Source organism: Ostrea edulis, chromosome 3 (genome assembly GCF_947568905.1).
Source record: "Ostrea edulis chromosome 3, xbOstEdul1.1, whole genome shotgun sequence".
NCBI classification, from domain to species: Eukaryota; Metazoa; Mollusca; class Bivalvia; order Ostreida; family Ostreidae; genus Ostrea; species Ostrea edulis.
Window position 1 is genome coordinate 56,158,478 of NC_079166.1, and position 72,089 is coordinate 56,230,566.

A 72,089-nucleotide genomic window follows, 5' to 3' on the forward strand; every position below is an offset into this window, starting at 1 on the left:
TGTTAATGCTGATAATTAATCAACAGAAATTAGAAACAAATATCTACAATTTTAGATACTCTAAGTTACCACTTGCTGTACAATGTGGAATCGACCATGAAATGGAGGCAAAGGAAGACTATCAACAGATTAGGAGAGCTATTCAAATAGAAAATGAAGTACAGGCATCCGGTCTTACTCTGTGTTCAACACATTCTTTTCTAGTGATGGGAGAGTGGTTGATAATGAAAACACTTGACTGCTAGAAATCAAATGCCCCTTTTCCATCCCAGGACAAAATATAACATTGTTGGGAATATCTGATTTTATGTAAATGAACTCAAAACAGTTTTGCCTTGAATTCATAAAAAAATCGCATAAATACTATACACAGGTTCAGGGTGAGATGGCCATCATTGGGCTCCCTTGGGTGGACTTTGTTGCATGAACGGCAGTAGAGTCCGACAACATTTTCATTGAGCGAATTTAATTCAATGAACAATAAGTGAAACATATGCTACCAAAATTAGTGGAAATTTACATAAGGCATATTTATGAATTGTTGTAAAATTGTTGGAAATATATGTATTTTCAATTTGAAAAATTAAACCTTACATATAATTATTTGTAATGTAAAAATATATTTCATAGGTAAAATATACCTTTACAACACTTACTCAAGTCTCTTCTGTGGTTTGCTTCTTTCCATCAACAAGTGAGAAATCCAAATTCGTTAACCAGCAACAAATTTGAAAACGTTTACTTATGAAAGGCACAATACTAAGGGGGACCACTCTTTCCAAAATGTGGAATTTCTTATACCCGTCCAATACTCCTTTCCACATGAATACGAAGCAGTACAATTTCTTGCGTCCTGTATACATCATCAGTAGAAAACTGATTTACACTACCTGAAATGACATAGAATATTTTCTGACATGCAAGCTTTAAAATATATTGCTTAAATTATACATTTTAAATTTACCAAAAATAGGGATACGTTTTAACATAACAAAACATATGGACATGTTCTATTTCAAAATATTTGCATCATATCTCTGAATGGTGGGGTGTTTAGAAAACGCTGCTGTTTTTCCAACAGATCAGCAATGGTAAATCCCTTGTCAGCCATCACACTGTCACCTGGCTCAAGCAAACTGATCAGCCCGACAATTTTCTGTTAGATGACGATCTGATGTTTTCCCAGGCCTTTCCTCAGAAACAAATGTGATGACTCCGGAAGGGCTAATTCCAAAAAGTGAAGGGCTGACATGATATGTAATGTATAATTTACTCTGACTCTTTTAGTAAAATATTTATAATCCCATTCAGATGGTAAAATCCTCAAAGTCTGGTCATATATTTCTTGACGTTAAAATAAGTATATCAATTTCACTCGGATAGCTTAATAAAATAATGGAAAGCATTAGTCAAGCGATGGTTGAGTACAAGTTAAAATAATTTTAACTGTTTGTGCTTTCCAGACTTCCTGTACACTATTTCAATCAAACCAACATATACAATGCATTTCTGAATTCTATCATTGAAAAATTGAGTACTTGTACTGCTTTTATCTGAATTAAAATAATTTTTTCACAGCATAACTTATCTAAATATGCTTTTAATCTTTAAATGCTATGATTTTTATTTTTTCCTCATTGACTCTTCCATTGATCTTTCACATTTAAGTGTCAAATTCCAGATAAATAATTGACCTATGAATGATAAAGACTTAAGATGGACTTCTTCTCAAAATATTAAAAAAACACAAATTTGAATATCATGACATTTTGCACAAACAAAAAATCAAGAAATGCATGTACATATGTATCAAATATTAAAGAAAATATCAAATTATTTTGCCCTTTATATTTTACACAAGTATGTAATCCTTCTTGTTAAAATAAAATAATTTGATCCATAATTGCAGATGAGAATCCTAGCAGGGACACCAACAGATGAGATAAACAAATCCTCTCAATTTTAATTATCAACTTGAATTTAGAAATTACAACTATTTTTAACGGGTAGCCAAATAAAAAGTATATATGTAGTCAGTGGTCAGTATGACCAAGAAATACATGTAGTCAAGAACATGAATACTTGTTGATATCCTAACATTACAGTTAGTTTCGTTTAAAGCGCATTGTTGAAGTACATATTTATAAAAATTATTCCTTACTTGAAAAGCCACACAAAGATGACAAAAGAGGGTAATCCTGTGTAGAAATTTGTCATTATCTTTGTTGCACTCCACTCCCCATTTGTGCCTGCCAAGTTCCTCCCTAAGTCGACCGACCTCTTGTCTTTGCTCCCTGTTTCTTCGTCACATTGCACATATATAATTTGTGATTAACTATAAATATTGCAACAAAATTCAATACCTATCATTTCTACTGGAAATTCATACAAATTACACATATTATTGAGAATAAACTTTAAAAATTTCATCGTACCAAAAATAAACTGTTAACTGATGAGTGATTCATTCAAATCTTTGGTTATATCAATCTGTTGTTACAAGTATATAGTTGTACAGATTAATTGTTCATTATTTCTTATCTAGACCAGTCTTACTTGAATCACATGTGAGGTGAATGTTAACATCATCTGTTGAGATGGCAGATATATACTCATAATTGCTACATCATTTATCTGTAGCCTCTTCTGTTCTGGATGTACAATATGATCCATGGGCCAGCAGTGAAAAATGAAGTCTTGCTGTCTCCCTCTCCTTTGAGATCATTTCTTCATATTTTAAAAAAAATATATTTATTAAATGCATAACTGACATAATTTAATTCTAATAATTTAATTGATAGTATTCTCAACTATGTATATTATCAGCTATAAACACTTATATATTATAATCAGTTGACTATATGTTTAGTGGTGTGAACTTTCTGCAACACTTAAATGTTCACCCACTCCCTTCATTTAGTTTGTTAAAATTTCAATTCTAATTAATAATTTCTATAAATTATATATTTTATTCAACAATTTACATAACATTAATAACAAACAATTCATTGTTGTTATTTGTCATTTGTATGTTGGGTAACTTGATACATACTAACACAGACACTGCATGGACACCCCTCACACGCACACTCCTTTTTACTGTGAAAAAAGCAGAGTTTCATATATTAATATTAGAATCCCTCATCTATCATACATTTACATAAACTTCAAATTAAATCTGTATTGCTCTTTGACCACCGTACATGCACTTTGATAAATATAGATCTCAGAATAAGTTTTTTAATGCTGGGCATACAACGATCACACACATGCACATGGGATAGGTTTATCATATATACCTTTGTTGATTAATGTTCTGATAGTCTCTCTTCTCTTTTTAAATCTTCCTCAGATCGAATGTCTTTGTTGGCAAATAATGTGGGACCGAAATTGTTATCACTGGGGTAATCTCCGTGCCACCCATGCATTGCAGACATTGTGATATTTGTATACACAACAATTTTTCACAGTGTCGCTACAGACGCTGTGTCCTCTCGGAAGTATTGATGCGCATGCGCCATTACTCCAGGACAGATACGTTAAATGAGCTTATACATCCGAATCACGTGACATCATATTTTGTATAGAGCGATTTACACCGGGTAGGTCATCGAGTTGAAAGAGGTTTCCATAATGGAGAGACTCCTAGTAAAAATATTGCTAATCTTTTTGTTGTTGAAATATCGATGATATGGGCTACGTTTATCACCATACGAAATTTAAAAGTTATTAATAATATGCAACAATAGCCTTAATGATTTAATTGTGCTTACTATTGTCCATTTATATTTCCAGACCTGTAAAAGTATGGACGGGGCCAAATTCCTATAGGAATTTCAGCTGATGAGGAAACCCCAAGCTTAGAGTTGTATACCATTTGTGGCGAATTTACGCGCTGTGTAACATTTAAATCATAAAATTGAAAATGTTAATGATTTGAATCATGTAAATTTTAACACGAAACAAGAAATTATTTTTTATAAATACATGTATATTGGGGACAATTTCATATAGCCATTTTACTTCATCCTTTAGTATGTACAATAATGTGCATTTTTGTTACATAGTACATAGATGTCTTACGATTTTCTGCATATTTTTCAAAAAATATATATAGACCGCCATAATGTTCACATTTCGAACAATTTTAAGATTTTCTTTAGATATGACAGCTTTGTGAAACAGTTAGGGTGGGATCTTGATGTCAAATCTGGGTATGTTGAGAAATCGACCAATCTTAAAAGATTTTCTTAAGATATGGCAGTTTTATGAAACAGGTATGATGGGATCTTATGTCTTATATCTGGAGAGTTTTGCCATCAGATATATTTTTTTAAATTGGATCCTAATTAGCAGGAAAACCTGCATTGTCACACATTAAAATTCCTTTGTGATATATCCCAAGTTAAAGTTAAGAATTTCTGCAATGAATAACAAGCATACCTTTTACCTCAACCCATTATTAACGCTTGCAATCTCACTTTCAGAAAATTATTTCAGGGTCACAGGACTCGAAGAATGCAAATGTCATGAGAAGGAAACTTGAAATATTTCCTCGTCTACTTTTCACTTGGTATTTTGTATAAAATGGAATATCCCATGAATATTGCATTCGGTGTATTAAGATTTATCTCTTTCTGTATGTTTCCTTTTCTTAATAACGTTGAATTTGACTACGATTGTGACTTATAAAACTATTCTGACTTTAACGCCCCAGTGATATTTCTTTGTTTCCTCCTAATTTAATACCATGCAATTGTTTACCTGTTACCAGGAATCCCGATTACCCTTTAATGACATACACATATTTAGGCAAACGCTTCCAAAAAATAAAAAAATAAAAAGGAACACATTGTTAATAAATCGTGTATTGATACGCTAACAAGTGTATCATTCCAAACTAATGCTAAGAAGTATCACTAACGTTTATAAGCGAAAATAAAAATAAAATAAAAATATTCAATCTAGAAAACATTCCTTTGATTTTTCTGTATGCCAAAATACCAACAGCGAATACACTATCATTGGTTATCTGAACTTCAAATATTTAAACATGATGAAGGTGGACACGGCCACTTCCAATATTAAGATGCTGATTTACCCATTCAAAGATATATTCAAAGGTCATGGAAGGAACAGTTTAAGGTCAAAATAAAATAAATGTACATATGATTTTGGTTTCCCAACCCTACTTTCATTTTCGCTGCCAATCCTAAATATTTTATTGACAATGGATATGCAATAAAATATTGAATTTTCAAGTCTTTGTTAAAAGAACTAAATATAGTACCAGAGCAGAATTTGTCAAAATCATGTTGCATCCCCTTTTTTAAAACTTGTGATGTTTTCATTAAAGGCCACCAATCTCCTTAAATCGGGTCTGATAGACATGATAGAAGGACCCTTCCCAAATGGAAAAAAGCAATCATGGTAAATGATTAAATTATATTACAAGTATAACTACAGCTGATTACAATTACAATTAACAATACCATTTGTCTCTCTCTCTTTTTTAACGATTTTCATATAATGCAAGTAAGATTCATTTATGAATATATCACATGCTTTATGTACTTAAATGAGGAGACTTGTGCAGTGTAGCCAAGTGGGAGCCTGTCTCGGTGTTTACCTAAAGAAAAAATGAACTTTATTGAAAACAAAAATATGGGTGATTTTAAGTTATATAGCTTTAAGTTATATTTCATAGCTTTCCCAAATCAGTAAAAAATATTGTGATGGATTTCCCAATACAAATGGATCGGGGACCCTGTCCCAAAAAGTATAGTGATAACCCTGCTATATTGATAAAACTGCGGACTCCCATTATCCCAGGCATTCGAGGTGAGACAGATTGTTTGTGTTGGCAAAACGGAAATCAATTGTTTCATTAAAATGAAATGGTTTACCTACCTACTTACGGTACCTATTTTGTTTTAGATTGAAATACAGACATATTTACTTTGGTCTAATCATGGATACACCTTCTGACATGCATATTATGAATGTATTTTCGAAACATTTCCTAAAGGTAACTTCATAATTATAATGCATTGTTATCTAATGAAAGTATAGAAAGTGTATTTATTTCAAATTGTTAGAGTTAAAACTAATAAATTTTATTGAACAATATAACTATTTGATTTGACACAATTTAAAGTTTACTTTATACACACTTTACACAAGTACGTACCATCTATCCTTCTGACCCAGAAGTGATAAAAGAATTAGATAGGCTACATGAGGACTATGTTTTGGTTCCAGCTGACAAAGCTTGTAACAACACTGTCTTTGTTTGTAAGGCTCATTATTACAATTGTATTTTCAACGAACTTGGCATTAATTCCACTTTGGGTAATCGTACCTTTACTCCAACTGCCCTTTCAAAAGATGAAATTCTTCAAAACCATGCTTCAGTTTAATTTAGACACATTTAATATCCCAGTCAATGGGTAGAATGAATATGAGTTACTGTACCTATACTGGATTCCTAAACTACATAAAAACCCTTACAAACAAAGATACTTTGCTGGATCCAGTTAGTGCTCTACCAAGCTCATATCTTTGCTACTCACGAAAATATTAACAGCTGTGAAGGAGAAACTTCAAACTTACTGTGCGACTACATATGCCAGAAGTGGTGTTAATCAAATGTGGATTCTAAAAAACTCTAAAGAACTTTTACTAAACTTGAAATAGCAGAATTTACCCCAAATCAATAACATTAAAAACCTATGACTTTTCATCACTATACACGACCATTCCTCACGATAAATTAAACAATAGACTTGTTGACATCATACACAGTTGCTTCTTCAAGAAAAATGGAAAACGGAAATATTCAAAAACTTACTTTGTTAAACACCACTCTGATTCCACGCACAAGTACTCCGAAGTTGAAATAAAAAATATGCTAGAGTTCCTCATTGACAATATCTTCGTGGTCTTTGGTGATCAGGTCTTCCAACAGTCTGTTGGAATTCCCATGGGTACGAATTGTGCTCCTTTGTTAGCTGACCTGTTTCTATATTCATATGAAGCAGAATTTATTCAGAAACGTCTACGTGAGAAGAAAAATCTCTCGCTGTGGCCTTCAATTCGGTGTTTCGATATATCGATGACGTTTTGTCTATTAACAATAGTGGCCTCCGTGGCCGAGTGGTTAGAGTATCGCGCTCAAAATCACACGGTCTCTCACCTCTGTCGGCGCGAGTTCGAATCCCGCTCGCGCCGGTAAGTGAGAAAGTTTCCTAGTTTACTTTCGGAAGGTCGGTGGTCTCTTCCCATTTACATTGTATCTGGGTTCTCTCTTCCACCAATAAAAATTGGCGCAACCAGATAACTGGAAAATTGTTGAGTGTGACGGAAAACATCAAACAATCAATCAATCTATTAACAATAATAACTTTCATTCATATGTCGATTTGATATATCCCTGTGAGCTCGAAATGAGAATCCCACATTAAGAGCGGATCTAACATCTAATTTTAATTATATTGGGGTAGCTATTCAACTGTGGCATTGTTTTTTGACCTTCCCAGGGATCCTGTTCGCAATAGTCCCTATTTGGTGGATAGCTCTGTTGCAAAGTGCCCACTCTGAATATGGCGGGGAAGACAGTGTTTGTCATATTCGTTTGTGATATCTATGTATATAAATGAGGACCCGCCTTTCCTGCGAGTATAAATTGTTTTTGTTAGAAGTAATTTTGAATAATGATAACCTTTCTATTTATAGCTAAGTAACATTTAACTAATGCAAAATTGCTATATATCTTTATAGCGATTATCTTAGAATTTTGGTAAATTTGAATAATATACACCGTGAAATGAATGGATGATACTTGAGTCAAAAAGTTTAAAGATAAAAAAAAACACATTTTCCAAAGTTACGTTTTTTAAATTAAAACATTCACTATAGAAATAATGCCTTAGATTGACAAGGGAGAGTATTTGAAAGGTTTATTTATATTTATGTGTGATATGAATTGTAAACAACAAGAGATTTAACTCTTCATTGGGTCAAATGCTGCCTGATGTGTTTCATACCAATTCTTGGCACACTGATGTTGACTACATATAACTCCGTTTACCTGATCAAGATATAGTGCTCACGGCTGGTGTGACCGGTCGACAGGGGATGCTTACTCCTAGGCACCTGATCCCACCTCTGGTGTGTCCAGGGGTCCGTGTTTACCCAACTCCCTATTTGTATTGTTTATAGGAGTTATGCGATCGATTACTGTTCGTTATCTTCACCTTTCGTTAAGCTTTTAGGATAGATAATAATAAATAAGAGTGTTTCAAATGTTCTCATTATTTTGTATACATTGAACACAGCTCAGATTTACCTGTATAAAAAGCTAGCCCCACACCAGACAAAGTTCACTAAAGGTTTAAACTCTGGCACTAACACATCCCTATTGAGCAAGCACTGTATTTCTCTTTTAATTCATTGATAAATTATATAAGATGAATAAAAAAGCTACTTTCTCTCCCCATTGAAATGCTATAAAGTTGCTGGTTTTTTTTTTTTGTTTTTTTTTTACATGGAGGAGATATTTCTCCTCAATCGCCCCTATGGTCATTCCTAACCTGCATTGCATCGTTTGCTTTATGCCTTAACTGTGCCTGTATTGATGTCTCCTGTTGATTTTATATGCTGTAATATGTGTATGTCCGCTCTTTCTGCTTTTTATTTCACGCTGCATGTTTTGTGGCTTTGTTTCCATGTTTTGAGTTTAGTTTGATTTAGCCTACCTGTGGTGTGCTCCCATACATTCGTTTAGTCTAACCAAGCCAATCTGTGTTATTTTCTGTTGTATGTTTCTTTTTCCACCAATGTGTAAAATTGTTCTTATCGATCTTTAATATTGCTTGATAGTAACTTACAATGTTTATTTTAGATATATAGTTTTCTATTCAAATCCGTTTGTAGCCAGACTTCTTTTATCAACTTTACTCTAAGCTAAATTTAGACATTTGTTATGTTTCCATGCATTGGGTTAGCGAAGTCAATCTGTGATGTATTGTCTGTGATATTATTTGTTTTCTGTTCCAATTTTCATCAATGTGTAAAGTTGATCCACCTCAAATTTTAATATCAATGAATAATATTAACGTCCAATATTTTTATACATCGAGGAATTTTCAATTCAAATCCTTTTGTAGCCTGATTCTCTTAATGTGAATTGACTTTATTCTCATATAGAAATGCGACTTTTAAACATGATAGACATATGATTGTTGTTTCTCATTAATTACTTGTTACTTTGTAAATATGTTACATGTACAGTGTTTAGGCCTATCCCAGATACCAAGGTGACGTTGGGCCAACGCAACCCCAACGTTGAATATTGCGTTGGCCCATTGTCAGTTTTTACCATTGGGCCAACATCATCTTGCTCATCGGCCCATCGTTCAACCAACAGGTTGGCCTGATGTTGGCCCAACGTTAGACTGTTGGGAATCTGACATTGGCCCAACATTGGCCCCTCGTATGATGTTTTGCCCAATATTGACCCAACGTTGGTCCAATGTTGGTATCTCATTCATGACACTGCCCCAACATTGGTCCAACATTAAACCAACTTGGTGGTTCAATGTTGGGCCAATGTTTAACTGATGGTTCATTTATGTTCTTACTGCTGGTCCTTTGTTGGCATTTTGTTGGAAAAATTACTCTTATACTTGCCAACATTTTTTTTATCACAAAAACATCCAGTAGACAAGAAAAGGCCGATAAACATCTACTGAATAAATAAATGAAAATTTAAAAAATAAATGACAAAGATTTTAATTTCTTTGATTAAAAAAATTAACATAGTAATTTCAGCATGTTAGCATGTTTAAAGCATTTCTTGATTTTGAATATTAAAAATATCAGGCTAACATCATTATGTCTTGTATAAAAGTTTTCAAGTAAATAATGGAGTTGAAGAATGAAAAAAAGTTCATATGAAAAATTAATATCTCAAGGAAAAAGTTCCATTTAAAATTAATCATCTGTATCCCCTTCCGGTTCCTGTGTGTTTTCTGTCTGTTTTTCTTTTTGCTGTTGTTGTTTCCTCTCCTCTCTCAGTTTCCTTCCACCATCCCTATCACCCGCATAGCGAAACCAGTCCCTAGCTATCGCTGAAATTTCCACATCTGTAGCATTGCAGCATAATGGATTTTTTCTGACAGTGGCTATAAAAATTTTTAAAAATCACATTATTTAAAAGTGAGATTTAATTAACAAATGATGCATGAATATGCAATTGCTCAAAGTTTCATAAATTAATAAACATAATAATTTCTAAATTATCATATTTATAGTGTAAAACAAAACATATAAAATTTAGATTTTAATTACAAACTTACCAATGATGAGGTCCTTTAACTTCAATTTGGAATAGGCAATCTTCTCCCCCTTTCCTAACCAGTTAATTTGGCGGGCCAAATTGTTGGTGAAAATATGAGACAAAAGTCTCCTCACACTTGCCTTCAAATTCTCCCCACCTATGGTCCTCAGTGATTTAACCTTTAATAAAAAATTATTTCATACATAACTTCTGTTTGTAATAACATTATATGATTTTTCTTTTTTGTTTGCATCCTCGGATTTTCAAATTATTTAATTTTATACAAATATTTTATAATAAAAGGAAAATAACAGTGAAAATCATTTTGTTGATGCATACCATTCTCTTGAAAGTGTTTTCGGTTTTGAGGCTTTCCTCCAGTGCCATAACTTTGTCCTTGTTAATGAGAGGCAAATCTATGTTGAGTTCTTCTCCTGCATCACCTTCATGCTCTTCTTTGTCAAATGCATCTATCCTTTTCAGTACATTCTGCAGCAAACTTGTGTTCAACTTCACCTGAACTTTAACTTCTTCGATGGATGAAATTAATTTTCTTTCAAATGCTGAAAATATAAAGTCAATCAATTTAAGGGGGCCGAATATGGTTTCATAACTGAAAAACTGTAATAGGGAATCTTTTCATTTTTTAACCATACATTAGTCGTGACACATAAAACTAATTTGAGAAGTATAATGAAAATCCACCGTCCAGATTTTATTAGTCCATAAGTTTATAAGTTTTCATACGAAAAAGACATAAATGACAATAACTTTCATTCAACACGTGTATTTCATGATATCAGTCAAGCTGCAATAATTTGTTTAACTTACCTGATGTACTTGAAGGTAAAGGTGTGGAAAAGAGAGTTGGTAAAGGTGGTGGTGATGCTTGTCTGGCAATAACAGGCGTAGACGGAGGCTCGGGAATGATTGGAGCTGGAGGGCCTGTCTTTTTCCTGGGAGACTTTCTCCTAATTATAGGTTCATCAACTTCATCCTCTGTTTCACTCTCATAGCGGGGGTTTGGTCTGTTAAACATAGCATATTTATCCTGTTTATAAAAACTATAATTATTCATAATTATTATATAACTTTTAACAGACATGTAAACAGAGCATTAATAGGTATTTTTCACATTATCTCACAAGAAAGGTATTTCTTTATGCCCTACATGTACTTAAAGATGATCTCTCTTTTTTTTTTTTTTTTACTTAATCTTATTTTTCTAAGTCTCAATACTTTCAGAGATTTTGAAAGGTTTAATTTTTAAGGGAAAACATAATACAAACCATTAAACCTTTTGTTGCGTTTGCCCAATTTTGCTAGGGATGCCTCTTCTGCATCGGTCTGCAGGTCCGAAGTAACCTCTGCTAATTTTAGTTTTTTCCTGGCTTTTTCATAGTCAGCTAACAATATATTAGTATGCATATAAGTGTGTCATTTAACATTAAAAATACCTCCTTTTAACAAAAATTTAAGAAAAGTTGTACAGTAATATTGAGTGAAATCACTTACATGCTTTGTACAAAACACGGACAGGTAATTTTCTGTTGGTTGAATGGCATTTTTTACAGCAAGCTGTACTTTTTTGATCGATTTCAGTACTGGCCACCTATATTTTTGTTCGTTATCTTTAAGCCATGTTAGAGGAACCACATCCACTTCCTCCTCTTCGGGGAATTCTACCACTGCATATGTTTTAGACCTAAAGAATTTCAAAAATTTCCCTCTTAAATAGAATCTTCTTATGTTAATAAAATAAAATTTAGTTAAGAAAAAATAACCCTGCTTTAAGCTTTCAAGTAGATCTATTGGAGAATCTTACAAACATGAAGGTGACAAAATTATGGTATTAAAGTTGAAATAGAGAGGTGTATGCAAGTGGAAAACCACATGTTTTACTATTAATTTCTATTCTTTTTATCAAATGAGACTGAATGTGTGGCTGTACAGTAGATTCACATCCACAACATAAGAAAAAAACTACCATGCTGCATCTGTGTAAGGAAATGCAACATATTTATTGCCCATTGGGAGCAAAACACACTTTGCCTCTACTGATGACAATTTTGCAGTTTTTAGTGTATGTTCTAAATCAAATACCACACTAATTCCAAGTAAATTTGAAGACAAGGGAGAAGTAAAAAAATCCTCAGATTTCTTAAAGGACTGAAATACAAGATAAATACCACTATCCCCTAACATAATATCTTTTATCAAGCATATTCTGCTACTGATGCGTACACAATTGTCCTTTCCATTCAATTTTAACACATACTTTTCCACTTCAACCTTTGAAAATTGAGTATATGTATCCTCTCCAAGGTTATCTGGGAGAGGTCCTTTTGAATGACTTTTTGTCAAAATTGGGTAAGCTTTCCTTTCAGATTGATAACTGTCTTCCTCTGAACGCCTTCTAATTATTTGTGATAAAGGAAAAGTTGGTTTTCGCACCATACGTTTCAGTTGGTGTAAAAAGTTTTCAAATGGAAAAGCAGAAATATTGTCGAGACTACCAAATTTCCCAGCATCAGCTGCAAGATGTATCAAACAATGTACATTATAAACAGCCATGTTCTCACCATAAACTTGATAGAAATGCTTCACAAATGCAACAATCAAATCATTTGCATATACATTATATTTTTTGCTAAGAGTTTCATTCAGTAAAATATGCATTGAAACAGATAAAAGCAAGAAATTTTTGTATAAATTTGGGTGAATAGCACCAGACAGTACAACAGCACCAGTGTAGAGCAAAAATTGTCGGAATTCTGTGGCCTTCCATCGCTGTACTTCAAATAATGACCTTGGCTTTCTAGCAAATTCTGATGGTATGTAGCATTTTAAGTCTACTAATCTATCAGAAATTTGTTGTAAAGACCTAAATCCTAATCTACAAGTTAATGGACCTTTCATCCAGATTAGGAGTATGCGCTTCACAACACCTAAGCAAACGAGATGCATATAGTCTAATGGAATTTGTGTAATCATTCCAATATGGAGATGAGACAGGGGGGTAGGTCCTAAATGATGTTCTTCATCTCTCATTTGATCAAATGATGCATCTGTTCTTAAATCTGCTTCTGTTTCTGGAAATGTCATTTTCCCTAACCAAATACCATTCTGATTACACCTATCACAACCATGATAGCCAGAATATGATTTTACCTGTTTTATAAAAGCGCGAGCAGGTGTATCACAGACAATTGAGTGTAAAGCAACCTGAGAAAGTTTACCACAACAATCAAAACCATCATGTAAATTGTGGTATTCCTCGACAAAATCTCCAAAGTATTCATGGATGTCAGTGGGCTTTGAACTACCAGAATACAAAGCAATAATAAAGGGGTTTTGCTTTGGAATGTTTTGTACTAACCTAGTTATTGGCCACAATTGGTGGTTTGTGCTCTTAATAAGAGGCAATCCATCAACATTGATTTGCAGACTAAAAACAAAACCATCAGGTATAAATTCATTGCAATTTTTCATTTGATTTCTTATACCTGAAGCAATCCCAAAGTAAAAGTATTCACCGCCACATTTTTCAACAATTGTGTATTGGGTTTTTGTTTTTTTCAAGGTACGTGGATCTTTGGGAAGACTTGGAATGAGAGGCTTTAAAAATTTTAATAACTTGGAAGTTGATGAGTCGGTTACATGATTTGCTATTGTCCAATCTTTTAATTTGTCCAACACATTACTGAGTTCATCATCTGAACTAGAATTGGTGTCGGTATCACTTAAAACTAAATTTACACTGTTTTCAAGCTCGAGCAAATTATTTCCGTCATCTGATTCATCAGAATCTACGAAATGTTCTACATGTTCAGTAGGTTGTCTGATTAATTCATCATCACCATGATCACTGTCATCTGATTCCCTCTGCATGGTTTGGTTACTAAAATTTGCATTTTGCAAATTTGTATCTCTACAAGGAGACTTAGTACCTCTATCGTCTAATTCTTGAAAATGCATATCAACACCCCTCTTAACTAATCTTCTTACTGTCCAGTATGAAGGGACCGAACCACCCTCTGCCATGTTGAAGGAGGGGGGGGGGGCTAAATAAAAATATTTAAATCATACCCTACGGTCCAAAAGCAAAAAGCAAGGCTACTAAATCAGATAATGAGTACTGAATTTGTGAATTTATCAACGAAAAGCAAGTGAAATAGTAAAAATACATATGCAATGGTTCATCACACATACAAATGCACCTACAAAGTAACAACCATTGATCAATCAAGTGATCTTCTATTAATAACACAGATCACATGACTAGGTCACGTGGCTAATATAAGTGCCTTCTGAGATGAAATGCGCACTTTTTTTTAATTGACTCACATCTGTAAAAATTTGTATCTGTATAAATACGTTGATTCGATCCAATACTGGCATGACATAAAACAAACGAAACAAATAGTAAAACAATCATTTTGTCACATTATTCGGAGAATGGTGAATGCTTTAACTTTTATATGCACGCTGTTAAAAAAATCATGAAGATTTCAAATCATACATAGATCTAACAGTGATTTTTAGCTTTAGCTATAGTACGTGTTACACTAGCTTTTCAGTAAAACTTTTAAAAAATTAAATCAAACAAACAATTAAACAAATGCACTTACATTTCTAAGAACAATGGCTAAAATAATCCGTTCTTTTTCTTGTGTTCACTGCGACGTAGGCCACCATTCAAACGAACGTTTTGTAAAGGTAGCAGGTGACAGTTTCGTATGAAACTTTCATAAAAAATGGAGATACCCCCATAGAAGTGAGATTTGAGAGTGAAAATGTATAAAATAATTTTAAGATACATGTCAAGTGTAGCTGAGTGCTCGTTGAAAAAAATGATGTGCAACATGTAGGTGTCACCATGAGTACATGGGTGTAAATACGAAACTAAGCCACATGCAGTTGCTGAAGAGAAATTTATAATATATTTTCACCCCACGCCGTACTCCACTTATTTTAGTATGAATTAAATTGTTGCTTAATTAATAGTGGGTTATGGTATAAAGTTTCATTTGGATATTTAAAACATTATTTTAAATGGGTAATTGAGAAAAACCCCTAATCTAATTATTTTATTTACAAAACAGTATTCAGTCCATTTCATTTATGTTTAGATTTTAATTATCAATTACCCCCACCCCTATGAAATTTGCACAACACCTAGAAAGTAAGGGTAGCTGTCTTAATGGAAATGTTTTGATTAAGCGCCCCCCCCCCCTCATTTTTTCCCATGATGTGAACATATGGAAGCAAAAATTAAAACATATGAAAATTAAATTTCAGAAGCTCCAATATAGTTTTGAATGGCAATAAACACCAAATGTTTACTAATACAGTAACTGCAAATTATTTGTGTGACCCCCCCCCTCTTCCCCCAATTAATTTAAGCATGCTTAGTGACCATTTATGTTTTACCAACGATTTTCGTTTTGATTAATTAATGTATACGATATAGCAATGCTGAGCCAACTTCTTAGTTTGCAAAACCAACACCGAGTGTACGACGGTCCTACCTGCAAACAATTAAGGTGGGTCCTTAGTCCTGAATTTTTGGGGTTTAGGTAGCATTTTTTTGTTTGGAATCAATAGATTAACATTCAGAGTAATGAAAAAAGGCAAATTAGATAAGGATTTCCACATTAATTTTCATTACAGTCACTACTAAAGTCATGTACCCCTATGTAGATTTTTATGAAATTCATTGGAAACAGTTATCTGTTGTTATTTTAAAATGAAAAAAGAAATAATAATTTAAATTGCATTTATTTATCAGGAAACATGTCAATAACTAAAACACATGTCATTTTCAATATGTTCTTCAAGTTTTAGTATAATAAGTGCAAAATTATTGAATTAGCCTTATTCTCCAAAATGTTAAAAAACAAACTAATATGGACACAACTTCCTTATAGTATGGTTTACATATCATTTTTTCTGTTTATATTAGTAGATGTACATCTGTTATAGTTATTTATGAAAAAAAATCCATACCTTTCCTTAATAATTTCAAATCTATAGCTTCCAGAGTATGTATACCCCAATAAAAAACCTAAGTCTGGCACCATACAGCTGAGCTATTCAAAACCACTGATGGATTAAAATTTTATGTAATTACATGAAAAGACACAGATAATAATTCCTTATCACCTTGGTAAAATGTTTGTGAAAAATATAGGAAATCTATTGCATAATGGACTTGATAAATAATTTAATGAAAACAGAGTTATTGTCCTTGGATTCAATATTTTGAAACACATTATTGACTATTCAAATATAACTAAGACTTTTGAAATATTTTATGGCTAACAAGATTTTTTACAATAACTATTGAAAAAGACTCCAACAAAATTTATGTTCCAGTCATTAAATTATTGAATTTGGAAAATCTTATGACGTCACAGGAGTGTGGAACTACGTTAATATATGTTGTTTTGTGGTTTTTTGTTTGGGTTTTTTTTGTTTTTTTGTTAACATAACTTGGTTGGATCAACATTGGGCCGACATTACACACACAACACATAGTGGCTTTGTTTGATGCCAACATTTACTACAGTGGACCAACGTCGGGCCCACATCACACTCCCAACACTGATGGACTAACTTTCTTACCAACGTATCATTCGTTGGTCCAACGTCGGGCCAACTTTGCAACCCCAACACTAAGTGTCCATTTTTCATGCCAACATATCATTCATTGGACCAACGTCGGGCCAACATTACATCCCCAACAATGCATTGGTCACGTTTTATGCCAACATTTACTACAATGTACCAACATTGGGCCAACGTTGTAAACCCAACGCCGACATTCTAGCTGTCATGCCAACATATCACTTGTTGGGCCAACGTTGGGCCAACATTCATTGTCCAACGCCAGCACTCGACCAACCATACAACCTGCAACCAACGTTGGCCCAATGTAGTCTTGCTATCTGGGATGTCGGTCTAAAAGCTCCCTGGAGCTTGTGTTTCCTTGTTGTATTGACATGCTGACTTAAAATAAACCTTATCCTATCTTACTATATTATGTAAAGAAGGGAGTTCAGTATTTAATTTTTTTCAAAAAAAGAGGAAAATTCAACCTATTTTCCATTGTGAATGGGGCAGATTATCAGGCCATGAGAAGGTACCGACAAATCCCTGAATTTCTCATCTTGCATTAAAAATGTCACATTAGGCGTGGCATTCATGTCCTATGGATGTATTTCTAGTTTTTACAAAGGACAATTGTAATTTATGTTATTTTCCTATTACACTGTTCAGTGGTTTCTATTGTTGGTATTCTAATGAATGCTCTTAAAAAGCAAAACTTGAACTACTATTATCCTTTGGCAAAAACAAAACAAAGCAGAGTAGATTTTAGTAGAATGACTTTATCACAGTTTGTTATAAACCACAGTCTGAGTTGATGGAAAAAAACCCTTGTTCTGTTTTTGACTTTTCTAGTTCAGTGGTTCTTGATAAATGTTTTACATTCGCCTTCCTATTTCTTAAGTATTTCATATCATATTTCCTGGAGGTATGATCTTTAATTTGAACCAATGTAAAACCTATTGACTGGGGGTCCTGTTTGCTATGTTTGTTTATAATTAAACGAGTTATTGTTGCGAAAGTAAAAAAAAAATGGTAAAAGGTTAACGACGACGACCAGTTAAAGATTATGAACTTTCGAACTGAATTTTTGAGTCAAAGTGAAATGTAAATGTACTTATTGTTTACTTGAGAAATATGCTAGGATTTTGATTCTAAATCACTTCAAATTAGCTTTAAAAATTTTCAAACATTGTCGGGATCTTTGTAGACTAATTTATTTTAAAAACAGAATTCATATTCTTTATAAATCAAACAGCTATTCAGTTCTTCATATCAGGAAATAAATGTTTGAAAATATCAAAAACAGTGATACATGCAAGTCCAAAAGTTTACGTACATGTACCTACTTGTACCTAATTTAAAAAAAAACCTGTTTAAATTGATGCATCCCAATTCTAAAAGTAATTAAGATATATTTACCCACCATTTAATGAAAGAGAACCAATTGTATGACGTGCATATATAAAACTATGGTATATTCATAAACCAATTGATAAATTTACTTTGTTGATGAATAACGAGAATAAAAAGGTGTTACTGTAATTGTCAAAATTGATTTACCTTAATTGTGATTAATATAACATGGAATACATTGTTTAATTAACATTAAACTTGTGTGTGTTAATTATTCATAATACAAGCAGTCATCCTACTTACACATTGTACGAGTATATATTTCTTGGGATGATAACTTTAGGTGCGAGGTGGAACAATTGATACTGTTATGATATTATGAGGTAATATTTTTTTTTTTACAATGTACTAACATGGTATAATATACATCTAATGTTCTCAGAGCATCGTCCCTTTGCACCTTCTGTTGTTATTTATACTTTATATACATATCTCTTTATTATGCATAATTTTACATGTTTTACTATTTGCACTTTGCCTCTCAGGACCCTTGAATGTCAATAAATCATCTGTATTTTCGGTATAAAGTTTGTTGCGTGAAATATAAGAAATGCTTTTGTAATTAAATGTCTTCAAACGTTGTACAGAATAATAAGATAACACGCAATCATACAGACAAATATAAATAAGCTACAAAGAAAGTTGATTGCACAGTCACAACAGTTAAATAAAAAAAGGGATATACAGATGTATATGCAATTTCAAAATACATTTAACACATTCACAAATCACAAGCGCTTTCTGAGTATTTGACATCGATCTTCAGGTGTGCACAAAGTGAATATCAAATCTTTACTACACTTAGTCACTTTATGTTCGAGTATACCTGAAGATGGACGTCAAATGTTTGGGAAGTGTTTGTGATTTGTGAAAGATTTTCCAACAAACATTTTAAACATGTAACATACAAAATGTAGTATATCCATGATATGTTGGTATATTTGAAGCCACGAACTAATATGACAACGTTGACAACCATATCGATGAATAAATAAACAAAATGATGACGAGACCATCAAATATAATATTGTTTTACTAGTCATCATCATCTGTGTCCATTGTATGTCTGTTAACTGTTTACTAATAGTAGTTTAACAAATGTGTTTCTATGTCCGGCTAGCGCTAGTTTCTTGCATTTCCTGTTGCTCCATATTATTCCCGCCCCGAGTTTGCCTCCGGAGATTAAAATGCACCGACAAAGTCACAATGAGGGCGGTACCGAGAATTGCCACCGCAACACCCAATGCAATAGTACTCGTCTCACCTAATATACAAGTACAACAATTTACTAATTAATTTTGATATTGAAATATGAATGAAAATCATCAAAGGTCATATTTTTCTTTTATTTTAGCGGAGTACATCCTAGTATATGCTCTAATTCGTGAGAAGAAGGATCGCTTAGCAGCCTTAACACATATCATAATACTGTAAGTTATAATTACAACTAAGTATTACAGTGAACGATATTATTAAAATATTAAGTTGAAGACATTCTATTGCATAATGATACATCGATGAAAGGTGAAGATAACGAACAGTCATCAATCTCATCACTTCTATAAGCAATAGAATGATAGAAATGGTTGGGACACACATTTTAGCAACTTACAAGGTCTTTTCCATAGAAATATTATCTTATGATTAAAAAAAAAATCTTTGAAGCTCCAACCACCTGAATCGGTTTTCAAAAAATACATACTGAGTACATGTACACTAGTAAGATATCTACATATCATAAGAAATGCACTAAAATTATTCAAAGTATCAATGTTTTACTTAAAGTTAATCGAAGTATCAAGTGTTTTCTATAAGAAATAAAGCATCATAGTATTTATAACCAAGGTCTTAATACACTAAACTATCACAAAAAGTTTTTTGTTTCTACTGTGGTGGCCTACAAGTTCATCAATACTCTATGTATCTACGATTTGCTTAAAGTATATTAAAAGTATTAAATTAGATCAATAGCAATAGTTTACTATAAATGCTTTTTGCTCCGATTTATTGTTTAGTTATGGAGATAATAGGAGAGAGAGATAGAGAGAGAGAGAGAGGTTGTATTTGTGTATAGTGTGAATACGAATTTCTATATCGATGTATCAAAATGTCAGCTTTGTGTATTAATGTGTAATTTTCAACACTTACTATTAGCAGGAGTCTGTTGTTGTTGTTGTTGTTGTGCTTCAACAGGAGATCCTCTGTTGGTAAAGCTATGACAAGACGGTAACCCCGTTGGGAGATCTTTCACATATTCAAAGGACTTGTTTAGCATCATTGCCATCCCAAATATCATATGTGGATCGATGTGACAATGCATAAACCAAACTCCAGGATTTGTGGCTCGAATTCGGATAATGGTGTAACCTCCTACTGGGACTACGACGGTGTCTTTTCGAACGGGATCTATGTGGTTGACCCCAGGGATTTTCGTATAATCGTTCCAGTCTGGATTTCTCCATCTTGCATTGTTACATTGGCTAGCGCTGTTTGGTTTGCTTTCACTACACATTATATCTTCATTTGGAATAAGAGAACCAGAGGAATTAAAGGAAGGGAATCCCATTTTTAGAACCTCGTATGTGTGACCATGCATATGTATGGGGTGCGATTCAACCATTCCAGTTCCTAAATTAGAAAAAATCATGATATTCTCGGAGCCGGAAGGGAGATCCAGGGTGTGTGAACACTCACATGATGTCTCGTCATCACATCCAGCACACGTTGTGTCGACCTCCGAAGGCTGTGAAAGAGCGGATACTTTCGGCCAAATGAATTTCCGACCATTGATTGAAGAATGTTTAGGAAATCCAAAGTTTAGAAAATGAGTATATGTCTTATCTGTTTTTTGTATTAGCGATAACCCAAACTGCAACCCATTATCAGATATATTTGATTTCAGTTCAGAAACAGGTAGACATGTGAAGTTTGGATATGGGGGGTACTCTTGAAAAGGACAATTCAGAATCACTTCAGTGGTTCTATTCAACGTTGTCACTGGTAAGGAATTTTTATTTGTTACATTGATATGACCACGTCCGACAAGTTTATCTTGAGTTGTTAGATTATTGTGTTGGAGGTTATATACTGTGATATCGTATATCCCCTCACTAGCATAACTGAGATCTAGTTCAAAATCATATCTTTCTGCAGGATATATAATGATTCTATCAACTGTTCGTTTTTCAAATTCATAGCCATCGGTCTCCTTAACAATAAGGCGTAAACCAGGTACAGAAAAAAGAAACGTGTCTGCCGATCCTACTCCTATCAATCGGAATTTATGATTTTCTCCCTTATCAACGACGAAAGATGCTAGAGGCGCCACGTTATTGTCAAATTCACCTCTTCCATTTATCAAGATCGATACTCCTTCCTTGCCTTTGCCATTAAGGTTTGCCCTCAGCAATGTTACTGGATCGTACAGATGATTCCATTCTTGTAACTGAATGATATGTTGCCTTGAAATTGGTATTTCATTGTTTCTTTTCAGAACGATGAAAGCGCCATACATTCCCATGTCTCTTTGGTTGCCGACGTGTGAATGGTACCAGTACGTACCACTAAACCGAGGCTGAAACGTATAGTTGAATGACTGGCCCGGAAGAATAGGACATTGCGTTACAAACGCCACACCGTCCATTGCGGGCCATCCAAGCTGGTCTATTCCGTGCCAGTGGATGGTGACCGCCTCGTTTATCAAGTTGTTCGTCACAATAACGGTAATCGTCTGGTTCTGGTATAGGTAGATTGGAGGTCCTGGCATAGTGCCATTAGCAGTCACCAGCCTTCGTGTTTCGTTCCATCCGTCCGCAGATATGACATTCGAAATGGTAACAGCTTCTCCACCATTTATTGGGTAAATTGATCTGTCATCGACATAAAGCGGTCCACTGCTGGGATCAATCATTGTAAACGCATTTTCGATTATCAGGGATGTCATGCAGTACGTGCTATTCTCACAAGCGAATCCTTCTACTTGTATAGGCATAGTAAGAACGAGAAATACTATGTGTATTGAATCCTGTAAAAAGAGAAAATAGGATTAATATCAAATTCGGCGAGTACTGTTTTTAATGTGACATAGATAAAAGATTGTTATGCTAATCGTGTAATAGAGGGCCCAAACTCAATCTTGATTGGTAACCCATTGTCATTGATACAAGTCCATGTATGATACCTTTTCGCCAACAAAGTCAAGAAAAGCTTTTGCACGGACGCTCACACTCACAGGATAATCACTATAAGATACCTACCCTAATATCGATTGAATAGTACGCCGTATTGACTACCATGACAAGGCTGTCGGTCCCAGGATAGGTAATTATGTCTTTTGGGTTTAGTGTAGCAACTGCACTGATTTTAAGATTATCATAATTGGATGTAGGTACAACAATCATCAAAGGGATTTAATAAGAAAAAAATCTCTGCAATGTTATGCGTTTTTTAAACATATTAACTCTTTGTGAACGATACATGTACTTGTATGTTTTCTCCATGTTTTACACAAGTACTGGAAAGCAAATATGTTGATATTGAATAATGTGGACAAATCCAATACATTGAAATGAAATTAACAGTTATGTGCAGGCATGTGTCATTTTATTTCAAAGTAAGGGGTGGATGCCACTTGCAAAGAAAACCAACGAATAAGAAAAAAGACTACGAAAAACAAAAACAAATACGGACTACCCATTCCGATTGTATTGCGAGACAAATATAATGCATCACAACGAGTGTCTGGTGTGTAATGTGATAACGTTTACTGCCTCAATTAAAATTCTTATCTGTATATTTTAAATCGAAAATAGAGAATTAAATACAAATTACCCGAGTGAACAGGACTATGTCGTAAACTTAAAGGGGGATCTAAACGGGTGTTGCTAAAACGTGGAACGGAAAGCGGAAAGGAACGGAAGATAATGTATGTAATACTATGAGGTCAGAATTACAGAGAAATCATGCTCAGAATCCACCGATTCATGCATATACTTCATACAAATACTATAATATTGGAAAATATTAAGCAAGGGATGTGGGTGCTATACACTTTTCCCGACTCTGTCATTTTCTGACCCCCTCCCACCGATTGTGGCAGTATGTTTAAAACAAAATAAAACAAATATGCTGAAAATTGAATTCTAAGTAAGTTTTCAGATCTTATTACTATTTTCTGGGTACCACCACATACAGTGTATTATGTGTAAATATATACATGTGACAAGTTGCTATGAGAGGGCTAGGGCATATAAACATTGTCTCTATCCATAGGTGTCGCTGCTCGCTAACACCTGTCAATACCGAAATTACAATATTGTAAAACGGGTTGCAAATTTATACAAACATTTAACTCAGTTTAATCTATTTATGGCTCAGAATTTTAAGATAAAAAAAATCCCTAAGAATCTTATTTCAATGATAATAAAACGGATTTGTGTCATTTCAGGTGTTATCTAATCTTTAATCATTCTACAGTATAATTCTTAAAGGGGAAGGCAACGCAACATTTGTTTTTACATGACAAATGATAGTATTAATTATATCATAAAACTTTGCCACATTATCCTGTAGATTAACGGCCCAGATATACTTTAGTACTACTTTGAAATCTTAAAAAAAAAATGAAATTCCCGCCATCTATAGAAGCTGCCATGATGTATTCAAGACAACAAAAATTAATAATTTTGACGTTACACAGTCTGTTCCGGTTTTGCTGAAATTATATCATCAAAGATGTGCATGTGTTATATTTTACGAATAAATAGGTTGATGCCTTCCCGTGAAGCTGTTAATTGCATTCATGCAAAGGGGAGATGTGAAAAAGTTTTTTTCTTCAAAAGTTTTTTTCTTCAAAATTCCTAACCCAACCAAATTATCTGAAAAGGAAAGACAATGTAAAATGTAGATCCATCATTTGCGTAATGACAAGTTGAGGTTCGAGACATTTGTATGAAGAAACGTGCACCGTCTGCCTGGTCTGCGATTCTAATGAGCGTTTTCTTTTCAAAAATTCTTCTTGCGAAAGAACGGGCTTAAATCTGTTCGCCTCCAAACTTAACTGTTCGTGACTTGTCATGTTTACAGTGCTGCTGATGAAATAAACCGGAACAGACGGTGTGATATCATATATTGAACTCCAATGACCGCTCTCTTAGATTAATATTGATTTAATCGTTAAGCAAGGATTGTTGTTGTTAAAGACTGTCATTTACGATACCAGTAAGTAATACTTTATTCATAAAAGCAACAATGTGGTTAGGGTTGCCTTTCCCTTTAATTCTAAAATTACGTTCTATTTCCCATTCCGTTCCGCGTTTTAGAAACACCCAATCTAAACTGTGACAAATTCCCCTCGTCTCTATTATTTGAAGATAAACACAATCCGTCTATCCCATTTATTTACGTGAATGAATGTAATTTGATACAGAGACATTTATTTTTTTTTTTTATATTAAACTATATTTTTATTGTACGTCTGCTTCTACAGGTGTGTTTATTGATCACTAAACAAACATTTAGATTCTCAGAACAGCTATTGATATATTTATTTACAATGATTCGTTGAATTCTATATATACTACTCAGAATTTGATAAGGATCATAGATATGTTTCTGTTTAAAAAATCAATAACTGCATAACTGGCAATATTGTGTCCAAGTGAAATCAAAAACGTCTTCAACAAACTTGCACGTGCATTTCATGCCATGGGAAATGCGTTTCTCATCACAGTTTATGCTTTTGCTACCATTGCACGATTTTCACTCAGGCATCGGTGTCTGATTCTTTCTAAAACAACCTTCCCATTGGAAACATCCGGGTGCTTATTGACAGCATGGCTCGACGTTGTCAAGCCATCATTGATGCAAGGGGAGACCATAGCCGGTATTAACACTTCATCGACTAAGTGTAATGATGGACTATCCCCAAAAACTGTGCAATTCTCTCTCTGGTTTGCTGTTAACTTTTTGTAATGAAATGCCTTTTGGTGTTGTTATCAGATTTCAAACATTCCGTATTGATAAAAGTTCATGCCGTTCATGAATTTTCATTCATAACCTGAGTAAACACGTTTCTGAGTCAAATCTATGTCTTTTGTTATGTTAGTGGTAAATTACACACATATATCCTAGTGATCCTTATCAAATTTTGAGTAGTATATATTATATGCTTATAGCTTTGCAGCTAATGTAGCCTTCTCCGATTTTTTAGGGGGTGGGGTGGGATGGGCTGCAACTCCTTAGGATCCTCCCGCAACTTTTTATCATTCTAAACATTTGCTGGGTTTCTTTACGTAAATAAAATGATATTCCTGTTTTCACTGCCTTTATCAAGTTACAAGCAAAGGCTGCATGCCAAGTCATATTAACCAAAGAACATAAATTATATTCTGTTTCTTAGTCAATATGTAAATTTACAACCTGGAACTTAGGATTTGTGAGGCTCTATTCTACGGTTTGGTTTTTGAACATTTCGATCTATCCCTATTTCTCGATTCATATATGTGCGCCATGCTTGATATTCTGAAGTTTCATTTTTTTTTTCGAATCGTAGGCGTAGATATTGTCCACAGAAAACGCTAGAATCCAGGAGCTTCGACACTAGGCCTTTATCAGGACTTACCTCTGGACCCACAGGGCTTAATGCGGCCCCCAGACCCCCTGACTTTTTTGTCATGCACATCATTTCTTCATTTCTGGTATTCACGCATTTCATCATACCAAAAAATGAATCCACTTTCAGCGAAGGATGGGTTTGCCTGTATAATGTTAAAAGATTTCAGACTACGGACCCATTTGATAAGAACCCCTGGTAAGTTTAAAAAACCTATATGTTACATTGTTGTACGTTTTTCTTAAGAAAATACTCAATTGTAATCTAAATAATTTCAAATATAGCTACACCAGAATAAACTTGTACATTTTCGAAATGTTATTACAAGTTCAAAAAGCATCAAAATTAAAACGTCTTCCAATGAATTGTGATAAAAGTTTCCTTTCAGTAACCATTGCCAGAAATTTGAAAGATGCTAACAATATTCATGGAAAATACATAATAATACATGTACGTACATGTATATACATAATACAAGTAGCATATAAAAATCAACTGTTTAAATTCAAATGTATAAGTTCTGAAAGTACTTTAGATATACTTACCATTTTAAGACCCAGCACCGATAAAAATGTAGAACTAGATGATAAGGAGATATTTTTGGGATGCGGACAATCAAACAATCCTTAGCGTTGCAATGTAATTTAGCAGTAGGCGTTTGCACACCTTTATTCAGGGTTATTTGTGCGTGCGCACATTCCGCTTTTTAGAAAAAGTACAAAGAACAAAATGCAGGGTTGGTTCCTTTTAGCGATTTACCCGTTGTGTAATTTAAATGTCTCTCCGTTACTAGGAACTCCGCTGAAGATCTAAGTAATGAATACTGGATATGTAAAGTGCTCCATAAATAGAAGAAAATGTACATTTCTATAATGAAAACATAAGTCGAAGTAGTTGTGGATACTACTGATTGGGTAAAATACTGTAACCTGACTGTTTAATGATTAGAGGCATTTCAATTACATGGCGAGTGTGACCGGTCAACAGGGGATTATTACTCCTCCTAAACACCTGATAATTCCTTCGGAGTGTCCAGGGGTCCATGTTCGCCCTACTCTTTATTTTGTATTCTTTATGGGATTTTTGAGATTGATCACTGTTCGTTATCTTTATTTTTAATCTCAATTTTTATGCAATTCAAAAAGGTGGATTAAAATGCCTCCAATCATTAGGCAGTCAAATTACAATATTTCAACTGCTCAGCAGTAAATGTATTAGCCAATGAATTAGAGACAAAGAGTATAATTACAGCCACAAGACGATCTTAGTTATACGTTTATCAGTCACGTCTGAGTAACTATAGTCCCTGGCTATAACACATGCTCACCACCTTAAAATTTACAAATGAAGACATCCAAACATGCAGTAAACAAATCATTTACCTAGAACAGTTCTAACTTTATACCTCTACCCAAATTAGTTCTATATAATATACTAAAATAAAATTACAAAAAAAAAATCATCCTGTCATATATCATGCTTGTCTTTTATAGCAGCAATACCAATGACATTTTTTTAAAGGACTAATTAGGGCAATTAATTGGTTCTGGTTGGGGGACCTCACAAAGGGTACCATCAAAGTATCCCATTGGGTGCCCCTCTAATCTTAAGGTTTAGTGCTCTATATACTGTCTCTTCCAACTTATAACTAGCATTTCCATCTGTTTGAAATGTCAATCATAATTTGATATGAGGCATCCTACTGACTTAGTTCTTAGGCAATCGGTCCACATTTTGTAACCGGTTAGTCGTAGATATTTTCGGCCGATTAATCATTAAAAGATATTCTGATTATTGATGAATATTTACTGATTTGGTTATTATTATTGCTTATTTTTTCAATTCATTGTAAAAAGTATGACGATTGCTTTGATAAGTAATTGTATACGTGAACAAAAACACCTGCATGGAAGACTATGTTTAGGAATTCAAAATTTTAACTTTTTGCAACGCTATGCCAGAAAATTAATTATTTTTTTTAGTATATCTCAAAATTGTTATCAGGAAATACTTTGGTCCACAATTAGAAAAAGACAAGCGACAATGCAATATGTTTACGAAAATTTTGCGGTGGCGAAAAATCTGTTTGGACGGCACTGAAGTTCTTACAGGACATGAAAGTCCGTTCAACAGAGTTTCGCCCTTTTCACATTTCAGTATTTCTAAGCTTGAAACGTTGGAGTATGAGCGTACAAATTATGCTCGCTAGTGTGGAGTAGGTTAATTGTACAGTGTACTCAACAGTGTAATACTGTAGTTTGTTAATTATACATATAATTTTATACATCACATAAATGTAAGCACAAGGCATAATACATTGAATACATGAATGTTAAGACTTCGAACAACAACATACGGGAGAGACATGTTTACCGTATCATCGTGACATTCAGACTGCTCGCACTGGAGGTTCAGTTTAAAGGTTAGGGAGGACATTATACCAGGATCAGATATCATTTATTTATGAATATTGATGATATGAAATACATTTGGCCGCTTTCCTCCTCGTTTTATATGAAAAGACATATGACACAATGAGGTTTGTTATTAATGTACAACAATGCACCAAACCTCTATCTCTCAAAGAGGAATAACTATTAAAAATGAAATCACCCTTTTTAAGACACAAAGGAAATAACCCACCAAATATTTAGTGGCTAAATGTTGGATTACATAAGTTACGTCAGGCTGCAGTTAGGACAGGTGAAAGTTATGAGCACACCGAAGACGATGATGGTCATTTACATGACACTGTCATCTCGGAAAATGGTCATGAACTGGATGACACACTTTTTTACTCTGCTGACTCTGGGGATGAGTTTGGTAAGACAAAATATAACATCAAGTGTATCAAATTAACTTAATTCATTAAGTAAATAATTATTAGTGCACAATATTTTGTGCACAACGCTGCATTTAGATTAACCTGATGCACAGGAACAAGACGGTGGCGATTCAACCTTTAATTACTGTCACTGTATACTATGGAAAATAATCCTTCATATGGTCCAGACAAATGCTGAAAGATGCAACAATGGATACCGTATGATTGAAGGCTGGATATGACTGCATTATGGAATCAGAATCACAATAAGTACTTCATCTTGGATCACAGACTATTGGCAGGTAAACAAAGATTATCATTTAATTTTTTTTTATCAAAATTTCAGATGCTCCATATTTTCAAATAAAAGTATTAGTTGCATGACCTTGAATATCTAATACTTCTTATTTATTTTGTTTGAAAGGTGTAAGTGGATGTTTATCTCCAAGGTTGAGGAATGAAGTGATATGTTTAAAGTCAGCATTTCGCAAATTCTATGGGCGTTATAATGATCATATTTGCAAATACAACTGGTAATTACGTGGAATGCTATCTGATGTGTTTCATAGCAACTGACGTACCGATTTTGACTACGGATTTACTCCGTTTACCTGATAAAATTAGAGGGCTCGCGACGGATTTGACTGTTCAACAGGGATGCTTACTCCTCCTAGGCACCTGATTCACCTATAATGTGTACAGAGGTCCGTGTTTGCCCTACTCTTACTTTTGTATTCTTTTTGGAAAATGATACAATAATACAGGAGAGAAGATATATTTACAGTTAAATGTGAAAGATACAAATCTAATCCAAAGTCCAGAAAAAAGTTGAATGCAAAACTACATGAATATGTAAGAAAAAATAATATAAAAAATTGGAAAATGAAGAACATATTTACAATTCATGATTAAGATAAATACTCATAATAGCGTGAAAGTTATTCGCTGCATCGACTCTGAGTCAGTAAATAATAATGATATAGATTAAGGTTACCGAGATGAATGTTATAAACGAAAGTAGGGTATAAGAGAGGTAAGCATCCTCTATGATAACATTGACTGGTAGACCCCGAGGGTCTCTACAACCTAGTAGCTAAGTACTTCGTTACTAGCTTGAAAATACGGATGTATATTCAATTGCTGGGATAAAATGTAGAAATTCATTTCAAAATTAAGGATTATCTCCTTCATGCATAGCTTTGATCCTTGGACGAATTTGGCTCCAGTTTTTTGCACTCTAGTTTTCCTTTTAGGTCTTACAAGTTTATTGTTATTTCGAATTTCCAAAATTTCGACTTGAGCATCACTGAAGAGACATTATGTTTCGAAATGCGCATCTGGTGCATGAACATTGGTACCGTATAAGTTTTACATTATTACTGTCAAAGTATGCGTAATTTCCTGCTGAAAAATTACTGTAAATTATTATGGCAAGACCAGTGTTGGAAGAAAGATTACAGCATCTACACCTTCATCATTTACACGCCGAGGAGTGTCCGATATATAAAATTTCGCAAACTAGATTCATCTCAGATTTATCCATTAATCTATAAAGCTCCTTCATATGATAAGAGGTCACATAATAGAATGCTTTACCATTTCTTCATCTCGTCTTGCCCACCAACCTCCTACCAGTAATCTACGATAAAGTCACAGGCTTTCCGATGGATAAAAATTCAATTTCAGGATACTTATCCCCAAGCCAAACGCTATGGTGTATCCAACTAGCCTGATTACACTGTCAGACTTTCAGAACTCCTCCAGTGTATCACTGCATGATAGAGAGCAATATGTCTGTTATGGATACTCCTTCTTTCCTCCATGTAGGCATGGTCTCTGACATGACCTATACATCCCTCTAAAGGTTGCCTCCGAGTTTAAAGTTCCCGCATATAAATTGGAGTGTTTTAAATCAATATCCAAACATCTGAAATAATTGTAAGTTTGGAATACATGTATATGAATGGAATTTATATACTGTAAAAAGCTGAACTTACAATTGACTTTTATGAAGTATTATGTTAGTCTTGTCACACCATAAATTCAATTAATATTTCATTATTGCCTGACGTATATCAACGTCATCCTTGTTTTGATGCTTTGTGTTTTATTGTTATGTTGTTTTATTGTTATTTAAAACCAGCCCAATTTCAAGTCTTAAATATCTCTGCATTTTTTTTTTATATCCAAGATGAATTTCTGGCCTCTCAATGATGCAATTACCAAATTAAAATTTGACCCTAAATATGACCTTTTCGTTAGAAATAAAAATTCTATTATAAGAGATGATATTGGATGAACAAACATCTTTCATTAACTAGAAATGTTATTACATATCTGGAGATGCAGTAAATAATTTTAGGCGGGGAAGATTTATTTTGGTGCAATATGTGGCAAAACGTGCTGTGTGCAAGTTGCTGTCAACATCAGAGACGGTACATCTGAGAAGTAGGAGGAGAGCTCACGAAACTGAGCAAAAGTTGGTCTAAATGTATCGCCCTTTGATAAAAAATTGAAAATTAATATACAATGTACAAAATCTTTATGGTTATGGAAATTAAGAAGAAAATTTAACAAAATATCGTGCATGATTGTAATATCAAATTCTTATTAGAAATCAGAATTCTAATATACATGTATGTACATGTATTTCATCAATGGCATTCAAACACACTCTTTATTTGTAGACTTTATAATTCAGTATCATGTCTTCCCGGGAATCATCATTCAGTAACGTCTTCGGGGACATGTATATTATGGAGTAATCTCCAGTCTTGATTCTTGTATTTAAATATTGATATCAACATACAGCTGTAAATAATGTACGGTGAACAAAATGTCTTTATTCATAACATTACAGGATTTTAACTGGCCATTTGTAAATAGGAAAACATAATGTGTTAAAAAATAATTCAATGAAAGGTGAAGATAACGAACAGTGATCAACCTCATATCTCCTACAAGCAATACAAAATAGATAGTTGGGCAAACACGGACCCCTGGACACACCAGAAGTGGGATCAGGTGCCTAGGAGGAGTAAGCATCCACATAAAATTTAAATATGGCAGTCCATAGGAGACAAATTTCAAACCTGTGATTTTACGAGTCTGATAAGGGCGATATAAAATATTTCTAAGGTAAGTAAAGTGACGAGAGTAGTCGATAAATATTAAAGGTATTCAATGTATAGCATCCACAGAAGTAATACATTACCAATCGAAGGATGTAATATTAACCATGTATGTTTTTGTTACTAAAGAATAAAGAACCAAAGGAGAGTCACCCATCTTCTGACATTTACTTAAATCATACTTAATTACAGGAGAAATTACTACAATTAACATTTCTGTGGCCAATATGATACCTTCTATGTCTTCAGTGGACATTTCTTCTTTGTTGTTTTTTTTCTAACTCTAGCAAATACACCATGTCTTCAATTATGCTGGTATTGGTCAAGTAGAAAACTTTTCAATGATGAAATTACGCTACCGATATGCTTATTATTAGAAATTCAAAATATCACAGATTTCATGATGCACGGCGTTCAGTGCATCTACACCAAAGTACTAATACAAACTATCAAGAAAAAATCTCAATTGCTAAACCAAACAGTTTAATAGCTTATTTTTCAGCTATTGTTGTGGGTAAAATATGTTACACACAGCAATTGAAACAAAGAAAATCTCCTGTGCCTCAAATGTAGAAATCAGTTTTCAATACACATCTTTATCAATCAGACCCAAATACAAATTAAGTGGTAATTGTTTATAAGTGTAGCCACATAATAAAAAACTTACTCCACCCCCGAAACAATTCTTCAGAGGATACGTTATTTATCAACTATATACATAAAGCATTTATTATTGTATAAATGTGTCAATTTTCTTCAATAATACAACCTTTTCCAACATGATCATGCACAAAACTTGATATACATAAGATACATTTTTATTAGATTTGGTTCTTAAATTGAGAAAAAAGGGAAAGCAATTTCAACTCTTCATTGCATTAGGGCGAAGTATTTCAATTGCTTCCGTAACAATATGCTCGTAATAAGTTTCATACTGTAGTTGATCTAACAAGCTTCTCAGGGAATTTGTATGAGAAACAAACACAACAAAAACAATTTGCAAATAATTATACAATATATGGTATCGATATACATGTATGTCAAATTGTCAAAATCATACGACAGTGTTAGTCAATAATTGACCATCATTTACAAAATGTGCTAGAACTGTTTTTGAAATAATGGTTACAAAGCACTAGTAGTTTTGATACAACACTATCCAGAGTTTTCATTGTGCACTTCACCTTTGCTTGTCCACTGGTTTTACCAAGAAATGTATTTCTACGTCCATCTTCACCGTCACGACGCTTTATGACTTTGAGATGTTGAATTGAAAGTCCAGATTTAGCATTTGCTTCTGCCATGCACTTTGAAATAACTTTTTTTCTCAACAAGAAAAGCCAGGGAGCTGTAATGTTTCGATTTTTCATCAGTATAGATAAGTTGTTGCATAGCAGCACAAAGTGGGAAGCTAAAGATTAAAATGTCAGCATGAGAAAACAGTGCCATGCTGTACACGTTTTCCTAGAGCTTTAACATCATTAATTAGCGTTATGGGCGTTGTACGCATCATACAAAATTGAATAAAAAGGGTGTTCTTGCGTATGGGATTTCTGGTCCTTGAAGCACTTCTTGAATACTACACTGTATAAGACTATCAACACAGTCATCTACAATGTTTATCAATTCACCTTCTTTCTATATCGCTTTAAATGACGATGCCAAAACAGGAAAACTAAACGCATGTCAAACGTTTTCAAATAGTTAATGAATTTCTCTGCTGCAGAGTTAGTACAATCTGCATCGACCGATTCACCTGCTACTGGCACATCGCTAGAGTCAGCATTAATACCGGTTACTATCCGTGGACTTTGTGTTTGTGGTAGCTTGGGTCGAGCATAGCAATTAAACACATATCCTCTCCTAAGTTCTGTTGCAGCAATCTGTACAACGTGGGGCATTTGTCTTCCTCTTACTGTAGTGAAAGAGATACACAAACCTGTGCCTAACTTTGTATCAACAACAAAACATTCCTAATGCTTTCTAATGCCTTCTAATGCTTTCGGGGAGTGTTTTAATTCATAGTGAGATTTTCATACTGTCATACGGGGAGGGGTATTGTTTATAGTGAGATCTTCATATTGTCATACTGGGAGAGGTTATTGTGTATAGTGATATATTGATACTATCACATTGGGAGAGGTTATTGTTCACAGTGAAATCTTCATACTGTCACACGGGGGTGTTATTGTTTATAGTGAGATATTGTGAGATCTTGATACTGTCACACTGAGAGGGGTTATTGATTATAGTGAGATATTGATACTGTCACACTGGGAGGGGTTATTGTTTATAGTGAGATATTGATACTGTCACACTGGGAGGGGTTATTGATTATAGTGAGATATTGATACTGTCATACGGGGGGGGGGGGGGGTATTGTTTAGAGTGAGATATTGATACTGTCACACTGGGAGGGGTTATTGTTTATAGTGAGGTATTGATACTGTCACACTGGGAGAGGTTATTGTTCACAGTGAAATCTTCATACTGTCACACGGGGGTGTTATTGTTTATAGTGAGATATTGATACTTTCACACTGAGAGGGGTTATTGATTATAGTGAAATATTGATACTGTTGCACTGGGAGGGGATATTGTTCACAGTGAGATCTTTATACTGTCATACGGGAAGAGGGCATTCTACACAGTGCGATCTTGATTCTGTCGCAGGGGGGTGGGTTATTGTTTATAGTAAGATCTTGATACTGTATCACAGGGAAGGGTAATTGTATATAGTGAGATATTGATACTGTCATACGGGGGGTATTGTTTAGAGTGAGATATTGATACTGTCTCACTGGGAGGGGTTATTATTTATGATGAGATCTTGATACTGTGACACTCGGAGGGGTTATTATTTATAGTGAGATATTGAGACTGTGACACTGGATGAGATTATTGTTTATAGTGAGATCTTGATACTGTCACATTGGGAGGGGTTATTGTTTATATTGAGATATTGATACTGTCACACTGGGAAAGGTTAATGTTTATAGTGAGATCTTGATACTGTCACACTGGGAGGGGTTATTGTTTATATTGAGATATTGATACTGTCACACTGGGAGGGGTTATTGATTATAGTGAGATATTGATACTGTTGCACTGGGAGGGGTTATTGTTTATATTGAGATCTTGATACTGTCACACTGAGAGGGGTTATTGTTTATAGTGAGATATTGATACTGTCACACTGGGATGTTTATATTGAGATCTCGATACTCTCACACTGGGAGGGGTTATTGTTTATATTGAGATCTTGATACTGTCACATTGGGAGAGGTTATTGTACATAGTGAGATCTTGATCCTGTCATTCGGGAAGGGGGTATTCTACACAGTGCGATCTTGATACTGTCGCAGGGGGGTGGGTTATTGTTTATAGTCAGATCTTGATACTGTATCACAGGGAAGGGTTAGTGTATATAGTGAGATATTGATTATGTCATACGGGGGTATTGTTTAGAGTGAGATATTGATACTGTCTCACTGGGAGGGGTTATTATTTATGATGAGATCTTGATACTGTGACACTGAGAGGGGTTATTATTTATGGTGAGATATTGAGACTGTGACACTGGATGAGATTATTGTTTATAGTGAGATCTTGAAACTGTCACACTGGGAGAGGTTAATGTTTATAGTGAGATCTTGATACTGTCACACTGGGAGGGGTTATTGTTTATATTGATATCTTGATACTGTCATACTGGGAGGGGTTATTGTTTATAGTGAGATATTGATACTGTCATACTGGGAGGGGTTATTACTTATAGTGGGATGTTGATATTGTCACACCGGGAGGGGTTATTGTTCTCAGTGAGATCTTGATACTGCCACACTGAATGGGGTTATTGTACATTGTGAGATCTTGTTACTTTGACACTGGGAGGGGTTATTGTTTATAGTGAGATATTGATACTGTCACACTGGGAGGGGTTATTGTTTATAGTGAGATCTTCATACTGTGACACCGGGAGGGGTTATTGTTTATAGGGAAATCTTGATACTGTCACACTGGGAGGGGTTATTGTTTATAGAGAGATCTTGATACTGTTACATTGGATGAGATTATTGTTTATAGTGAGATCTTGATATTGTCACACTGGGATGAGGTATTTTTTCGCAGATACGAAATTGTATACGTAGTGGTAAGTTTATTTTCATTTGTAAAGTCACACTGGATGTGTGTTGTTCGCGTTTATGTTGATTTTGAGCATTGTGTATAATTTTGATTATGCTATTACAAAGTAAAGGTTGATTTGCGGTTCGCTGCTAGCACCCTGTGTATGATGTTGTCGGTTGTCAGGCGGTATTGAGTGTTTTTGTGAAAATATTGCCTAAAACCAAATGTGAATTTGATGATAAACTCACTAGCTTATGACAGTAATATCTGCGTTTATCATTTTTCTAACTAAAATCCACACAAGAGGTGATAAAATGAATTTCAACATCATGCTAATAAGCAAACATTTCATCTAGAGATGTATATAGGGTGAGTGATTGAGAGCTGTCCTAGGACTGGGGATTTCTGATAATTTTATAGGCGTAGTGTTGTTTGAATCCAAGTTATGGAAATATTTCATTTTGTTCACTTTTTAAAATTCATGTCATTGGAAGAAAAAAGTTGAAAAATTGAAAAATTTTGACAAATCTATTTTGAAATCTACTATCGTCATTGAATTCGTGGCTGTCTAATTAAACCCTGGTGAAAACTAAACAACAATATTCACTAATGATTTGTTTGTAGTACATGTATTTAGTAAATGTAGACTTCATGTCTCCGAAAAATTAAACTGTTGATATGTATCTTAATATTACTAACAAGCATATTTACTGTGAGGTTTAATGATGGTGTAGTACCAATACGTGACCCAATTCGACAGAATGTGAATGTTTGCGTCAAAAGTAGTGTTATACAATTGAACACAATCTAAAACGGTCAACAGCTACATCCGACAAAACATGTTAATTATGTAATGCGAACACTCTGATCTCATTCACCACAGCGACAATCGGAGGAGACTGATCTCATTTATTACAGCGACAATCGGAGTAGACAGAAGGTACAGTTTTTCCTCTCTTTTTTCAAAATCAAATCTTTAAACTTACATGATAACTTTTAGTTTATGAACATGACTTTTTACAAATATTGAATTTATGCACATAAGTGAATATAAGCATGACCTTCATACATGTACACCTTTTGAGTAAAGATTGGCGCACCGAATACTTAAACTTTAATACTTTATTGCACTTCGAAAAGTCTATTAAATTTGAGGCAACACGAAATTCAGTTGGGTTCAGCAAAATATATTGCTGTAATCAATTGATTCATATGGGGATTGTTTTAATGAGTGTAATGCATTCTTCAAGTTATAAATGGAGAGGGGGTGTAGATAAGGTAAGTATTAAGTATAATAAACAATATGAAAATAATTGACCGATATGTGAATAATTCAAATTGATACGTACCTTTCAACGATATGAAAGAATACATTTCTCAGAAATTGTAGAAGTCTTTATTCTATTGATTGTATCTTTATGAAATGAAGTTTTTCCAGAATACAACATTGCGAATTTTAGTTCTCCATACTCCCTCTATGTAGGCCCGTGTAAATCGCCTCTCTAATGACGCATGAATTGTAGTACTATAGTGTATACATGCGTAACCTAATGGATATTTTAAAGTAAAATACATGTACCATGCAAGCTCGGTCCATTTACATGCATTCACAAAATATCAGAGAAGCTACAATGTATCTTAGAGCATCCGGTAACACGCACCTACTTTACTATTCTACCATAACGCTAACGTGGAAGATAACGTTTTAATCACGGTAACATAGCATGTGTTTTAAATCAATTTCTCTTGTATCGCATTACTTTTAAAATTACATTGCAATATATTTTTGAAGTTGTAACCAAAATCTTAATTGTCTCATGTAAGAGTACTAACATAAAAAAAGTTCACCGTACTTTAATTTTCCCCAACAGATGAAATTGATAGTACTGCTGTGCTTCTGTATTGGGATTTCCGTGACTTTGGCGGACGAATCGTGTGTAACGTACTGCTGTCGTTATAATACGTTTGGTGTTTGTCTAAAAGAGTGTGAATACGGCTGCAATGACAGCGATGATGACCTTCCGATGGGTTTGAGGTCATTGCCAAGACATTGGAAGGTATTTGAGCATATAACCAAATTACTGATATTGTAAATTACTGGTATAGAGCGATATCATTCCACTAAAAATATTCACTTAAAAAGTATGAAAAATAAGTACTGATTTCCTTACAGTCAGCTTTTGGGAGACGTGTTTGAACTCTGGAAAACACAAGGAACATCATACAAAACAACAGGTTAGTAATTTAGAGATCATACAAAACAACAGCTTAGTAATCCTGTCATACTCCATGTAGAGATCATACAAAACAACAGCTTAGTAATCTAGAGATCATACAAAACAACAGCTTAGTAATCTAGAGATCATACAAAACAACAGTTTAGTAATCTAGAGATCATACAAAACAACAGCTTAGTAATCCTGTCATACTCCATGTAGCGATCATACAAAACAACAGCTTAGTAATCCTGTCATACTCCATGTAGAGATCATACAAAACAACAGGTTAGTAATTTAGAGATCATACAAAACAACAGCTTAGTAATCCTGTCATACTCCATGTAGAGATCATACAAAACAACAGCTTAGTAATCCTGTCATACTCCATATAGCGATCATACAAAACAACAGCTTAGTAATCCTGTCATACTCCATGTAGAGATCATACAAAACAACAGCTTAGTAATCCTGTCATACTCCATGTAGAGATCATACAAAACAACAGCTTAGTAATCCTGTCATACTCCATGTAGCGATCATACAAAACAACAGCTTAGTAATCCTGTCATACTCCATGTAGCGATCATACAAAACAACAGCTTAGTAATCTAGAGATCATACAAAACAACAGCTTAGTAATCTAGAGATCATACAAAACAACAGTTTAGTAATCCTGTCATACTCCATGTAGAGATCATACAAAACAACAGCTTAGTAATCCTGTCATACTCCATGTAGCGATCATACAAAACAACAGCTTAGTAATCTAGAGATCATACAAAACAACAGCTTAGTAATCTAGAGATCATACAAAACAACAGCTTAGTAATCTAGAGATCATACAAAGCAACAGCTTAGTAATCCTGTCATACTCCATGTAGAGATCATACAAAACAACAGCTTAGTAATCTAGAGATCATACAAAACAACAGTTTAGTAATCCTGTCATACTCCATGTAGAGATCATACAAAACAACAGCTTAGTAATCCTGTCATACTACATGTAGAGATCATACAAAACAACAGCTTAGTAATCTAGAGATCATACAAAACAACAGCTTAGTAATCCTGTCATACTCCATGTAGAGATCATACAAAACAACAGCTTAGTAATCCTGTCATACTCCATGTAGAGATCATACAAAACAACAGCTTAGTAATCCTGTCATACTCCATGTAGCGATCATACAAAACAACAGCTTAGTAATCTAGAGATCATACAAAACAACAGTTTAGTAATCCTGTCATACTCCATGTAGAGATCATACAAAACAACAGTTTAGTAATCCTGTCATACTCCATGTAGCGATCATACAAAACAACAGCTTAGTAATCTAGAGATCATACAAAACAACAGCTTAGTAACCCTGTCATACTCCATGTAGCGATCATACAAAACAACAGCTTAGTAATCCTGTCATACTCCATGTAGCGATCATACAAAACAACAGCTTAGTAATCTAGAGATCATACAAAACAACAGTTTAGTAATCTAGAGATCATACAAAACAACAGCTTAGTAATCCTGTCATACTCCATGTAGAGATCATACAAAACAACAGTTTAGTAATCCTGTCATACTCCATGTAGCGATCATACAAAACAATAGCTTAGTAATCCTGTCATACTCCATGTAGAGATCATACAAAACAACAGCTTAGTAATCTAGAGATCATACAAAACAACAGCTTAGTAATCCTGTCATACTCCATGTAGAGATCATACAAAACAACAGCTTAGTAATCTAGAGATCATACAAAACAACAGCTTAGTAATCCTGTCATACTCCATGTAGCGATCATACAAAACAACAGCTTAGTAATCCTGTCATACTCCATGTAGAGATCATACAAAATGTGGATCGAGATACAATAGGAATTTTAATTGTAATAGAAATCAACGGATACTGGAATAAATATTTGTAGAAAGAGTACAGCGATATCACTTATGACTTAGGGATGATAGACTTCTCGCATATGAAAAGCCAGTGGTTATTACCGTCATGGTGGTTTTCATGGATTGTTTTATATGTACTGTTTCGTTTTGTACATCATTTTGTGTATATATACTGTTGTTGGTATTTTCATTGACTTAAGCTTGATTTCGCGGTCTGGAATAACCCATAGGAAATCCTCAGAATGTCAACTGATATTCAGTGTAACATCGCGAACAGCACCAAAGATCCAATCTTACTATGATGAAGTATGATTCTCTGTACAAAACATACTGTATCTGCATACTAGTATATATGTCAATAGTATGCAAATCACCTCTTATAGGCTTAAATGAAATGTAACAACTTCTCCGGTTTTTTCACTGGGGTTATTTATTGTATCTTTGTAGATGAACGAGTTTCTGAAATCGACATGAAGAAATAGAGCGGACTTCTTACCCAAAGTTTTCATACTAAATCATAACCTGTCTTCTTTTTGTATTATCCACAATCTTTTTTCCTGGTTCAAATTAAATTATAAAGCATTGAGTTCGTTTATTTTTGCAGTTATACTGACAGGAACTGAGCCCATCTAACAAAATTATCCATTAGATTATTTAGATAAGATAAATTTTCCTATTGAATTGATTGACATATTGATTATGTGTGTTTTGCAGGTAATATTAGCTCTTAAAATAAGAAACATGTACGGATCCAGAGATGATGGGTGGGGTTCAAGGGCGTTCGACACCCCTCCCCATTACTGATGCATTTTGTTTTCACTGTCATTGAAAATTCATGCTTTTAGCACATAACGATATTTATGTTTATCAGCTTCTATTACCCCAAACTCTGCTCACCGTAGTTCGTTTTTGCTGTCATAAAAAATCTGAACAAAAGAATGATTGAGATTGAAAATTTGTCATTTATTACAATACCAAATGACGAAAGAAATCTTCAACATAAGATTTTGGGGAAATCAGATAATACATTCTACATCAAAGTACCTGCAAAGCTAAATTACTCAAAGTCTGATTTCCCCCAAAGAAGACAAAATAACTTAAATAATGATTATTTCTTAGTGGTATTAGTATTAATACCATTTAGTACTACATGTAGCATATGTAAATCTGAAATGGAAGGTGCTTGTGATTTAGCGTTCGTCGTCGACGATTAGTTACATGTACCTCCATTGTATTGCATCAGTTTAATTAATGGTGATATCATAGATCATTATCATCATACAGGACTGAAGTAGTGCATTTCATCTAAACCAAATTCATCTGAAGAAATGAATCTTAAAAGAATATGAAAACTCAACAGTTAGGAAATGGAATGAAAGAAACAAAGAATTTTGATAAGTGTAATTAGTAAACAATATCTGTAATTTTGTTCTTTTTAAATTAATTTCTTGATAATTGTTTCTATTTCAAATTTCCTAAATGATTTCTGACCGAAATTGGCTCAAGATGACAAACAATGCTTTCTTTTGATAGAAACTTTTCCGGACCCCCCTACACCCTCGTATTCTTTTCACGATAGGCCAGCTACAAGTACTTAATGCAGCTGAGGTATACATGTAATAGTTAAACTCCCTCCTTTTAAAATTCAGGATCCACCACTGAAACAATTTTACATAAGTTAGGTTCGATTTTAGGTGGTAATGAAGCAATGTTCAAGGATAATTAGGAGTTTTATTTTGACGACGCATTTTAATGTGGACAATTAGAAATGAATACAAATTTAGACAGAAAACTGTCGAAACTGTCAATCATTTAAAAGTCATACAAGTGCATCAGAGGGCGATGTAGGCACTGGAACATGATTTCCATGTACAGTAATAATGTAAGAGGTCAACTTTGTGCCATTGTAATGATGAATGCATGTACTATGGATAGATATACAATTATTGTATACATGATAATGTAATCAACGCAACTCATTCACTATAAAAAGATTATGACTAAATATTGTTAATTCATGCATCATGTATTATATGATTCGTAGGTTAATATGTGCTCTTGGATCATCTGTTTATTTGCTCATTGTAATTCTCATGAGGATTAGTATTCTGAAAACAAGAGAATGCCATTGCAATTTTTGGTTAAAAGGGCGTATACAAATATGATACACGAATCACGTTTATATTCTTACTTTACAATAATGGTGCATTTGAAACCATTTTATCGAGTCAGCACGAAACACTGGCCTGCACGGCGAGCTCTAATGACTAAAGCGGGCGGAAAATTCGGAACTGCTCCCAGAAAAATTATCTTAGTAAAAGTTTGTTAGATTAGTAAACAATTAGAAAAAAAAAATCATTATAGTTGTATCATAATTCCTGGCAAATTCAGCATTTGGACAGTCTGTGCATTCGCAAATGCTGTTCAAAGTTTCCTTTCAATATCCAGTTCAATTTTATCTAAATATGAAATGAAGAAATAGAATATGTCAGAATGATGTTACGTATTGTGTTTTATCGATGTTTTACATTTCTGATACAAAATATAAACCAAGGTAATCTTTACACTACGTTTCTTCCTTACACGCCGTCATTTTGGAACACTTGTCACTCCTGCTAAAATGGGCAATATACATGTACAAGAGCAACACTAGTGTGGAGTATTAGACATTTTATCTACAACTCTAGTTACCCGTGTAACTCGTGTCGCATAATCAAATTCACAGGACATCATTTCACGGGGAAATCTAACGCAGTCAATGTAAACAGTGTATTGTGCAAATTCTATGCTCGTTATATTGATCTAATTTGCCAATACAACCTGTCATTGGGTCAAATGCTGTCTGAAATGTTTCATACCGATTGTTAGGCCATTCTTGATACGCATATTTTGACTACATATTACTTCGTTTATCTGAGACATAATGTTCACGGCGGGTGTGACCGGTCGACAGGGATGCTTACTCCTCCTAGGTACCTGATCCCACCTCTGGTGTGTCCAGTGGTCCTTGTTTGTCTAACTCTTTATTTTGTATTCATTATAGGAGATTAATCACTGTTCGTTATCTTCACCTTTCAATTTGATCTACATGTAATATCAGCTGTGATTATTTATCAACAACAAAACGTGGGGAGGTATCATAAAGCTTGTCTACAATTTAAATACGTATGTGGTTCTTTTCAAACTATTTATATATTTTATCTACAAGGATATCAATGAATTATATCGCTATGAAGGCGATATTTCTCCAGAAGCAGAATGTGTAATCCTCATAATTTTGCAGCTGATGAAGAGCAAATCGCGTGACTCCCTCATGTAATCATTAAAGCAAGCTTGTCACCTCGTGTCGTGGGCTTTGCTCGCTAATATGTATATACGGACCGTTGTAAACATTGGACCGAGCAGAACATGAAATGGTCATTGGCGTGCCCAAAGTAATAATCATAACTTAAAAATATAGGAACACTTTTGGTGTACCAGCCCACAAATATGGTGTTAAAATAAGTGCCGCCGAAGGCGGTTTAGTATTTATATGAGCGATCGGTGAAATCGTTAAAATGGCAAAATCGCAAAATTTAGCTTAAATTTGAAGTTAAGGTGTAATATGAAGTTTAAAAAAACTGTTTTAAACACTGTTTTTAGAATTCAAAATGAAAAAAGAATGCAATAAGACGTACAGTTTATGTGCCAAAATAGATGAAATCCATTGTTTAGGATATTGTCACGTGTGCGTTAATTTACGTAATTCTGAATATTCAATTCACTAATGTTAATGAAAGCAAATTGAAACTTATCTGGGATTAAGGAAGAATACTGATTCTTTCTCGTTTACGAAAAATATTTAGCAAGTAGATACTAAAAACCCACTTTAAAATGCTTTTTATCGACATTTTAGCCTACGGACACTTCTGAATGGGAACTGCCTTCAACATCTTTGCTTTTATTAATATCATTTTCTTAAAAATCTATCATAGTTAACTCACACGATCAGCTTGATATGTCGGGGGCAGCCGTAAATAACGGTGTGATTACAGTCACGTCAGAACATTTCGTCCAATGACAGGTTGTTTTGGCAAACTATAAATAGTTATACATGTAACGATTATATAATTTGTGAAATGCTGAGTTCATGTCTATTTTTGAAAAACAAATATGGACAAAAACGTATTCTTATCTAAACCTCTTCTTTATTTTCTGCTTCTTTGTAACCATAATACTTTGAAGAACAAATACAGAAAAAAAATCATTTATTTATAAAGATGTGTTTTTCGCAGTAGGGGATCGAAAATGTTCACGGATTTCATCAAATAGGTACCATTGCCTCCTAGGCTCAAGACCAAGTTCTAGAGTCTCTTGGAGCAGTGGACCATCTATGGAGGGAAGGGTGTTCCGATCTTTCAAGAAATTCACACATACAGGGACAAAATTGCAAAGCCCCTTAAATCCAACATTGATGCTCTAATGTTTATCACCGCTTTGAAATAATGTTATAGGTATGGATTACGATCCCTATAATTGACAGGTTTTAGTGAATCTGACACAACCCGAGTAATGTTTTGGCGTCGTCGTGATGGATGACAATCTCGATCATTATTTCAGTAGTAGAGAAATGTCACTTAATTTTTCATACTACGAAATGCCAGTCAATCTTGTTAACAGTGTCCTGCTACCATTATGGAATATTTCACAATCATATGGAGTTTAGATTCAAAGACGTTAAAGTCTTAAATTTTAAATGATACTAATTTCATTGCATGTCATTTTCATAATTTCTACATGTGAAATGTTTGCCCTAAATGAAGATCACAAACATTATACATGTAGTACGATGTACATAGAAGACCCAATCTCTACCCAGAGTTAACCTTTTCACAGTTAATAAAAATAGAACTAAGAACTGTATTATGAAATATCAGGAAAATGTAGAGCAAGCAATTATTGTTGCAAATTATACATATATTAGTTTATATTTCCCATTAAAATTCATGTCTACCTTAAATATACAAACATTTTTTGTATTGTATTTCAACACTATTCAATGCTTCTTGTGTCACAGAAAGACTTAACATATAGTTACATGTATTATTGATCTATTTACGTATATTTTTGTAACTAAAGTCGAAACCACATTTTATTTGACCATCTTTACAATTTTACAAGAATCTTGAAAATCCTCTCGACACGTTGATAGAGGAAAATGTGAGTGTAAGGAACGATAAATCTGGGTAGAGATTGGTATCTACACTGAATAATGTAATTAGTAATCAAATAGTTCTTTGTTTGAATGGTCGAAATATATTTTTATTAGTTAGTGCATATGTGAAACCAGAACCCTTCATAGTGTATACCATAAAACAAAATCGCTGTTGTTTTGTCCACTACGATTGTTGAAATGTACGGAGGTTAATTTCTCTCCACAGTCGCGGTACGAAAGAAGTGATAAGACATGCTACAGATGTAATGGCAGAATGTGCACCCTTCCCCGTGTTCTCAGCTTAATCAATGTAATAGAACTCTTGCTTTCCTACGAAAATGAAAAAAACTAAATTGATTGTATAAATGCAACAAACATAGTTTTTGAACATGCATCATGAGGGATGAAATTTAGAATGTGACAATGTTTTGAAAATAAAAAGATATAAAAATATAAAATATGTTTAAATGTTTTCAAATATAAAATGTATTATCTATATACTTGTGCGACACATGGAATATCTAAAGTATGTAACAATCTGTCAAGCAGAACTAGAAATAATCCTCAAAGTTTCACTGGTCAATTTCTACTGTCCCTTCGGACCAGTGGATATAAAATCGATTGGTTCAAATTCATATTTAATAATAGTGAATAACTTTCATAATCAAAGGCCTAATATCCTTTTTATGTACACTTGCATCATGTTCACTTGCATCAGCAATATCGAAATCTTGCTATTCCTATCCATGTTGTTCGCTTAAACAATAGTCAGTGTCATCTTCATTTTTGTCATTTGTGGAAGTGTATTGTTAAAACCATTAAACCATATCCCAATACTTCTCACCCTGGGTTGAAAATCCACCTGCAGTCCTTCAAATACTAGACAAGAAATATTATATAAATCAACTGTCCATAGTCACTATTATATGAATATCATTTTAATGTGTTAGGCCAATGTATGGCTAGAAATCTAAATTAGACCAGCCAATATATAAAAATAAACAGAGCAATGTGTCTCATAACTATGAAATTGAATTTGAATTTATTGATGCCTCATCTTAGTATGAAAAGTCAAGAATGTTAACTTGATAATAACACTTTATTCATCAAATCAATCTATTAAATGAGAGCTAATACAAGCAAAATAGGCTTCTGAATTTCTACATTAAGTGGTTTGTTTGATTTGCATCATAATGAGTCAAAAATGATGTAATGTACTACAATTATAAAGAAAGTCACACAACACTAAGGCCTTACCTTTCTCTTTCTGTTTAGCAGCGACTTGGATTTTTACACTCCGCTTCCCAATAGTTGCTGTCTGACACCCTGTTGCTGTTGAAGTCACTCTTTTTCCAGTCTCTGCAGCCTGATAAGACAAACATTAGAAACATTGTTTCTTTTGATACTTAATTATTCTTAGTGTACACAGAAGGCCTCGTACTTAACTTTTCATATGAACTACAAGATAAGTAATACTTGCATGTAATGAGAATTTACTGCGTATGATTTTGTTTTTTAGAAGGAAACAAATTTTAATGATTATGAATCCAATGTACCATATCTTCTGTCAATCTGCAAATTATATGCAAGCAAGTGTGTGTCTGTGTGAGAAGGAGTTTTTTTTAAACAAACAAGAGGCCCACAGGCCTTATCGATCACCTGCGTACTAGTGAAAAGTATCACTACAACCAAGGGCTATGGAATCAAAATTTCCTTATATGAATATCTAAGCTAAATTCTAATGTTCAGCAACAGTATAAAACAAGACGTGATCTTAATTTAGAGTTTAATAAATCAATAAAATTCTGAGTTCAATGCACATTCAAAGTATTTCTGCCAGCCCAATATACCGTATTTGGGGGCAACATTGTCTGTGTGTGTAGCTTTTCAATACCAACTACAGTATATACTGCACATAATTGCTTGTTCTGGGCCTTTACCTTTCTATGACAAATTGATAGAAAAATTGTTGAAATAAAACTCACCAGTAAATAATAGTATAGTGGGTGTACTGTTACATCTTCATAAATGTTTATCTGAGTAATTGGTGAAATAAATATACCGGTTCATTCTATAAATACTATTAAGAATTGAACTACGGTAACCACATATACTGTATAAAAGGGTGAAAATTAGCTTCATTTCTAGATATGAATTGTGGGTCTATTGTTTTGTTCATTGACAAATAACATAAAATTATACCCAAAAGAAGTACTTCTATCGAATGTAAAATAAACTTGAGATTGTCAGTATTCAATCTCCTATGTTTGCCATCATGTGTAGCTTTTCTGGCCTCTATTACACTTGGTAGAATGTGGTTTGTGTTTGTATGCTATTTTTCAAACTTGCAAATTGCTTACAGTCAATATAAAAGATCTCTATCGTTAGGGTTTTAAAGATTATAAAAGAAAATTATATAAATTCTTTGCAACACATTTCTTTTCTTTTGTATCTTTTGAGGTATGTGGCCGAAAGACTGGCAAACCCGATACTTTGTATACGATATAAATAGGTACCAACCTAAATGCACTGTAAGTGTCATATACGAACTACATTCTATTCTTTAGGAAACTGAAATTTTGTTATCTATACATGTACGCATAGTTTCCTTCATTAGTTGGACTGGTTCACATAAAATAAGAAGTGCTTCGATGCAGGTCAAGATGGGTGCATATTGTTTCCTTTCCTGTCTTAAATACACTCACTGTTGTAATGATGCGATATGTTAGGGTATACTTTGAACTGTCGACTTTGCTCTCTCTTTTCTTTGAAATGCATGTTTGTTTTTCTCAGTAAAACTTAATTACACATACAGTATCATAGAGAAGGGAACATGTAACTAGATCAAGCTCAAGATATATGTGTCAATCATTCTACGTAAAAGTATAAATTCGAGGTGTCGAACACGACCATTGAGAAAGATATTCATTGACGACAAAGGTATGGTAGAATTACACTTTATTTACTTTTACACAAAATTAATTTGTCTGTGAACTATTTGAAAATATTCCTATGCTTGATTCATTTTAGTGATTACACTGATTTTCCACTTTTCAACTTTGCCAAAGATATGAAAATATCAATTTACCGTTACGTACTAGTTTTATAAATGAAATCATTGTGTATATTAAAATTTTTCAAGATTGATTCATTAGTTGATTGTATATTGTTTAACGCCACTCTCGGGAATTTCCCCCTCATTTGGAGACGTAAGCATCATTAACCGGTAACGGCTGCAAAAATTTAGACTTATGCTCGGTGCTTAAGGCCTGTGAACATGAAAAGTGTTTTATCGTTCCACACCTGTTGTGGCACGGGACTCAGTTTTGTGGTCTCATCTGAACGACGGTCCCATTAAATCGCCTCTTACGACAAGTAAGTGTTACCGAGGACTTAATCGAACCGGAATCCCCATAGTATATATTATAGGTAAGAAAAGCACTATAGCTGAGCAACCAACACACGCACGTATGCTTAATACCGTCCATATGAATTAGGGTAACATTAACCAGAAAAGAATTTAATCAAATCGTTTCATCTAGAAAATACCAATAAAATATCGAAGAACATACCAAGTTCTTTTTTCCGATATTTACGCTTAAAGATATAAGATCCTATTTAATAAAAAGTTTCATTTGAAATTAAACGTGATGGTATATGATCTATACAAAAATGCAATAATTCAATAATACTAAATATACATCTGAATCATCACAAAGATACAAAAAGTCAGCTCGCCAATTGTAGCAGAAATGTTACTTGTAAATATCTATAGAACAATCATGAACTCTACTGGATCTGTAATGCGGTAGTTTATATATAATGCAAATAAATATAGAATAGACCAAATAATTTAGGTTCTAACTACCACGGCACAGCAAGGGAAAATACAGACCCCCACATATATATACAAACACACACATTAATTGTAATACCAGCGTATTTGGATAAGCACATATAATGCTTGGGTAGGTTCAACGCCTCTTATACCTGGTTTAGTGAACATATGTATTGATCATATTTTCCGTTTTATCAAGGTTGCAGTTACATCGAACTTCTGTAGCACTGTCAGATCTAATTGGAGTAGGAGTGAATGTTAAATGAGCGGTGCTAAATACTTGCCACTAGATGTTGGATTCTGTCACCGAACATGTCTGCATCGTGGTTAAAGCTTCTATATTATGTATATGTCTGTAAATAAAGTCGGCTCTCATGTTTGCAAATACGAGTTTGCTATTCATTATTAAAAAGTCGACTTAAAAATTCTCGATTTGTTCAACTAAATCATGAGAAGATTAGCTGAAGAGTTATGTCGTCCGTGTACGTCTTAATTAGAAAGATTACTTGTTGATGTGTTGCATATTTCTTTTAAAACGTACATGAAAATACAAAAATGATAAATAAAATTAATGAATTTCATTTACCATGATTCAACGATACCATACCTCAATTCGTTTATTTTAGATGAAGCTGGTATATGTCTTCTGCTTACTTATTGCTGTACTGATTGACCAGGGAGAAAGTGAATGCAGATCGTATTGTTGTGAATACGACCCCACCCGCACTTTCTGTACAAGAATTTGCTGCGGATCTCATGCAGGTAGAAGAAGACGATCCTCGGTGAGTTACTTGTAGCTTCTCACATTGGTGATAGTTCCCCCTAACTCCTCTCAGATGACAGCAGTGGTATTTGTCTCTAAACACTCACGGGGTTAGCATATCAAACTAAGAACTTTCAAATCTTAAAAATATATCTAAATTTGAAAGGAACAGGCAAGCAAAATTATCTAAAGTACATAGAATAATAGAAAAGTCAAAACAAAATGTTTAAGACGTAGCACATCCACTTTGACACGAACACCCTCTGGGTAATTCAAATATCAAAGCCCTTGACATGATTTTTATTATCATGTGAATTTGCATGGAAATGATTATCTTTGACTATTCATTTTTAGTTCTTTTTTTCACTCGACAGCCTTAAGGTACTGGTCATGTTCGTCATAAAATAAATCATATTCGACTTTACATTCACCTTTATTTTCTATCATATTGATTATCGCTGACTATTTCATTTTGTAATATTTAGAGCAAAACTACCAAAAACTGTGGTACTTGAACAAGTTATTGCAATTAAGATAAAGGATATGGAAGCGGTAGATTTGTTTCTTGTTGCAGTGTTTTTCTTTGGTTCTGATTTGGTTATCTTTTTTGTTGCTAGTCTGGTATTGCTTATAGGAGTTACGAGATTGATCACTGTTCGTTATTAGAATGTTAATACTTATAGGAGCTATGAGATTGATCACTGTTCGTTATTAGAATGTTAATACTTATAGGAGTCATGAGATTGATTACTGTTCGTTATCATCACATTTCTGGTCATTCATTATATATGAAATATGTACGTTTATAATTCTATAATGTACTTTATTTAGCTGACATCTAATGTCTGGATTTTTTTCTCTTTCAGTCCACATTCAAATTCAAAGAACCAAGCGCCGTTGATGAGCGATTTAAGCAGAGATTTAAACATCAATAAAATGGTAACATTCCATTCACGTTCTTGTGTCCTGCTATTAGTGTTCACTTCAAATTAAAGTTCCTTAAATTCTGCGTATATTTTTCTGAATAACTGAAAGTTTGCTACTCTAAAATCAATTCGTACGATAACACGTAGGGAACCTGTAAGTTAAATGTGCATATTGAGCGTTATGACGATATAATAGGAAGCGGAACTTTAAAATGTTTTTAATAAATATATTTGTACAATTTATATTTTATCATAATTTGTATGATACTGTAAGTGAAAGGTGAATATTACGAACAGTGATCAATCTCATATCTCATACAAATAATACAAAATAGAGAGTTGGGCAAACACGGACCCCTGGACACACCAGAGGCTAGATTGCGCCACAATGTTCTCTAAACATAGTAATCATTGTATGATATCATAATGATATGTAAAATCACATAATATGCCATATACAAGTAACATAGCTGTGAACAGTCGCGCTTGTCATTTTGACAATTATCCCTAATTTCTATGTCACATTATTATTCTAAAATACATGTACATGCATATAAAGTAGAAATACGATTTCATGTTATGTTGGAATGCCAAATCTTAGCAATTCAATGAAAGACAGAATTTTATTTATACAGATTTTTTTAAATGAATATCGAAAGATACGAATTGCATGTTTCCCTGATGTATACATCATTATTAGAGGACAAATGTGTTTGAAAATCACAACATTCTACAGCAATCATCTCAAACTGCATCTCTAGGATTTTCGATTTTCAGACTAACTTTTAACTCTGAACAGGCAAAATACAGATAACATTAAAAAACGTAATTTCTGACTCTCTTATTTAGTGACAATTACAACATCGCTTATACTTATCTGTAGAAATGATAGTATACTTTTTCCTTGTAGATGGATGGCAGTCTTTGTAATCAACGCGATGAAACAAGAATTTCCTTTTTATTCCTCAGAAGTGACTGATTTTCCCTATTACATTGTGCACTTTGTATTCGTCCCTGCTTGTATAAAAAGTTAAAAGCATCAATGTGTCATGTTTTCAATATATTATGAAAATGTATTCATTGGTCATAATCTTTGCTATTTATGCATATATTATGGACAATACAAAGATTAATTGAGATTTCCAATCTCATATAGAAAATGAACATGCATATGTGAATTTGAAATCAATGAAGTAAATCTTTATTCTGTTTAGATAGTAAGGACAGAGATAATCCCTTTGGCTGTTGTTTCGATTGTATCGAATACATTTAACACGTGTAATGACATTTAATAACTTAAGACCGCCAAAGCGAAAAATGAAAAAGAAAGGGCTATACAAAAGACACATTAACTTATCAATTATAACACAGATGTGCAATATACACGTACAATGAATTTGATTGCGTAATGAAAAAGATATCGAATAGTGATAAATTTCTTAATTCCTCTAAAGAATGCAAATTTGAGAGTAAGCGAAACAGGAACCATTATAAAGCCGAGAAAAAGTAAGCATCCGCTGTTGACCAAACACACCTGTCGTGAGCAGGTGATCAGGAAAACAAAGTATAACAGGTTGTATTTGCAAATGATTTCATACTTTTTGATGACGATATAAGACTCACGGCAGGTGTGACCGGTCCACATGCAAGGGATGCTAACTCCTCCTAGGAACCTGATTCCAATTCTGGTAAACGTAGGGGTCCGTGTTTACCCAACTCTCTCTTTTGTAGTCCTGTTATGAGACTGATCACTGTTCGTTATCTTCAAATTTCATCATTATAATCCTCATTTCCTAAAATACATATACATGTATACTGAACATGGTTGTCTTCAATTTGAGTTAGATTCTTAACAGACTGAGTGATGGTAGTTTTAGATTAGGAATCAGAAAGGCTGATAAAGAAATCATGAAGAAGACTGGTTACATTCCCTGGTGTATGTAAAACTTATACGGTACTAATTTTGATGTACCAGATGCGCATTTCGACAAATAATGTATCGTCAGTGATGCTCAACTGAAATGTTTCAAATCCTAAATAACAATGAACTTTTAGAGCTATTATAGGGAAAAACAGGGTGCCAAAAAGTGGAGACTAATTCGTTTAAGGATAATATCTATGCGTGAGGGAGATAATCCTTAATTTTAAAATGAATTTCTAAATTTTATGACAGCAATTAAATATACATCCGTATTTTCAAGCTAGTAACGAAGTACTTAGCTACTGGGCGGTAGAGACCCTCGGCGACTAACAGTCCACCAGCAGAGGCCTCGACCCAGGGGTCATAATGTAAAACTTATACGGTACCTAGTTGGTGTTAAAGTAATAAATACTTTTATTCACACAGAATAACACAGATAGCATCAAATGACTAATTTACATTGTGGTCCTGTCTAAAACATATATAGAAAATACATGTAGATAGCATAACATGAAATATATATATATAATATATACACGATATCACTGGGGAAAATATAAATATATATCACTTTTTTGAGTTATAATGCTGCAAATATGCCGATTTAAAAGATGTAATAGAACCACAGCTTCTGATACACTTGGACAACTGATTCCATAAAATTGTACATGATACCTTAAAAGACGGTTAGTAATATTCAGTTCGAACTTTTGGTAGATATAAAATGCTACTATCAATATTTCTTGTTCAAGAACTAACTTGTCTGACAAAATTAAAAACATTCAGTTCTGGTGTCATAATTTCAAAAACTTTGAAAGCAAGCATTAGCTTTCTATATATAGAATAAAGACGAACAGGCATCCATTTTAGAACATTAAAATATCAACCGTAGAAGTGTGAGTTTCTTTCACATTCAATATAATCTGGCTGCCCTTTTCTGTAATTTAAAACGTCTGTCAGCAAAAACTTGTTTTGGCTTAGCACCAAACTGTGCAACAATAAGAAAGATATGATCTTTGCCAGTAAAAGGGGATATGCCAAATACTGAATACTGAATATATATGCGGCGATTTATCAATTTTATTTGAAAATCGAATACTTTTTATTCACTATATACAATGCTCACTGTTCGTTATCTTCATCTTTCATTTAATCATCGAGCAGGTATCTCTGTTGGTGGGTACTCTGTCCCCGAGGATACACGATCTATGTTCTTCCATGGATATAACCAAGAACGATACAATACTGAAACTATGTCACTCTATGGAGGCTTTAAGGGGCACAGACTCTAACAGAATGGTTGGTGCCCCACGTATTATCCTTCAGGATATCAAACATTTATCGTACATGTATATAGTCATCAAATAGTAAGTCTTGGTACAGAAATGAAAATTCGTATATCCAGATATTGTCACGTTCCGTTAAGAAACACTTTTGAACAAGGGGTTACTTTCTTGGACTTTTGTATCATCGTACATATCCCCTTGTATAAACAGAATATATTCTGTAATCTATGTACTTTGTAAATTAAAAAAATAACACGATCAAAGATATATTCTTCTTTTATGTTTTCTTTTCTCCATCGTATATAAAGAGTTATATTACTCTTTATACCATCGGAATATTCTTCCGGTTGGATACACATGTATGTATGACTGTTTTGTATGCCTATTAAATGTTTCTTAATAATTAATACAGCATTGCATTTTCTTTTTGTATAATTCATGTTCCTAATCTAGGGAGCCCCGGTCACCCCTGGTAAGGACTATGTAAGGTGTCTCTGAGGAGACTTTACCCCTCATTATTGTATAGTATATGTAATTTGGAAAATAAAATATTTGTATTAGCAAAAATATAAAATATTTCAACAAATGTGTTGTAGTGTGCAGACAGTGCACAGTAGTGTTATTTTATTTATTCGATATAGACATCATGTACATGTATTGTGACAATACCTTTCTAATTGTATTATAATTTTTTATCTCAATTATTCTATCTCATTTATTTACCTTGAAATTTGCCCTACTTTAATCAACATGACGACCTACGTTGTATTATGCCCCTCTTGTTCGTTTTTAGATAAGAACATGAACTTAAATGGCACATTGTTATAAAAATAACTTACAGTGTGAATAATTCAAATAACAAAAAATCGATGGTGGAAATCATAAAATGAATTTAGACTGTTTACGATTTTACAAGTGCTTGAAATATATGTTGACAATGAGAATGATTACTCCTTGTCAATATCACATACATCTAACTGGAGTAAACACCGAGAATTAGATTTAATGGAGGTGGATAATAGAAGTAAGAGGTGCGTCTAGTCCCCTTAGAAGCCAGCTTGTATTTGTATTGAGAATTTAAAAATAAAATAAAGATATCATAGTTATGTTATATAAACTATTATACAAAAGAAAATAGTAAAGCAAACTTAACCATTCTAAATATACATTGTATCCACATGTAATAATATACCGGTTCATACTATAAATACTATTAAGAATTGAACTACGGTAACCACATATACTTTATAACAAGAGATGTTTGTAAAACACATATGCCCCCATGGTGCAAAATTGAAAAGGGTTATACACACACATCATTTAATTGAGAGTAGTATCATCAATTCAAAATATTGAGCAGAGAATATCTTCCTATGTCAAGAGTGGATTGACCATGTGACCTAAAAATCAATAGGGGTCATCAACTCCTGAAGATGTACCAGTGTACAAAGTTTGATGTCTGTCAAGCGAAGGGTTCTCAAGATATTGAACGGACAGTATATTCCTGTCTAGTGTGTCCCTTGACCTTTGACCATGTGACCTCAAAATCAATAGTGGTCGTCTTCTCCTGAAGACGTATCAGTGTACCAAGTTTGATGTCTGTCAAGAAAAGGGTTCTCAAGATACTGAGCAGACAGTATATTTCCATGTCAAGTTTGACCCTTGACCTTTGACCATGTGACCTCAAAATCAATAGGAGTCAATTTCTCTTGAAGATGTACCAGTGTAACAAGTTTGATGTCTGTCAAGCAAAGGGTTCTCGAGATATTTGACGGACAGTATATTCCTATGTCCAGTTTGACCCTTGACCTTTGACCATGTGACCTCAAAATCAATGGGGGTCATCTTCTTCTAAAGATGTACTGGCGTACTAAGTTTAATGTCTGTCAAGCAGAGGGTTCTCTAGACATTGAATGGTCAGTATATTCCTATGCCCAGTTTGACCCTTGACCTTTGACCATATGACCTCAAAATCAATAGGGGTCATCTACTCCTTAGGATGTACCAGTGTGCTAAGTTTGATGTCTTTCAAGCAAAGGGTTCTTAAGATATTGAGCGGACATTATATTCCTATGTCCAGAGTAGATTGACCCTTGACCTTTGACCTTTTGACCTGAAAAACAATAAGGATCCTCTTCTACTCATAACTAACCTACATATGAAATATCATTATCATCAAGTGAATGGTTCTCAAGATATTGAACGGACAACACATGGTCTACAGACCGACCGACCGACCGACTGACCGGTGCAAAACAATATGCCCCCTCTTTTTCAAAGGGGGGCATAAAAAGAGTAAAAATTAGCTTCATTTGTAGATATGAATTGTGAGTTTATTGTTTTGTTCATTGACAAATGACATAAAATTATACCCAAAAGTAGTACTTTATAGAAATAAAAAATAAGCTTGAGATTATCAAATAACTTACAGCATTCAATTTCCTTTGTTTGCCATCATGTGTAGCTTTGCTGGCCTCTATTAAACCTGGTAGACTGTGCTTTGTGTTTGTATGATATTCGGCAAACGTGTAAATTGCTTACAGTCAATATAAAATATCTCTATCTTTAGGGGTTTAAAGATTATAAATGAAAATTATATAAAGGTTTTGCAACACATCTCTTTGCTTTTGTACCTTTTGAGGTCTGTGACCGAAAGACTATGTCAAACCCAATATTTGTATACGATATGAATAGGTGCCAACCTAAATGCACTGTAAGTGTCACATTGAATTTCTATGATACCAAGGGATTTCGGGTATTCATGTTATACAGTCAAACGTCATATCGTTCTTTAGGAAACTGAATTTTTTTTATCTATACATGTACACATACTATCCAAACTCAACAACAAACTTCACATATGATATTGAAGAAACCGCATGTTTTCGACGTCTGCAGGAAAGGAACACGTGACCTAAACACTTCATGAAATATACATATATGGAAAAGGTACATATGTATGCAATTTTGTATTGACGTGCTAACATGAAGTTTGTGAATTCTCCGAAAATACTTCATGTAATAGTTTCCTTCATTAATTGGACTGGTTCACATAAAAATAAGAAGTGCCTTGATGCAAGTCAAGATGGGTGCATACTGTTTCCTTTCCTGTCTTAAATACATGAATCTATAACTCACTGTAGTAATGTTGCGATATGTTAGAGTGTACTCTGAACTGTCCACTTTGCTCTCTCTTTTCTTTTAAATGCATGTTTTTCTCAGTAAAACTTAATTACACGTACAGTATCATAGAGAAGGGAACTTGTAAATAGATGAAGGTCAAGATATGTGTGTCAAGCATTCTACGTAAAAGTATAAATTCTACGTGTGGAATATGACCATTGACAAAGACATTCATTGACGGCAAAGGTATGATAGAATTACTCTTTATTTGCTTTTGCACAAAATTATACTTGGAATTCATTCGTCGGTGAACTATTTGAAAATATTGCTATGCTTGATTCATTTTAGTGATTGCACTGATTTTGCCATATTTCAGCTTTGCCATAGATATGAAAAAATCAAATTTACCGTTACATACTAGTTTTATAAAATGAAATCATTGTGTATACTAAAATATTCAAAGATTGATTTATTGGTTGATTGTATATTGTTTAACGTCACTCTCGATATTTTCCTCCTGATTTGGAGACTTAAGCATAATTAACCGGTAACGGCTGCACAATTTAGGGCCATGCTCGGTGCTTAAGGCCTGTGAACAGGGAAGATTGTTTATCGTTCCACACCTGCTGTGGCACGGGGCTCAGTTTTGTAGTTTCATCTGAAGGACGGTCCCATAAAGTCGCCTCTTACGACAAGTTAGTGTTACTGAGGACCTAATCAAACCGGGATCCCCATAGTATATATTATAGGTAGGAGAAACATTATAGCTGAGAAAACCAACATACGCACGTATGATCAATACCGTCCATATGAATTAGGGTAACATTAACCAGAAAAGAATTTAATTCAATCGTTTCATCTAGAAAATACCAATAAAATATCGAAGAACATACCAAATTCTTTTTTCCGATATTTACACTTAAAGATATAACATCATATTTATTAAAAAGTTTCATTTGATATAAAGAAATTAAACGTTGCAAGATCTCGGTATATCATCATTCCAATGGTTTTCTCCATGTATCAAACCAATCCCAAAATTTCTATATTCTGAATAATTGTAGAAATCTTTTTTATTTAAAAAAAAAAAAAGAAAAAGAAAAAAGAGCTTTGAATATCTTAAATTTAAGGCAGTTGATAAGTGTGAACATCAACTGAAGTTGTACGCTCTCAGCTCCTGATATATATATATATATATATATATATCCAACGATGACTAAGTACAGATGATCCACATTCAATTAATTCTAATTAATTAAATGTGGATCATGTGTACTTAGTCATCGTTGGATATATTTTTCTTCTACTTATTACATATACCATGGACATTTTGTGCAATTTTACTATATATATATATATATATATATATATATATATATATGGTTGTTCATGTCGTTGGTCATTTTAGTGCTTTGTATAATTTTTTGTATTTGTGTATTTGACCTTGTATCCATGTTGTGAATCCGATACTGAGATATCGGGTGTTGTTGGAACTTTAGTGCTTTTATATATATATATATATATATATATATATATATATATATATATATAGGATCTTCGTGGTTTTAACTATTGCAGGTAGATAGTAGTAGTGACCGTTTAATATCAATTTTAAATACCGAAGATAATATCAGCAGACAAATACTACGTATGATACAGAAATACACAAAACAAAATTAAACGAATATATCAAAAGTTGACGTTTGCGTTGATCCATCCTTAAAGCAAAACTTATGAACTGAAATTGATACTCGCCTGGATGTTGTCGAGGACATTGGATTTAAATATTATAAATTCACCACATTTTGAGTGACACGTTACGTAAACCTAAGATAATTGACATAGATGATTTGACCACCATGATAATAACAGCATATCAGGAAAAAACTTAGATAATATTCCACTAATCTAGCTATGTGATTTTTAAAGTAGAAAGAAATAACACCTTAAATCTTATGACAAAGATGCAATGTACCTTGTGTATAAATCTACACGAAACATTACTATACAAGCTCGAGTAAGATAACGATGACACGTCCGCAGAAAACGTATGTATGTACATGTATATGAAAAAGTAACAGGAATATAGTAGAAAATATATACGGACTCGTTATGATCTATACAAAAATGCAATAATTCAATAATACTGAATATACAACTGAATCATCACAAAGATACAAAATGTCAGCTCGCCAATTGTATCAGAAAGGTTACTTGTAAGTATCGGTAGACAAATATGAACTCTTCTACTGGATCTGTAATGCGGTAGTTTATATACAATGAAAATAGATATATAATGGACCGATTATTTTAGGTTCTAACTACCAGGGCACAGCAGGGAAAATACAGTGAGACTCCCACACACATATACAAACACACATACTGATTGTAATACCAGCGTATTTGGATAAGCGCATATAATGTTTGGGCAGGTTCAACGCCTCCTTATACCTGGTTTCGTGAACATATGTAATGAACATATTTTTCAGTTTTATCAAGGTTGCAGTTACACGGAACTTCTGTAGCACTGTCAGATCTAATTGGAGTAGGAGTGAATGTTAAATGAGCGGTGCTAAATACTTGCCACTAGATGTTGGATTCTGTCACCGAACATGTCTGCATCGCGGTTAAAGCTTCTATATTATGTAGATGTCTGTAAATAAAGTCGGCTCTCATGTTTGCAAATACGAGGTTGCTATTCATGATTAAAAATTCGACTTAAAAAATCCCGATTTGTTCAACTAAATCATGAGAAGATTAGCTGAAGAGTTATGTCGTCCATGTACGTCTTAATTAGAAAGATTACTTGTTGATGTGTTGCATATTTCTTTTAAAACATACATGAAAATACAAAAATGATAAAAAAAATCAATGAATTTCATTTACCATGATTCAACGATACCATACCTCAATTCGTTTATTTTAGATGAAGCTGGTATATGTCTTCTGCTTACTTATTGCTGTACTGATTGACCAGGGAGAAAGTGAATGCAGATCGTATTGTTGTGAATACGACCCCACCCGCACTTTCTGTACAAGAATTTGCTGCGCATCTGGTGCAGGTAGAAGAAGACGATCCTCGGTGAGTTACTTGTAGCTTCTCACATTGGTGATAGCTCCCCCTAACTCCTCTCAGATGACAGCAGTGGTATTTGTCTCTAAACACTCATGGGGTTAGCATATCAAACTAAGAACTTTCAAATCTTAAAAATATATCTAAATTTGAAAGGAACAGGCAAGCAAAATTATCTAAAGTACTTAGAATAATAGAAAAGTCAAAACCCAATGTTTAAGACGGAGCACATCCACTTTGACACGAACACCCTCTGGGTAATTCAAATAACAAAGCCTTTGACATGATTTTTATTATCATGTGAATTTACATGGAAATAATGATTATCTTTGACTATTCATTTTTAGTTCTTTTGTCACCCGACAACATTAAGGTACTAGTCATGTTCGTAATAAAATAAATCATTATATTCGACTTTACATTCACCTTTATTGTCTATCATATTGATTATCGCTGACTATTTCATTTTGCAATATTTGTTCTGAAGCAAAACTACTAAAACTGTGGTACTTGAAGAAGTTATTGCAATTAATATACAGGGTATGGAATCTGCAATCATGAAGTGATAGATTTGTTTCATGTTGCAGTGTTTTTCTTTGGGTTTGAGAGGGTGTTTGTTTTCCTTTTTATCTTTTTTGTTGCTAGTCTGTTATTGCTTATAGGAGTGATGAGATTGATCACTGTTCGTTATTTATTATTAGACTGTTATTACTTATAGGAGTGACGAGATTGATCACTGTTCGTTATTACACTGTTATTACTTATAGGAGTGATGAGATTGATTACTGTTCGTTATTTATTATTAGACTGTTATTACTTATAGGAGTGACGAGATTGATCACTGTTCGTTATTACACTGTTATTACTTATAGGAGTGATGAGATTGATCACTGTTCGTTATTACACTGTTATTACTTATAGGAGTGATGAGATTGATCACTGTTCGTTATTTATTATTAGACTGTTATTACTTATAGGAGTGATGAGATTGATCACTGTTCGTTATTTATTATTAGACTGTTATTACTTATAGGAGTGATGAGATTGATCACTGTTCGTTATTTATTATTAGACTGTTATTACTTATAGGAGTGACGAGATTGATCACTGTTCGTTATTACACTGTTATTACTTATAGGAGTGATGAGATTGATCACTGTTCGTTATTTGTTATTAGACTGTTATTGTTTATAGGAGTTATGAGATTGATTACTGTTCGTTATTATCACATTTCTGGTCATTCATTATATCTGAAATATGTACGTTTATAATTTTATAATTTACTTTATGAAGCTGCCATCTAATTTCTAGATTTTTTTCTCTTTCAGTCCTCATTCAAATTCAAAGAACCCAGCGCCGTTTATGAGCGATTTAAGCAGAGATTTAAACATCAATAAAATGGTAACATTCCATTCACGTTCTTGTTTCCTGCTATTAGTGTTCACTTCAAATTAAGGTTCCTTAAATTCTTTGTAGATTTTTTTGAATTAGTGACATTTTGCTACTCTATGTCATTAAATTCATGAACATTAATTCGCACGATATCACGTAGGGAACTTGTAGATTAAATGTACATAGAGAGCGTTTTGAAGATATGAGAGGAAATGGAACTTTAAGATGTTTTTAATACGTATATTTGTGCATTTCAACATAATTTGTATGATACTGTAAGTATTGCGCCACACTATTTTCTAAATATAGTAACTGTATGATATCATAATGATACATAAAATCACAGAATATGCCATATACAAGTAACATAGCTGTGAACAGTCGCAACACAGTGTTGAATTGAAAAAATGTCATTTATTAATAAAATGACGAAAATGAAACTTGACAAAATAATGGGGGTCAGAAAAGACTAGAAAACATTGGTAAACGTCTTTGGATAAGTATTATGCAATCTGACTCCCAATAGAATCTAACATAAAGATATATGGGGGCCAAAAACATGACCCCCAACAAACATCACATAAAATTATATGAGAATCAACTAATCTGTTATCTAAACAACACAACCTGCCTGTCCACAAAAAAGGTGGGTAATGTAAAAACTACAGGCAGGTGGGTAATGGAACAATACAGGCAGAAAACAATTACAAAGGAGGTAGTACTGGGGTTGGATGGTGGGTAACAATAATTTTCGTAGCAAAATTTTGCGTGGCTTCTCCTTCTAGTAGAACAAAGAACAATGATCACATGGTAGAAAGGTTCCACGCTGATTGGTTTAAAACATCCAAACAGCAGCTTGGGTAAACCCAGACCCTGAACAGTGTAGTATAATGTCAACAGAACTATGTAAAAAATAGGAACATATAAGTACATGAAAAATACATGGACATGTCACATAAAAGTTATTATTTCACTTCGTATTAAATAATAACTTATTTATGTTCCGTTAGCCTCAGCTTAACCTTGCCAAGTGGACTAGGCTTGTTTTTTTGGCATGACAGGCAGAACCAGTAACACAGTGTTGAATTGAAAAAATGTCATTTATTAATAAAATGACGAAAATAAAACTTGACAAAATAATGGGGGTCAGAAAAGACTAGAAAACATTGGTAAACGTCTTTGGATAAGTATTATGCAATCTGACCCCCAGCAAAATCTAACATAAAGATATATGGGGGCCAAAAACATGACCCCCAACAAACATCACATAAAATTATATGAGAATCAACTAATCTGTTATCTAAACAACACAACCTGCCTGTCCACAAAAAAGGTGGGTAATGTAAAAACTACAGGCCACAAATCCAATAGCATATTGGATCCACCCGAAAAAGTATATCATGTTGTATTTGAAAATTATTTCATACTTTATGATGAAGATATAGGACTCACGGCGGGTGTGACCGGTCGACAGGGGATGCTTACTCCTCCTAGGAACCTGATCCCACCTCTGGTATATTCAGGGGTCCGTATTTGCCCAACTCTCTATTTTGTAGCCCTGTTATGAGACTGATCACTATTCGTTATCTTCAACTTTCATCATTATGATCCTCATTTCCTAAAATACATATACATGTATACTGAACATGGTTGTCTTCAATTTGAGTTAGGTTCTTAACAGACTCAGTGATGCTAGTTTTAGATTAGGGATTAGAAAGGCTGATAAACAAATCAAGAAGAAGACGGGTTGCATTCCCTGGTGTATCTAACTTACTGATTGCATGTACAATCTTGGAAAGTGAGCACACAAGACAAGAATTTTAGCAGGGAATTGGGCGCATAAAGAACGGAGAGATTATATATTTTATATATCAGAGTTCATCACTTCCCTGTCATAGACAGCATACTTACATTATCACCAAGTATTGCCTTCACACAGGTATCTACACATCAATACGACCATATGAAGTTTGTTGTACAAATTTGCAGTAAGTTTACACTTTAATTTAGAGTTCGTGTCTACGTTTATTAAATTAAAAATGCGGAAAATGTGTATTTCTCTCCAAGGATAATTTTGTTATAAAATCCTATCAAATACTACATGTATATAAACACTCGTAATTCAGGAGCTGCAAAGTTACGATGAGCAAATCCGGCACATACAAGAAAGTGAACGCTTTTATCATGGAATTTGCGTTGTACAGTGTATATAGAAACTTGTTTGTGAAGATGGAATAAAAGATTATTTAATTTTATTTCCTTCCATACAAATGCTTACGATTCGGGGTTTATAAAAAACGTAAATTGTCCAAAATCAATTTATATCGCATAAAATCAAAAGAATACGTTCATTCCTTACAATTTAATTTCAACACTAAAAGATGGAAACATTTCAAACTTTATCTCGTAAAAGAAATTGCTTGCTTATATTCGTAAGATAACGGTGTTCTATTTAACGAGGCTGAGTACAATTCGAATTTTCGAGTTCTGCGCAATTGTCGCGTATCGTTGCACTTTCATGAAGTCGTAAAATGTGAACTGTAGATATTCTAACAAATACGATCTTCTTAAAAATAAAACACTAAATGATTGTCAATACTTATCATTTCCATTAGTGGAACTCTTCAAATTAAAGGCGCGTAAAGTCGTGCTAACGGGACAACATACGTAAACATTACTAAGGCCTTCATAATATAAATTATGGTGTCGGATACATATTATATATAACCGACTGCAAACCACAACACTGATTAAAATTCTAAAGTCAAATTCAGAAATTGATTATTCTTACAAGAAAACAGACGAACTTATTAAACTATGTGAGGGAGTGCAGGCACTAAATCTGCCAAATCTGACCGATATGAAGCATCAATCGCAAGAAGAACTGTGAAGGGAAAATCCAATATGCACATCCGACACAATAACCTTTCTTGTAATTAATGGGATTAATATGTTTTTAAAGTTATTCTGTCAGACTATGAAGACATTCTATTTTATCATACAATTAGGACAGGTTCATATGGCATGGACTTGGAAAATCGTACACGAACACCCCCCACTTCAATTTCCATATTTTAGAACAAGTTATATATATGCCAAATTGCATTTTTAAAGACGTTTATAACACTAATTAACACAACTAATGCGTTTCCAAACTGCATTTAAGCTATTTTGAAAATTACAAAATATTGATGGATTTAGGACAGAGAACATCATTGTTTGGAATTTTTAAAATAGGTGTTGTGGAGTTTGAAAACATGTAACATTTTTAATACGATTGTGTTAGAATATTTGAAAAATGCAGTTTGACCCATGGTCATTTTATTTAAAAATACACCATGTATTTTAACTCTTAAAAAAAAAGGGGGGGGGGTGGTATGACCGTTTCGTTTATGTTCCAGTAATCTCGTACTTCCTCACGAGACTTGTGCATTTTCTTACCAATGACGCACAAGAGTCATCAAAGCGCGATAACTCTAACGAGGTGGTAATGAGAAGTATTCCTGTTCAAATATAGTAAATTCTAAAGAAAATAAGAAAAAATTGTTTGAAAAGTGGTTTGACGAATTGAGAAGGTCAGAACAGGTCTACGTCAGACGATTTACCGGCGGTTTGAACAATTCGGAAAACAAAGAAAGCAATATTACAAAAGAAATAATACTTTTTGAGATCCGTGGCCACAAAAGTATACCAAACCCGACCCTTTATATATGATATGAATAGGTACCAATCTATATGTTAATGTACTGTAAGTATCACATTGAATTGTTCGAATACCTAGCTATTTCGGGTATTCAATTTCTGATGTCTCTAAAGACATTTTAGTAAACTTGAAATCGCAGAATTTTTCCCAAATCAATAACATTAAAACCTATGACGTTTCAACACTATACACGACCATTCCTCACGATAAATTAAAGACTAGACTTTTTGACATTATAGACAGTTGCTTCTTCAACAAAAATGGACGGAAATGTTCATATCTAGTGATCAGTCATTCAAAAACCTACTTTGTTAAACACCACTCTGATTCCACGCACAAATACTCTGAAGTTGAAATAAAATATGCTAGAGTGCCTCATTGACAATATCTTCGTGGTCTTTGGTGATCAGGTCTTCCAACAGTGTAATGGAATTCCCATGGGCACGAATTGTGCTCCTTTGTTAGGTGACCTGTTTCTATATTCTTATGAAGCAGAATTTATTCAAAAGTTGTTTCTCTGCATCTCTACGTTTTGATATCTGAGGCCAAAACAATATACTAAACCCGACCATTAACCAATAAGTAAATGTATTGTAAGAATCACATTGAATTGTTCTAATACCAAGGAATTTCGGGTATTCATTTTATGATGTATCTGGAAGTATTACATCATAAGATACTGTCGAACTCCATACCATTATTTAGGACACTAAAGTTTTGTAACTTATACACGTACACATTCGATCTCTCCTCCATGACAAACATCACATACAATATTAAAGAAATCACAAGTTCTCGACTTTTGTAGGAGAGGTATACACCATCCAAGTATTTTGTCAAATATACATATACGGAAAAAGTAGGCATGTTTTATTGACGTGCTAACACGACGTTTTTGAATTCTCCGAAAATACTTAATGTCAGAGTTTCCTTCATTAATTGGACTGTTTCACATAAGATACGAAGTATCTCGATAAAGGTCAAGATGGGTGCATATTGTTTCCTTTCCTGCCTTAAAACACCAATGTATAACTCACTGTAGTAATGATGTGATATGTTAGAGTGTACTCTGAACTGTTGACTTTGCTCTCTCTTTTCTTTTAAATGCATGTTTTTCTCTCTCAATAAAACTTTAAATTACACGTACAGTATCACAGAGAAGGGAACTTGTAAATAGATGAAGGTTAGGATATTTGTATCAAACATTCTACGTAAAAGTATAAATTTAACTTGTGGAATAAGATTATTGACATTGATAGACCGAAAAGGTATGGTAAAATTACTCTTTATTTCCTTTTACACAAAATTATTTGGGAAGTATATTTGTTGGTAAAATGTTTAAAAATAAAAATTGTCATTGCGTTTAGAATGCATTGGTTTTCCCCATTTCGGCTTGTCACACTAAATTTACCGTTACATACTAGTTCCATAAAATGAAATTATTGTGTATATCAAAATATTTCAAAGTTGTAAGAATTTATTTCTGCTCATCCCAGTATAGCTAAGATTGATTGATTAGATATTGTTTTACGTACCTCTCGATATTTTCACCCTCATATGGAGAAATCACCCCCAATGTCGTTGAAAAGCTGAATATGTTAGGCCTATGCTCGGCGCTTATAGCCGTTGAGCAGTTTTTTTTGTGCCACACCTGCTGTGACACGGGCCTTGGTTTCTGTGGTCTAATCCGAAGGACAGATCATTTTTCGCCTCTTACAATCCAGGGGTACTGAGCACCTATTCTAACCCGGCTGCCTAAGGGATATATTATACCTAAGAAAACCGTAATAGCTAATAAAACTAATACATGCATGTATGCTTAACACCGTTCACATGAATTATACATAAACCATAAGAAAAGAAATTGATTAAATCGTTTCATCTTCAATTCGACATTTACATATATCGACGACGTTTTATCTATTAACAATAATTATTTTCATTCATATGTCAACTCTATATATTCCTATGAACTTGAAATTAAAGACACTACATAGTCGTCCACTTCTGCTTCATACTTAGATATTTTATTAAAAGTTGATTTTAACTTTATGACAAACGGGATGGTTTCAGCTTCTCCATCGTCAACTTCCCATATTCATGTAGCAATATTCCATTATCACCTGTATATGGTGTGTATACATACAGCTTGTTCTGCGTATGATCTTTCTTTTTAAAATCGAGGCAGTCTACTGACAAACAAGTTGATGGTACAGGGGTTCCAATAATCCTGTTTAAAGTCAGTATTTTGCAAATTCTATGGTCGTTATAACGATCTAGTTTGTCAACACAACCTATCACTGGGTCAAATGATGTCCGTTACATTATTTTCTCATTTATATCAATTTCCATAATTTCGACTCAAATGTTGGACATTTCCCATATTCACTGCCAAATCTTACCTAAATGAGGCAAAATATCCTACCTTCCGTATCAAAATCCTAAAAACTAGTTACCTTTAGGAATATGCCTTGATCGAAATAAAATATCGTCATCCTTCACCTGTGCCAAGTCGACATGTACATACATTGGTTTTTGTTTTTTTAATTCTGAATGACTATGCACATCGGGGGCGATTTCAAGGTCACGATGTAATATATAGATTAAGTGCACATTATATAAAAAGACATGATATTTATATATCATCAAAGAAAACTGAAACAATCATCTGACAAACAGATTTTAAAATAGCAGCTTGAACACTGGATAACGGTAGTAATTAGCGAGAAAATACTTTGACATTTTCCCCGCGATCCAACTGTAGACCTGTATGTCGTGACGTACTTTTATATTGTGATGTCATATAGTGTGAAGTGCACTGTGGTACATTTCATGATGTTGGTTTAACTTTACTCGATACACCTTAACCCTGCTGTGTAAATCATATGACAAAAATACAATGTACCGTGTATATAATCCTTGCTTATAGCAAAACAGAACAATACAAGCTCGAGTAAATTAATTATGGAACATCCGCGAAAAACCTATATACATGTACATGTATGTATAGAAAAAGTTACAAAAATGTCATGGAAAATATATGCGAACTCTTTATAATTCATAGATAAAAAGCAATAATTGAAAAATACTACTTATACAGCTGAATCATCGCAAAGATACAAAAAAAAAAAAAAATAAGCTCACCAATTGTGACAGAAAGGTATCCCTAAAAATAATCATGATATCCTCTACTGGATCTGTAATGCGATAGTGTATATACAATGACGATAGATATAGAATCAACTAATTATTTTAGGATCTAGCTATCAGGATACAGTACGGTTCACAACAGTAAACAGACACACATACAACATGTAAAGACGCACGCACGTACACACACAGACACACACACAGAAACACACAGACACATACACACAGACACACACACAGACACATACGTACACACACACACACAGACACATACACACGTACACACACAGACACACACACACGTACACACACACACAGACACATATACAACATGCAAAGACGCACGCACGTACACACATCGTGGTTAAAGCTGCTATATTATGTAGATGTCTGTATATAAAGTCGAATCTCATGTATGCACATAAGAGTTCATTAAAACATCGACTTTAAAAATCGAAACTATGATAAGATGATTATAAGAGATACGCCATTTGTGTACTTCTGAATCAATGGATACCTTGTTTACGTATTGCTTATTTCTTATATAATTTACATCAAGATACAACAATAATTGAAAATCAATATATTTCATTTTTCCATCATGTAACGCTCCCATACTCCAATTGTTTTATTTTTAGATGAAGCTGGTATATCTCGTCTGCTTACTCATTGGTGTAGTGTTTGATCAGGGAGTAACTAATTGCTTACCGTATTGTTGTAAATACAAAGATAACTTATCTGGCTGTGAAAAAGTTTGCTGCGAACCTCTACCTTTTAGAAGAAGACGATCCTCGGTGAGTTACTTGTAGCTTCTCACATTGGTGACAGCTCCCCGAACTCCTTTCAGATGACAGCAGTGTATATGTCTCTAAACACTCATGGGGTTAGCATCTTAATCTAAGAACTTTCAAAACTTAAAACATATAGCTAAATTTGAAAGGAACAGGCAAGCAAAATTATCTAAAGTACTAAGAATAATAGAAAAGTCAAAACCCAATGTTTAAGACGTAACACATCCACTTTGATATGAACAGCTTCTGGGTAATTCAAATATCAAAGCCCTTAAGATGACTTTCATTCCTATATGAAGTATATGGGAATGATGATTATCTTTGATTATTTCATTTGTTGTTCTTTGTCTCATGGTCCTGGCCACGTTCGCCAACAAATAAATCATATTCGACTTTACATTTCTACCTTTATTGTTTATGATAATGATTATCGCTGACTTTCATTTTGCAATATTTGTTCTAAATCAAAACTACTAAAACTGTAGTACTTGAACAAGTTAGTGTAATTAAGATACAGGGTATGAAATGTACAGCTATGAACCATTGATTTTGTTTGTGTTGCATTGCTTCCTTTCTGTTTCAAGGGGTGTTTGTTGTTTTTTTAGAATATATACGTGTTCAATTTTATGACATACTTTATTCAGCTGACATCTAATTTCTGGATTTTTTTCTCTTTCAGTCCTCATTCAAATTGAAAGAACCCAGTGCCATTTATTTAAGCAGAGATTTAAACATCACTGAAATGGTAACATTCCATTAACGTTTTTCGTTTCCTGCTTTTGAATTTAAAGTGAAATTCATATACTTTAAGAGCTGTGTAGAGTTTTCTGAATAAGTGAGGTTTCACTACTACATGTCTTTAAAATCTGGAATTTTAATTCGCATTGTAACAACATGTAGGAAAACGTTAGATTAAATGTACATTTAAAGCGTTTAAAAATGTGAGTAAGATGTTTTAATACCTATACATGTACTTTATATACTAAGATAATCCGTATGATAGAGTAGACGTATTGTGCCAAAGTACTCTGAAATACAAGAGATTGTTCTGCGAATGATCAGTTTTTAAATCGAGTCAGACAGTTGACAAAGAAGTTGATGTTGCAAGGGTTTCGACAGTCTAGTGTAAAGCCTGTATTTCGCAACAACTATTGTCGTTATAATGATCTAATTGACCAATGCAACCTCCCATTGGGTCAAATGCTGTCTGACGTGTTTCATACCGATTATTAAGCCTTTCTTGGCAAATTGAGTTTGACTACGGATTACTCCGATTACCTGATCACGATACAAGACTCATGGCGGGTGTGAATGGTCGACAGGAGATGCTTACTTCTCACAGGCACCCGATTCCAACTCTGGTATATTTAGTGGTCCGTGTTTGCCCAGTTTCTATTTTGTATTGTTTATACGAGTTAAATGTTCCTTCTCTTCACTTTGCATTGATCATTGTTCATTATCTTCACATTTCATGTATATACCTTTATAAAATGTTAAAATACATCATTTGTTTCCTATTCCGTTTTCATTTTGGACTTGACAGTCAATTCAATGAAAGACAAATTTCATTGATCTGGAAGAATTTGTGCCTGTGATGTCCGCTTATAGAAATATACGAACTGTATATTTTGTTGATACTTTAAATTGATGAGAAATAAATATATTTAAAAATCACAAATATAAGTCTAATAAAATTTTAAAATTCTAAAGTAATCATATTAAGCTGCATCTGAAAGATTTTTTTTTTTTTTTTTTTTTTTTTTTATAATTTTTTTATTTACAAAATTTTCACTTCATACATACACTGTTGCTACATGTGGGAGATAGGTTACCTGGATATTTTCACAACATATTAAATTCATTTTAAAATACGAATTCAATAATATTAACTCTAATACTGTCTACATTTCATATTTACCTTATTCTTTTATGTAAGTATATGCATGATGTAAAAATCTTTTTCAGGAGAGAGAGAGAGAGAGAGAGAGAGAGAGAGAGAGAGAGAGAGAGAGAGAGAAAGAGAAAAAGAGAGAGAGGTACATAAGGTATTATTTTCTTGGTAACAAATTTTGATAAGTATAATAGATCTAGATATAATATATCTATTGATCAAAAACAAAAAAGAAGCACAAACCTATTTGATGAAAAAGTACAAATAGACCTAATTACTAACATAGATTTTCACATATTCTCTGCCAGTGAGTTTCATATTCATCATATTTACAGTTTCGTAGCAGCAAGTACTTCTCAACCACAATTCTGTCCGTAACTATTTTTCTAATCGCAGATATATGTACTTGCGGACTCTTTTGATATTTACAAGAAAAAATATATTGTTTTACTATAAGCAAAATCAAGTTTTGAACTTTATACATATGTCTATTACAGTATTTACCAAATAGTACAGTGAGCTTGTCAAAATTTACAGGGATATGAAACTGTTCTAAAATCCATTGTTCAACATAACACCATAGCTCCTTTATTTGTATGCAATCAAAAAAAGATGTTCTAATGTTTTGATATGAACACCACAAAAGCTGCACATTGGAGAGTCTTTAATTTTCAATTGGAATAAATACTTATTAGTAGAGAGTATTCTATGGAGTATCTGAAATTGCAGCCAATGCAATTTTGACTCTTGTGTAGCTTTGAAGGGAAGTTCAAAAATCTTATTCCAATTACTTTCAACTAAATTGTACTCATTTTCTTTCCATTTTTTTTTACAGAAGTAATTGTCTCTCTTTTTGTGTGCAAA

General features: G+C 33.6%; 2 protein-coding genes, 3 long non-coding RNA genes and 2 pseudogenes across 6 annotated transcripts; 3 read left to right on the top strand and 4 right to left on the bottom strand.

The window, feature by feature from the left end:
• LOC125673451 (uncharacterized) overlaps nucleotides 1–647 on the top strand; it is a 1,166-nt pseudogene extending 519 nt beyond the window's left edge.
• Nucleotides 648–3,056: 2,409 nt separating this feature from the next.
• LOC125676416 (uncharacterized) lies at nucleotides 3,057–3,476 on the bottom strand. The gene is made up of 2 exons (XR_008801006.1): nucleotides 3,300–3,476; nucleotides 3,057–3,099 (listed from the first exon to the last, which is right to left on the bottom strand). It is a non-coding gene; the product is annotated as an uncharacterized LOC125676416 (long non-coding RNA).
• Nucleotides 3,477–9,887: 6,411 nt separating this feature from the next.
• Nucleotides 9,888–12,081, bottom strand: LOC125673459 (uncharacterized). Its single transcript, XM_048910035.2, has 5 exons — nucleotides 11,637–12,081; nucleotides 11,171–11,367; nucleotides 10,679–10,974; nucleotides 10,359–10,518; nucleotides 9,888–10,184 (listed from the first exon to the last, which is right to left on the bottom strand). The coding sequence occupies exons 1-5, from the start codon at nucleotides 11,765–11,767 to the stop codon at nucleotides 9,994–9,996; spliced, it is 975 nt and encodes a 324-aa protein (XP_048765992.2). The 5' UTR covers nucleotides 11,768–12,081; the 3' UTR covers nucleotides 9,888–9,993.
• A 3,942-nt stretch (nucleotides 12,082–16,023) lies between these two features.
• On the bottom strand, nucleotides 16,024–26,624 carry LOC125673438 (uncharacterized). The gene is made up of 3 exons (XM_056158199.1): nucleotides 26,522–26,624; nucleotides 20,513–22,388; nucleotides 16,024–19,628 (listed from the first exon to the last, which is right to left on the bottom strand). Exons 1-3 carry the CDS (start codon nucleotides 26,522–26,524, stop codon nucleotides 19,471–19,473), a joined length of 2,037 nt encoding a protein of 678 aa, XP_056014174.1. The 5' UTR covers nucleotides 26,525–26,624; the 3' UTR covers nucleotides 16,024–19,470.
• Nucleotides 26,625–32,654: 6,030 nt separating this feature from the next.
• Nucleotides 32,655–34,573, bottom strand: LOC125676415 (uncharacterized; annotated as a pseudogene).
• A 1,651-nt stretch (nucleotides 34,574–36,224) lies between these two features.
• Nucleotides 36,225–51,934, top strand: LOC125673469 (uncharacterized). The gene is made up of 7 exons (XR_007369547.2): nucleotides 36,225–36,999; nucleotides 37,931–38,116; nucleotides 38,233–38,294; nucleotides 40,622–48,308; nucleotides 49,833–49,988; nucleotides 50,836–50,908; nucleotides 51,806–51,934. It is a non-coding gene; the product is annotated as an uncharacterized LOC125673469 (long non-coding RNA).
• Nucleotides 51,935–57,212: 5,278 nt separating this feature from the next.
• Nucleotides 57,213–61,786, top strand: LOC125673470 (uncharacterized). Of its 2 annotated transcripts, none has more exons than XR_007369548.2 (3): nucleotides 57,213–57,471; nucleotides 60,152–60,307; nucleotides 61,627–61,786. It is a non-coding gene; the product is annotated as an uncharacterized LOC125673470 (long non-coding RNA). The 2 variants fall into 2 exon arrangements; XR_007369549.2 differs by lacking the exon at nucleotides 57,213–57,471 and adding an exon at nucleotides 57,798–57,974.
• The last annotated feature ends 10,303 nt before the right edge of the window (nucleotides 61,787–72,089 follow it).

Bases quoted from the DNA above. Each gene is read 5' to 3' on its own strand.
- LOC125673459 (XM_048910035.2), bottom strand. From the start codon at position 11,767: ATGCATACTAATATATTGTTAGCTGACTATGAAAAAGCCAGGAAAAAA. The intron at 11,368-11,636 runs GTTTAATGGTTT...TATGTTTAACAG, and splicing joins TTGGGCAAACGCAACAAAAG to ACCAAACCCCCGCTATGAGA. The intron at 10,519-10,678 runs GTATGCATCAAC...TTTTTATTAAAG, and splicing joins AAAACACTTTCAAGAGAATG to GTTAAATCACTGAGGACCAT.
- LOC125673438 (XM_056158199.1), bottom strand. The intron at 19,629-20,512 runs GTAAGTGTTGAA...CTTGTATATTAG, and splicing joins ACAACAGACTCCTGCTAATA to GTGAGACGAGTACTATTGCA.